The sequence below is a fragment of the Archocentrus centrarchus genome, chromosome 16, assembly GCF_007364275.1.
Source record: "Archocentrus centrarchus isolate MPI-CPG fArcCen1 chromosome 16, fArcCen1, whole genome shotgun sequence".
Taxonomy (NCBI): domain Eukaryota; kingdom Metazoa; phylum Chordata; class Actinopteri; order Cichliformes; family Cichlidae; genus Archocentrus; species Archocentrus centrarchus.
Genome location: NC_044361.1, coordinates 1,289,759 through 1,351,570, shown reverse-complemented (window position 1 = coordinate 1,351,570; position 61,812 = coordinate 1,289,759). Strand labels below are relative to the sequence as shown.

The window sequence follows — 61,812 nt, the reverse complement described above, 5'->3', positions numbered from 1 at the left end:
TCATATCCTCTCATTATGGCTTGTTCTGATTGCAGTGTGTGGAAGCGCACGTAGGTGGTGCAGAAATAAAAATGGTTCCTATGAATGTTGCTGGCTGGATTCCTGAGTTGTGTAACGTGAATTGGCTTTCAGGATTGTGGGAACCTGTTGTCATAACAACTGTGAAGGACGATATTCTCCTCAGTGTTTCAGAAAAGAGCCCAAAATGTCCTCTGAGAGAAAACAGGCAGCATCAGGGACGTTTGCAGCTGCGGTTACACAATTACATGAGCAGACATACAAACGCACACGATGACAATACGAGCTACGCTGGAAAAGGACCTCATATAAACCCAACACGCCAACAGGCACCCGGATTTTAGGCTGTATCCGCTAAACCGAGGAGATTCCGGCTGATCAATCACTGCTCACCTTGATGACGATGAATCTTTGAAGCAGTCGAAGCTGAAGGCTGCAAGGATCCTCCAGAGCAGGTCCATGCCGGTTCCTCTCATGGTAACATCCAGATTTCATCGACCTGATTTCTGCCGAGCGTCATATTTTTCTTTCCAGCGAAGAGTCTCTTTAAACGGGGGGCAAACCGACACTTGCGCCACTCCGTTCTCCCTCCCCCGATTTTACGCAGACGAATGAAAAAGATGCGCCTTCGTCATGATCATCATCATCATCATGATCGTCGTCCGCGGGCGTTTGGAGGGACGTAAACAAAGCGCAGCTTTCATTTCAAGCTGCTGTGCGCGCTGCTTTCTGCTCCTGTCTTTCCTCCTCCTCCTCCTCCTCCGCAGAAACACACACACACACACACACACACACACACACACACGCCTGACCGGATCTCACCAATGAGCTCAAAGTGGAGCAGGACACCGAAATGGCCTCAAAATACCTCAAATACTGACGAGGGTTAGAAATAAACGGGCAGGCTGGTACCTGCTGTTATATTTTATTAATAATAATAATAATAATAATAATAATAATCCTGTAAAGCTACAGACAGCCCCAGTGTGTCTGTACCTGCTCCTTAATGAATATAATCTCATTACAAGTTTGATTTTAAATCCAGTTCAGTGCATTTTGGTCTGTGAGAGTTTGATTTGTAATACATTAAAATGTCTCAGTGCCTTTTCATTAAATTAATTCAAAAATATACACATGTGCAGTAACAGTGCGTTTGAAAGCTTTAAATATTTTGTATCTATCATTTGATATGTTCTTTATCCCTACACAACAATGATGATGATGATGATACTTTATTGATCCCACAGTGGGGAAATTACAGTTAACAGAACACCCATCCAAGAAGACAAAACAAACAAACAAATCAAATCAATAATTTATTAAAAATATCTTTATTTGACTTTTTATTTAGTGGTGGTGATACCGCTGCTCTGTGTGTGCTACACACTCAACCAATCAGATCGATTTATCCACAGTGACGCGCTTTCAGAGGTTTTTGTACATTTAGCTAATTTCTTATCAGTTATTACCGTCTCTGTTTTCTACCCTGTTCAGAATTTTCCAGCAGTTTTTCACGGAGACATTTTTACTGTAGTTTTGCAGCATTTGGCCACCAGATGGCGACAAATATTCATCCTTAACCCAAGTTCAAAGCCCCCCCCCCGTTTAACCAGACATTATAGGAGGGAGACAATAAAATGCAGCTGCTGCTGTTCCTTTATTGAATTAAACCTTTATTTGAGTCATACTTTATTTGTTTCCTGTTTCATGCTCCTTTAAGCCTTCAGATCAGGTGTAACAGTCAGAGATACCTGAGGTGGGCCTTGATGGAGATGCGACACTAGCAGATGAGTGGGAGCAGGATGTGAAGGCCTCTGAAAAGACCTCCGTAGTTCAGTCATATATATAGACACATCATTTTCAATATTTGCGACACATACTTATGAAAACAGCCACATGCTGCCTGATTTTGTTTCCCTTTATGCAAATAAAAACACTTCCAATCATAAACTGATGCAGAAAAGACAAAATTATTCAGAAAGGAAGAAATTCAGGGGCTTGACATTTCTTGGTGGACCCCCCCCCCCCCCCAATCTTCCAGGTAATGCTCCCCACTCAATACAAAACATGGTTTTAAAATCTGTCAGTTTTCAGGCAGAAATCTACAATATTTTCCTCTCAGATTTCCAGATTTCCATGTTTATAATTAGAACTCTGGATGCTTTAGTAGGAAAAATTAAACAATGTTCAGACGTCGTTCTGGACTCGTGTTTTGTGCTGCTTGTTGTTTTTTAAGATTGGATGAAAATGATAAATCTTTTAATCATATACAGCACTGAGGAAAAATGCATTTAATTCCAACGTGTAATTTTCAAAGAGTAAAAAAACCTTTACGAAATTTCTTCGGTTCGATAAACCTCGATATAACTGAGCTATCACTGAAGTAAATGATCCACACAAATGCAGTTCTTCACCAGAACTACATTTCTACTCTGTTTCTACTAAAAGAAAATTTAAATTCTTTGTGAAGGTTTGAGTCTTTCTGTGCTGAGCTTAATGAAGGGTTTTTAGTATTTTCACCCAGGGTAATGCTGCAGGCTTCAAGCAGCTCAAGTCCCTTTGCAGGGTTACATAAAGCCTGTGATTCCTGCTGGTGCGATTCATACAGCGTTTACTGTAATGAATTGCAGATAAGCGCTGCCAGAAGCACATTAAACCGGCCCTGACTGAGTTACCGTGTGCAGGAAATTTGATTCTGCTCAGTAATTAAATCACACATGAACTAACATTTTGTTGCAGAGCCAACAGCTGCAGACGGACACGAACATGTACGTGCTCCGGAGCTGCAGCCATCTGCCTGGACTGGCTGTGGAAAGAAAAGAGGAGCACAGGAAGACCACAAACAGGAAGTAGGAAAAATAACAGGAGAAAGAGACAAAAGAGCCATTTGAAACCTGAGCTTTGGTCCAAAGGCTGGCCTCATGATGTTTAATATGAGTATCCACCACTGTGATATGGTCATGGTCACTGATATATCTGTGGATTCTGCCTCTTTGTGTTCACTGTGTTTGTCTTTTGGTTCCTTCTTGCTCAACGTTGAAGGTTAGTTTTTCTGACGTGTCCTGTTCTGTCTGCCTTTTCCAATCAGAGCTCTGTGTATACATAATCCTGTCCAGTCCCCATGTTTCACTGCCCGCCTGCTCGTCACTGTTTTATTAACTTTGTTAATAAAACTCGTCTTTTGTTTTGCCTGCATTCAGGTCAGGTTCATGACACACAAAAGGCTTCCTGAGAGCTTTCAGCTGATCCAAAACACTAGAAACAGCTCGGTTTTCTCCTGTATTAGCTTCTCTCTCCCCCCGTTATATTCCGAATTTGAATATCTTCTCCAATACCAAGTCCTGAATGATCGGCCCCAACTCACAGTACCATATTATACTATACTAACAGAGCACTTCGCTCTCAGACTGCAGACTTCTCTGTGGTTTCAGCCAACAGGCCGCTGAGGAACCAGCTCCTAGTCTACTCCAAAAGTGCCTCTTGTCTCGTATCATCGAGGTCCAGGAATGCTGGGTAGGACTTGGGAAAAGGAGAAAGCGGTGCGCTGAGAGTTCCACTGACCTTACAGTCGTCTCCTTAACAATGTGATGCTGGATGTCCGCCATGTTGAAGTGACAATGTGCCAATTTGACTTCACCACGACGTGCTCCTCTGCTGCTGCTTCTGCAGGGCACTTCAACAAGAAGCACCGGAGAAATATTCCTTCACTACAAAGGCTGCATTTAAAGCCAAAGGCACATCCATACGGTCAGACTGACTTACAAAGGCTGCATTTAAAGACAAAGGCACATCCATACGGTCAGACTGACTTACACCCTGTGGCTGCTGGATTTACTACACAGTGTCAGTTCTGTGGGTCACAGCTGTGCACATGTACCTGCAGGAGGTTCCCTTTCAGCAGAATATTTAAATGAATTGTGCAAACATGATTTACTGATGTTTGCAGTGTGCAACTTACTGTTAATAGCTTAAAATCGAATGATGAAGAAAGCGTGTCCTACACCTGCTGTGGTTGCAAACTTGCTTCCAGGGGTGTTCATTCATTTGTGATGGGGTGAGAGGTCATCACAACAAGTGCGTAACTGTAACTTTGGGTGGCTCAAAGATTGTGAGCGCAGAGCTTTGGATCAGTCTTTATGCTGAGCTTTTAGAGCCCCACATATTTCTGCTTCGCTATAACACAGTTATGTTTATGAAACACAGCAGATGTTAACAGCTGTCTTTGTCTCAGCAGTAAACACACAAAGATTAAATTCTCTCTGTTGAATCTGTGGGACTGTCAGTGAGTTACATTCATGGCTGATTGTTGCAAAGTGCAGAAAAACTGAGTAATGCGCACATTAATCCATAAAGCACAGTGACCGTCCCTTCATTAATACAGGGACTGCTCGTCATCTGATGGTTAACGATGGTTTGTGCTCTTCTGCACGTCGTACAGGTCAGCTGTTCCACAGTTTCCAGGTTTATAGGAGCTCACACACAGCGCCCAGCGAGTTCTATCAGAACAGTTATCCTCTACATCAGAAACTTATTGATCGTCCTTCATCCTCTCATTGGTCTCAACTGTCTTGCTGTTTTCAGGCCTACATCATTCTCTCCTTCACTGGGCCTGCTGCTTTTTTCTTGGTGCTGTTATTACTGAAGTCATTGTGTGCTAATAGATCACCCTTTGATTACAGCATCATAATAATTTACCCCAACATCCATCCATCCATCCATCCCTCCATCCCTCCATACCCCCATCCTTCCACCCATCCATCATCCATCCATCCATCCATAAATCCATCCATCCATCCATCCATCCACCCACCCACCCACCCACCCACCCACCCATCCATCCATCCATCCATCCATCCATCCATCCATCCATCCATCCATCCATCCATCCATCCATCATGACATTCAGAGTTCAGCTGTGTTTAGCAGGCTGTTGAAAATTCAAAACATTTTATGGCATGAAATGAAAAATGATATTATTATTAACACTTACGTGATCTGCACCACTTTGTCAGGTTTGTTCTCATCTCCTTCCATAAAGGATGGTACCAGTGTATCCTCTGCTAAAGGAGGTAAAGGAAGCACTGAGGCTCCTTTCCTAAGCATTTGGAGAACTCAAACAGCTCTTATTTTGACTGCAGATACTTCTGAGTCACTTTGTTCAGTTAGGAAACTTCCTAAACCAAAAGGACTGTTGGAAGGTAGCCAGGACTTCAAGGCTTCCTTTATGATAGACCTTCATAATCAGAGCTGGATCAGGTGGCTCAGGCTGCTGGAGGACTTCCCACTGAGCATTTGTCTTCCATTCAGTCTCCATGTGTTTAAAGGCCATTGCATGTCATTGTTGTCTTCTTTCTCCTGTAGTTTCTGATTTGTCCTGTTTGATGTTGATAGCCTCTCTTTGCTCCTCATTACCCAGCCTGTCGTGGCAGATGGCTGCTCCTCCCTGAGCCTAAATCTGCCAGAGGTTTTTTTTAAAAGAAGGAGCTCTTCCTGCACACTGCTGCCAGGTGCTGCTCACAGGGGATCAGAAGATGGGTCTGTCTTTCTAATAATGTGAGGCTTCACACAATTTCATCACCCTCCACTGTCAGCACGAGCAGGACAGAGGACGGAGGGACCGGCTCCTGCAGACAGCAGCTCTCTATTCCAATCTGATCGATAGATGACCCAAACAGACAACAGCAGCTGAAAGCCTGAAGCTAATTGAAAGGCCTCATCTGATCTGAAGCTCCCGATGATCATCAGACCACAGCTGCAGTGTCAGTGAAAATCTGACAGGAAGTCCGAAACACTGAAGGCACAGTGGGGGCGCTACACACAGAGGGTGGGCACGGTTTTCGACCAATCAGAGCCAAGGTGATGGTATCCTCAGCACGGGTGTTTCCAGGGATTTTTTTTTGATGGGGACACAAGAAAATCACAGCAAATTCTATCAGAAATAAATACCAAATCAAACTGAACCCCCAATGAGAAAGACACATTTCTGTTTATTTACACCACCCAGCCACTTTATTAGTTACATCTGCTCAACTGCTCATTAATGCAAATATCTGATCAGCCAATCACACGGCAGCAGCTCAGAGCATGCATTCATGCAGAACAGTCAAGATGACCTGCTGAAGTTCAAACTGAGCACCAGAATGAGACAGAAAGATGCTTTAAGCATCTCTCATCACGTTTCTTGGTCTGAATATTTCAGAAACTGCTTATTGATGTGATTTTCTCACAGCTGTCTGTGGGGTTTACAGACAGTGAGCTGCAGTCCTCTGGATGAGTATGCAGAAGAGCATCTCTGAATGGACTACAGCAGCAGAAGACACACAGCCAACCATTCACACGTGTGTCTGTACTGTGGAAGGAAGGAGAGAACCCACACACTGAAAGGCCCCAGCTGGCAACAAGTAACACAGAAAGCCCGAAACGAATATCATCTGTTCAGTGATAATCTCATAGCATCAGTGGAAGTTAACTAACCTGCATTTCTGTAGTTTGCCTACAAACGTGCAGTAAACAGGGCTACAGCTGCTCTGAACACCAACCACACTGTCAGATAAATTCAAGTCAGTGTTTTTAACATCTGCGCTTTTCTTGCTCTGAAAGGTCCGCAGTGTCCAAGCTGGAACTTTGAATTCCTTTACGATCCCTGCTTGGAAAAACTGGACCTCATCTCTGCTTACACCGAGTGGATGAAACCGCTGCTGACAGAGAGAAATGATTCTCCATAAGCTCCGGTCATATTCTCTGTTATTTTTCCTCTCATGCTTCAGTGTTTTTCTTTATGACGCTGCAGTTGTGTTTGTATCACAGCCTTAAAATATCAGCATCCAAAAGGGTTTCTAACACACGCATCCTTCTGAACCCCCCCCCTTCCCTTTTAACAGCCAATTACAGGCACGAGCCCAAACACGTGCAAGAAGAGGCTCGTCTTGCACACTTCATTGCACCAACCATTTGGTGCACGCGGACCCAGTGTGAGCTCCGCTGAGCGCGAGCGGGAAGAGCGCATTTTCTACCTGGCTGTGCGCGTCCTGTATAAAGAGCGGGACCTTCCAGTATTCATACTCACCAATGGTTGAATCACAGGGCAGAAAAATGAATCACCTTCACTTCACTTCCCCATGTACAAACCAGCGAGCCCCCCTCTTGTTTCTGAGAGGAATGGTGTCTGCTGGGAGAGAGATGGGAGCGCAGGGAGGAGGAGGAGGGGGCGGTGTCTCCGTGCAGGAAGGATGCTGTGTAGTAAGTAAAGGGGGCGGAGGGGGGAGGAGAGTGCAGCTCTCTGCTGCTACGTCAGCGTACATCACAGTACCTTTCTGCTTCCAGTACTCGGGGTGACGTCCCTGCGCTGAAAATCCCGGTCACCCTATAACGCTCTGATCCTCGCAGGAAGGTAAGAAAACGACGAATCTTCTCTAATCAGCCACTTTTTGTCTTTACGTCACTTTTTTAATTTCCTTAAGTGAGCCTGCACGAAGAGGGCGACATGCAGGAATATTTCGGTGCGTTTCTGACTCAAATCCAGATTTATTCATCATTAAAAACCAGTTTATAGGCCCGCGCTGCGCAATGCGCTGACCCCTGCACGTGTATGCAAAGAACTGCGCAGAGAATTAATGAACAGTTGGAGAGGATTTTAAGGCTTTTTTTTTTTTGGGGGGGGGGGGGGGGGGGGGGGGGGGGGCCTTCCTTTCTTCCTTCGGGCAGGTCCTGTGCGTTAACACCCATCCTCATCTCTATCCGTCCCGGCGCAGAGGTTTCAGGCATGTAGGCAAAGGTAGAAGCTGATGTGACGCTGTGTTTTAATGGCCTTAAAGAGCAGCTTTCGGTCTAATTAGCGGCGGTGTTGGCACCGATGCCCTTGCCCTTCCTGCGTCTCCCGCTTCGCCTTCTGTTACCGCTGCACGGTCACAAATTTACTGCCTTAATCCCGCTGCGCTTTTCTCTCACTATTTAGAAAGTTTCCCCTGCTTGTGTTTCCGTTCATTTATGCTCAAAGGTGCCCGTGCAGCCGGGGTTTCGTGCGCTGCGTCGTGCACCAGAATGACCTTGTAGAAACCCAGCAGGGAGAATGTGACGGAGAAAGAGTGATGGGCATTTTTGCTGCTCTCTCTGTGGTTTTGCTCTCAGAGAGGGATGCTGTTTGGAATCGTGTTTGTGCCCGCAAAGGTTGTAAAGTGCTGTTCGGGGGGCGGAATCTTGTGGTTTATTGCTGCTGGAAAACAAATTTATGCTCCATTCAGTGTAGATGATGCATTTTACAACTTTGCATGTGTGATGTCTTGTCCCTGCGGCAGCCATCACTGCAGCTCAGTCAGCTTCTGAGCTATTTATGCATCCAGCCCACAGGAGGGGTTGCAGTGAGGGGAGCAGATCCTGTTTCAAACCTGCAGGATTACTGACAGCCCTTTAAAAAATATGGCGTAATCCTTTTAATTAGGCTTCTAGGGCTGCTTGGAACATAATGGAATATAATGGTTGATCTTTAATAACACCCAGTGATGACCAGTTTATTCTTCAGGAAGTTTGTTTTCTGTGCAGCTTGCTCTGCACGTCTTTGAGCCTTTGGACCTGCAGGTTGGGGTGTTCCCTCTGAAGCACCAGGAGGAGATGGACCAGGCCTGATCTAACCACTGCGCTGAAATCCTACCCCCCCCCCCCCTCCATACTGGCTCAATGTTCAGTCTGACTTCCAGTTGAGTTGCTGCTGTTATGGTGTTTGCAGCAGATATGCAAGTGAAAATGATTCTTCAGACATCATTTGGTAGTCGTTAGATGTTTTTGGTAGTTAATCAAATACATCACATAACACCTGACATGATTCTGCTTCTCAAAAGTCAGAATTTGATGTTACTGCTGAAAGTAAACTGAAAATATTTGAGTTTTAGATAATTATAAGATCACATTCTGACCTTTCACAAACAAAATGATCATTTTTTTTTAGCAGAATAAAAACAACCTTCATCTCTATATGGGAGCTTTGGCTGTTTTCTGATTTAAAATAATCTATAATAATTTATCAATTTATTCTGTATAGTTTATACCTGACGCATCACTCAGCTCTATAAAAACAGGTTGTCTGCATATTTTCGTGCAGGTGAAGCTGACGCTCCCTTTCAAAGCCCTGTTTGCTAAGCTTACAGGAGCTGAGGGAGCTGCTCTGTTTGGTGTTCTCATTCTGCGCCTGCTGCCCCTGCTGATTGGGCCGTGCTCCAGTGTGTCCACTGAGATTAGCCTTGTCACAAGTTACGACTCGTTTCTCCTGCAGCTGGGAGCAGTGGTGCCGGATAGATTTGCATAATAGCTAAAAAAAAAAGAGAGAAATGAAGAAATGACAGGCTGCGGCACAGTGGAGCACAGCTACGCACCTCAGCTACTCCATCCGGGTGTTGTCAAGTTCAGCAATTAGCACAGCTGTTCCAGCACTGAGAGGGTGCTTCAAGGTGCTGCCTGCTTTCTTCAGACACATCAGCTCGTGATGCTGCTGCGGGGACACTCCTCCCTGCTAAAGATTTACTGTGAGACTGAGCGGTAATCGATGGCCTTTTCCCTCATCTCCAGATGGTGGTGGGGGTGTTCAAGCAGCAATTAGTGTCAAGCACATAACTCTCCATTAGCAGCTGAGATTGCATTTGTTTGTGACCGGCCAGAAGAGGTACTGTCTTCTGCTTTTATGCTTCTGTGATTCATAGGCCCTGATGATCAGTGATAATACATCTTTACTGCAACAGTCCCAAACTCGCATAATATCAGAACAATTTCACAGATGGGAATTTTTACATAACGGTCATTTCAGACGGCGGTTTCTGGAAGGACCGAGCAGCTCGATGCCGATCAATCAGACAGGAAGGGAAGCACAGAGTAGAGAGAAGACATCTTTTATTGATTCCTGTATTTAATCCATCATAATTATTAGAGGCAGTGGGAAGCCATAGTGCAGCACTCAGGGACCACCTCTAAATGGAAGCCAGTGACTCGGTCAAGGTCACAGTGACTGAGCATGTTTGTGTAGTGGCAGAAACCAGCAGTCCCGGAGGAAACCCACACAAGCACGGGGACGACGAGCTGCTGCGTTTGAACCAGACAACACAAAAGATAAACCTGCATTCTTTAGAATGGCCAGAAGGGGGCGAGTCAGCTGATAGAGGTTTATGGGAAAATGGCCCTCAGCTCCTTCACTCTGAGACCTCCACAGACACTTTCCCGAGGACTTCATTAGAGTCAGATCTTATTTTTCCTACAAATGAAAGAGAGACAGGATAAAACAGGGAATCCTCATCAGCTAACGACTTTCAGTTTCACGTCTGGTTTCGAAACAGTAACGTGGTGATGGCGAAAGAAATGATGTCATGGTGGCTTTGTGTGTCTGTGGTTTGATCCCTTTTCCTTTGAGGCAGCTGCTTTAAAAAACAACCTCATATAATTACCCTGTGAGTGTGGATTAAGCAAATATGTTATAAATTAGTGAGCTTTAGCTGGGTATATTTTGGACTATTAAACATAATCCTGGAGGAAACGCTGAGGTTTCTGCCTCCAGGCTCGTACACAGGTGCTGTTGGTGTTCTCATAACTCTCAGCATCCATTAATATTACTGTCTTCAGAATATAGTTATAGTAATATAGACCAGTACTGATCATGACTGTGACTATTGATGCACTGATGTTGAACATCTGAGCAGATCAAAATGTTCTGAATGATAATTTGATCAATTTCTAATATCAGTATTTTATTTGTCTTTATTTATTTTGCCCCTTATGCCAATGAAGCAAACAAGTCTTCCTTATGAAGAATAACTGACCTGTTTTAAACCCTTTCAGCTTTTTATTGCACTATTTTACCAACGTCACCCTCTGACATTTATCAGTCATGTTATCAGTCAACAGACCCCCCCCCCCCCCCCCCCACACACACACACACTCATATTTTGAGTGCAGTGAGTTGTCAAAAACAGACAAAATAATAATCAACCAGAGAAATTTGAGTGATAGCATAATAGTCTGTTTATTCTGTAGATAATGCAACATTAATGTTCAAGGAGGGACTGACAGGAGATTATCCAGGAATCATGGATGCTGTAATTTAAATACAAGTGTTCAGTAGAATAAACTGTTCTCAGTAATGAGATGAAACTTCGCTGCTCCGGTGTAACACAAACAGCTTTCACATGCAAGAGCAAAGCTTGTAATGGCAACAATCAAATTCACACAAGCATGAAAAAAACATCACACTTGTTGTTCACTGGGAGAGAAGAGCCACAGCAGAGTGTCTGAGCACACTGCTAATGATATCTACATGAGAGTTTGGCCTACAGCAGCTTTGTAATGTCCCCCTGTAATCCCTGCAGCATGTTCTCGGATGCTCCTCTGTGGAGGCACTGGTGTTGCTTTGCAGTACATAACACAGTAAATGACAGAGAATAACTTTTATCTTCTCAGACTTCTTTCTTTGCACTCGTCTGATGGGAGCATTCAGCCCAGAGTAACCACGGGAATATACTGAGTCTTATTTAGAGTGCACCATTTAGGCTCCTTTAGTTTGTCCACATTTGCTGCACATCTGCAAGCCACTGCACAACCCACCAGCTCCTCCTTCCATTCTGTATCTGTCTTAATCCCACTCATATTGTGTTAATGCCTACTCTGTTTTGTGCTGCTCTTCCTGCATTAGGCGTTCCACATATGGAAAGTCACTGAAGTCTGAAAGCAGAACCATGCTGTCAGATATACTGCAGATGGAAATCTGCCGTTGACTGTGGTGGTTCAATGCCATCAGTACTCCCCCACCGAGCTGTTGCTATGACTGTAGACCTCTAGCTTATTGCCAGTGATGGTTAATTTGCTGCAGCTGCAGTATATTCATAATTTGTCAGTTTCTGCAGACACACAGTCAGCTGCACTGAAGCTGCAGTGCACCAGTGCTGAATACTAATGAGCTAAAATGACACTAAAGCGAGCTGCTGTGACACATTCATGTTGTCCACACAGCTTTTTTCAGGATGTTTTTAACTGCAGGATTTGAACCGAACCCCTGCGGCTGCCCTGAGTCTGACTGCTCTTCAGTCCATTTTGCAGCGTGGAAAACCAAAATGGCTGCAGAGAGCTGACATCACAGTGTTTGACACGGTGTTGCTAGCCACTTTGGTGCCACCAGGGTGATGGTACACACTAAGCAGGGGAGCAGTGATGTGAGTCATGCTAGTTAGGCTGCAGATTCTCCCAGAGGGGACTTGTGCATGCACAGCCCAGCACTGGGATGGAGCTACAACCCAGTAAGCCAATACCAACCAAATATCACACCCTCCTCTTACGTCTGTAGCCTGGATGGGCCTGAGGCCATGCAGGAACATGGTGCAGCTGAATAGCTGTCACTTCCTGTGTGGCTCTGTGCAGATGTCACAGTGGGGTTGGTGCAGATGGAAGAGCGGGAGTTGGACCGAGGCGACGACGAGTGGTTTATCGTACCAATGCATCACTTTTGAGGGACGAGCCGGCTCAGGCACCTCTGTCCTTGTGGCCGGAAAACAAGACATGAATAATTGATGTGTTATTCACGCGGCCTCAGCTGGAGTTCCCTGGATGCTCAGACTAGGCTGGCTGATAGAAAAATGATGAATGAGGACGGATGAAAAATGCTGGGTGAAATTCAAAGTTGCTCGAGGAAGAATTGGCTGGAACAGGATGACGAGTAAAAGTCAGTGTGTGTGTGTGTGTGTGTGTGTGTGTGCGCGCGCGCGCGCATGTTTTTCCACCTCATCCTGCATAAGGCTGCAGTGTATTTCAGTGAGGTTTATAAGCAGGGAACCGGCAGCCAAAAACACATAGATGGGGCTCATGTTCTCCTGAATACGGCAGATTAATATTGAGTTCAGCTTTGATGCCACAGTCCCACAGAGTGAATTAAAAATGAGCCAAACACTTTAACCAGAAATTGACTTACTCTGAATTTACTTTTGCATCATCAGCCATCTAAAGGGAAGCCTTACATGCTTTTAAGTAAGCCGCTCCTCCTGGGTTGGAGCAGGAGTGCTTCCCTAAGTGAAGGCGTTTAACTATCCTGGGATCGTACTCATGAGAGATGGGAAATGGAGCTGTTGATGGATCAGTGCAGGAACAGGAATATTACAGGCCTGCCAGAGACCGGAGAGCGAATCCAGAACCCTCTGATTGTCCTCACTCCACCTGTGGTCCTTATCTTTGGGTAATGACCAAAAGATGGAGATCCTGGATACAAGAGGCTGAAATACGTTTTCTGTGTATTGTGGTTGTGCTCAGACTGGGTGAGGCGCTTCGCTGCTCCTTTACCAGCTGAGGAAGTTTGGGAACCCAATCAGGACGAAGTAGAAATGAAATGACCACCCAAATAGCCTTCCAATAACTGAACACATTTACCACATAATTGTTCTGGCAAATAATTTTATATTTAAGGGAAGCACTTGATCCATTATTTAATTCTTTTAATACAGACCAAGCAGAGACCTGAGAAAGACTCCCATGTTAATCAGTTACCTGATAAATATAATGATTGCTGTAGTTATGGTTGCAGGGATCTGTGTCTGTTGTTTAAATATGGTCCAAAAAACAACAACAGCACGGCAGCAGCTACAAAGATGAAGTCAGAGCTTCAGACTTCGAGTCAGCAAAAGAACAAATGCAGTCCTGCAACTCGGGAGGGGCACGCAGGAGGGTGATTGGCTAATTGGACTCAGGTGAGACAAATTCGACACAGAGGAAACTCATAACGGCAGAGCCGATGATTACAAAGGAGGGAAAACAGAAGAAGCAAAGCAAGCAGAGACACACAAAGAGCGTTAGTGCCAGAACAGGACGAGGAAGTGAATATCAGAGACAGCAGAACACACAACGAAACCCAAGAGAGCTGCACAAGCTGAACAATGAGAAACACAATAAAGGATAACAGTCTGAAATCATAACTGGGACCAAAACACAACAAAAAATAAGATAAAACTTTAATGATCCCACGACGGGGAAATTTGCGCATTACAGCAGCTCAGTACAGAGAAAAATGAAAAGGATGAGTAATAACAAGAAACCAAGCGTGCAGCACCTCCTGCATCCCCACTTATATCTCCTGTAAGCTGTGTGTAGATGTTCATAACTGCTCTGTTTGCACAGCTAATGATACGCGTACAGTATACAGACAGTCAGCCGGCTCGGCTCGCTTTTCCACTTTAGCGAGCTGATTTAAAATGAACCCGCGGCTGGATGTAATCTGCTCCTGTGGTCTGAGCTCATAATGGCAGAGGACAGCGTGCTTTATCATGAGCGTTGGTGGTTGTTGACTGTTTGGGAGGCGGGTGGAGGGGCCTCGCTGACCCCACCCAGAATGCAACGCTCCTGCTCAGGGGAGCAGAATAGACTGCATGTAACTGAGAATGAACACAGATGTGCTCGGGAGGTGGGCTGTGAATATTTACTTAGATTAGACTTGTGTTCATTTTCCAGTGATCATAAATAAAAAATGGCATCAAAAGATGGAAGGATGCAGGAAACTGGGTTGAGATGTGAGATGGATGTGAGAGAGTTTTAGCGCCTGAGCCATCTCGAGGTAACGCCTTGGCTTTAGTTGGACTTTTATTGCCCTCAGAGGAGATTGTGACAGCAGCTTACCTGGATCATGATGATTGCAGCGCTTGTTGTTGCCAAGAAACTGTAAGAGATTTGTGTTAAAATAGCACCAAAGAATCTGACCGCACGACCTCAGACACCCCCGCAGTGATGTCTGGTTTGAAGACTATGCTGCATCCCTGAAAGGGACAAAGTATGCTGAAATATACTGAGAATTATATTAATTTTAAGCCGATTATGTGTCTTTTTATTTAGAGAATGAACCCATTACAGGATATTTTCTTCTGTCTATCAGCATGTCATCTTGATCAGGATGCGCTGAGCCTCGGGAACAATCAGAGGAGGATATTCACTACATGCGTCACAGCGTGAAATCAAAGATGTCAGGAGAAATGCATTTGCTGCATGACATTAGCAGCCATCTGCAGCTTGGAGGAGTCACCGCTGAGCTCGGCCTTCCTCCGTCTCTCTTTTCCACGCTGCAGTTTTCACTCATACCTGCCGTTAACCTGCAGCTGGGGTGATCTGAGTCCACCTGGATCGCTCTCTTAATGCCAGGTGTGACAAAGGCTTTCTGTGTACACACACCTGCAGCAATGCACAGACAGACTGTCATCACTCAGGCCCGTCTCTGTCACGCTTCCTGATTACAGCGTCTGGGCTGTCAAATGAGCATCAAGATTTAATTCAGTGTGTAAATAAGAGTGGACGCAGAGTCTGGGTGATAATTAATAAGCTTTACTGAGATCATCTGGGTTATCTTCATAGATAAGAGTCTGCAAAAGTCATCCATCAAAGCTTTTACCTTTTATTGTAATGCATAACGGGACACCACAGGTCATCATTTTCATAACCTGAATATTGTGTTATATCATTGTGTATTATATTACATGAATCTGATGCTTTTATTGCAGGCGTTCACACCACCACCTAAAACTGATGTGTTTATGGATCTGTGCATCTCTCTGAGGAAACAAGACATGCAACAAGTAACAAAACTGCTGGTCAGTCTTTAAAAAGTGGAGTTTTAATTTCAGGCCATGACTCCACAGTCCGGACTTCCATCGCTGTGGATTCAGTTCAGTTCTTTGGAAAACTGAGTTTAATTTCAGCGGCCTGATCGCTGCCAGACCTGCTGAATGAAGAAATCACTGAAATCTGACAAAGTGAAGCAGGCTAAAAGTGTCATGTAAAGTGCTGTGGCAGGCAGGTTAGGACCCCAATGCAGGACTCGAGGAGTTAACTTAAACTTCAGCTGGAAACAACTGATGGAGCAGAACAGACCAACAGGGCACAGACAGACGGGAAAGCACACAGCAGGCAGGAAGCCACAGACGACAACATGACAGCGAACTGAAGAAACACAGACAGTATATACACACAATCAGGGAGCACAGCTGAACACAATCCAACTCACAGGACACCAAGCAAGGAACCAAGATGAACCCAGAACTATGAATTCCTATATTCAAAGGAAAGAGAAAGAACTAGAACATACATCCTCTCAAAACCCTGAATCCCCGACCCGGGGACCACGACAAAAAGATCTCAGAAAGCAGCACATCAGGCCACGATGGAAAGTGTTACAGAGTCTGTGACTCTCAAATAAAACACTTGTTTCTTTCAGATGCTTCAACAACACCGTCGCCTCTGATAAACAGTTTGCGTTATTCTGATGATTTCAGTCTGAGATGAGTCGAAGATACGGTGCCTTTTAGCAGTGTTTCTATTTCTGTCGTGAGCAAAGTTTAGCAGCGATCATGTGATGAATAGTCTTTTTTTCATTGGTCTAAAATGTGCATCAAACTGAGCTGTGACTGTGATGGGATTTCATCAAAGCCAGTTTATTCACACAGTGTTTTCAGTGCAGGCTTGTGGAGAGGTTTCAGGGCGATGCTGCTGCTCCGTGAACTGTGCATTTCTTCTGCCTCATCCATCTTCTCTCAGCCCATAACCGCTTATCTTTTTCCGGGCCAGAATCTGTCCGCTGCTAAGTGGGTCTTAGATTTCCACAAAATAAAATGTCTCAGTCCTATCAGTGAGTGCCACAGCCTGGCGTCAAGGAGAACATCTATTTTACTAGCTCAGTTTAGCAGATGCTGTTTTTCCTGTGCAGTAAAGAAAGCTCAAGGCCGTCAGAGTTGTGAATGGTGGTTATACACTGGTGCTGATAGAAGTGCCTCATCATTTAGCCTAATTTAGTGGCAGATGGGAATCTCCAGTGCTCTTTGAAATGACGATCAGCAAAGCTTACAGATAGCTGTAGCTAGCAGCAATAAATCAATGATCACATTATCATGTCCTAATGGGGAACAGATCCAAAGCCTAATTAAAAAATATCCATTCTCACACATAAAAGCATCAATGTATGTTTTACTTTCCCCCCACAGTGGAGCAGAAGTTTCAGAGGTGCGAAAAAGCTCCAAATTTAAGGGCTGATGTACTTCATCTGAGATTCAGTAATTAAATCATTTCTGGTCACACAGTACGGACACATCAACACTTCATAGCCAAAGAGTGCAGTTCCTCAAACGGCCACTTGGGGCTTATTTCAAATGTAAGTCAGTCCCCATAGATGTCCATGTACTCCTGTACAGATATGCATTATTAAAGCCTGGCTGCCTTGACTGACACATGTATATGCACTAGCATGTCATGACCTTAGCTTATTTGAGTGACTGAACTCTTTGTTATGTGGTGCTGGAATGTTTTGGACCAGCAGAGCCCGTTTCTTTAGGAAGGCGGCCTGGTTGGTAATGTGTGTGTGATGCACTGTTGTGGGAAGTGCGAGCCCACACCTCAGAGAGCAGAGGCCTGTGTGAGTGACTGTGGCAGCCACAAATGTGTCTAGATGGCTTAATTAGAGATCAGACAGTTATCAGTGTTTGCTGCCTCAGAAAAAGGTCATGCCTGGTGCAGTGTTACAGCAACGTCTCTGTTCATCTCTCCACTTTTTCAAATCCGGCTATGACTGTGACTTATGAGCCTCAGTAGCCTACTGACACATTTCATTAGCAGACCAAAGATCCTTGTGCATTAAATTATTTCAGGAGAGATGTTTTAGTATTTGCTGAAGCTTTTCCTCCATCAGTGCGAGGACTGAAGACAGCATCATCTATTTAACTCCCAGATTTTTTCCTGCTATTTTTTGTTAGCATGCTTTTAGCCTGCCGCGCTTTATGTTGCACGTGTGTCTGTGTGCGGTTGTGTGTGAGGCAGCGCCTCCCATCCCTCTGGCATCATCTCTGCTCACTAGAAGAAAACAGGATTACATAATTACGTCTTTCAGCAGCAGCCAACGACAGGCAGAGTATTTGCTCGGTTCCCCATTCGACTGTTAATTTATCATCAATTTACACTTCATTGGAGATGACAGAACTGTTTGAAGAAATGCTTTGTCTCACAATCACCTTTTGCACTGCACGGCTCATCCGGCCGTTACTATAAACCAACTGAAGGGCAGCAGAAGTGCGTATTTACTGAAAATCTGTGAACAGGGAGATATTTTGAGTGCTGAAGAAGCAGCCACAGCTGCACTCCTATATATAACCCTATACATGCACTCCATGAAACTGTTTGTTATTCATGGGCAGCAAGTCAGGCAGCATCCACTCTCATCTCAGCTCTCTGTCCTGTGAAAGGCTCATCAGAAGATGATGGGCTCCTTCATTATATTCAGAGGGGCCTCGAGTCCCCCTGGTAGAAAGGTTGTGACTAGGGCTGCAACTATCGATTATTTTAGTAACTGAAAACTCCATCGATTATTCCATCGATTAATCGAGTAATCGCATTGTCTTACATCTATACTTACTATGTAAGCTTGGATGTAGAGGTGGCTTTATAATGGCTAAAAATAGTGAAAAAAAAACAGGTTTATTGTCTCACATGTGATGCTGCAGAGGTGATGCTGACGGCTGATACGGGACCAAATGGCTGGAAATAAGGTGAAATAATATTAGGCACAGATGCCCTTCTGAGTTCATTTTACCGGCACTAACCCAAACATGCAGAACAACAGGTGATCACAGCAGCGGCCGAGACGGCCTCCTCGATTCGTTTTGACTGACTTTTGTCATTCTGGAGGACTTCTTCCACTGTAAAGCGTTTTCAGTGTTCAGGCAGCTCTCTGTGGAGCACTCATCAGGATGAATCAGCATTTAAACACTTGACTCCAGTGCATTGTTCTCCTTCCATTTCAGCGTGTATATTTTCCTTTCAGGTCATATCACTGATTCATTTGAAATTGTGCAACAGCCTTTAAGCTGCAGAACACAAAGTGTCTTCCTGCTCTGCTGCTCATTTATTTCAGAGAGAATAGTGAATAAAGGCTGGAGTCTCAGTTTATTACTCGCTGCTCTCTCAGCAGTTGTTTTGGAGCCATGAAATTAATTTTTCTGCAGCAGCAAGCACAACCATTACGGCTGACGTGCCTTTTGGTATATTCTTGATGGTGCCAGTGTGTGCGGCTAGCCGTCTGTCAGGTCTGGTTGGATCACTGTTTGCTGTTGTTTTATTCTGTGTTTGTTGTCAGATGTCTCTGCTTTTCTGGTGTATGATCGCCAAGCGCTTTTTTCTATCAGATCATCCCACACAACTTGGATAAAGCACAATCTGGGTGAGCAAACCTCAAGCTTTCCACCGTTCCTGGCGTCTATACCGGCTTACCTGTGTCGCTCACCTGCCGTCACTTCGAGGAGGATGGGTTCTAGAAGACGGGGGAAGCGTGGAGGTGTTCTGCTAAGAATTAAGACTTACTTGAGGTCTGCCTGCGGGTCTGATACCGGCCGCTATTCTGGTGGATTGTCTCCAACTATCGCTGGGACTTCGGTGGATCCAGCCTGTTTTTCCTGTTCATTCGGGCCAGCCTAACTTGCCTGTGGTGTCTCCTCTTCCAAGGCAAAAACAGGTCAGGCGTCATGGTGTGGATTATGGGAATCTTTGCCCTCTGAACTGCATCTGTACAACGGGCCACGAGGAGATGATTGTTCGCTAATGCCAGATCATTACCAAACTAGACTTTTCTGCTGAATGGATTCTTCACCTCACGTGAATTTGGATGTTTCAGACAGAAACTGGCCTTCGCGCTGTTCAGGCCATTTTCCAAACTTCTTCCTCCTGACTGTTTGTTTTTCAGCTCCCCTCGGACTACTGGCAGAGGTGGGGGCTAGCAACTGTGTTCAAATCCAACTTGCAGTGTAGACAGTCACCGTCTGACTCCTTCTTCACCTTTGAGGTGCAGACATTTGTCAGGATCTTAAATATGGCTGTACTGTGTGCTCTGATATACCGCCTGCCAAAATTCAACAAAGATTTCCTGCTAGAATTTGCAGTTTGTGGGAGGACTAGCTGTGAATTATGATCGGTTTCTGATTGTTGGTAATTTTAATTTTCCCGTCTGTGGTGACTTCAGACTCTTGGTCAAATTCTTGATCTCATTGAAACATTTAATCTAGTGAGATTAAATGTTTCAATGAGATCAAGAATTTGACCAAGAGTCAGTGTCTGGTTCAACACATGAACAGGGACACACTCTGGACTGTCTCTGTCCTTTTTAACTGAAATAGGTCAGCATATGCGACCCTCTTATTGCACACGAGACAGCATATCACCCCATCACCTCAAGGATGTTTTTAATGCTCTTGGGCCAGGTATTGTTGACCTAATCAGTCCTCTGATGTCTGGTTGTGTCCCAGCTGCTTGGACCCTTCTGCTCTCTCTAATTTCAGGCCTTTTTCTAAACTCCCTTTTCTGTCAAAGGTTTAGAGAAGGTAGTTAGATTTAAATGGCATCTCTGAGAAGTTTCAATCTGGTTTTAAATTATGATATAGCACAGAAACGGCCCTTCTAAGAGTCTTTAATGACCTGCTTTTGACTCTTGATGCTGGTGATTCAGCAGTCCTTGTGCTCTCTGACCTGACTGCAGTTTTTGACACTGTAGATCATGTGTGGGTATTAAAGGTACAGACCTTAAATGGTTCCGGTCATATTTGTGAGGCAGGAGTTTCTCTGTCCATTTAGGACAGTATTCGTCATCTGTTTCTCCACTCAGTTGTGGGGTACCTCAGGGTTCTCTATTGGGTCCCATTCTTTTCTCTTTACATATGCTTCCCTTGGGTTCCATTTTTAAAAAGCTTAACATCTCCTTCCATTGCTTTGCAGATGACCTACAGATATATTTGCCTTTACAGTCTAACAGCCACACTTCTATCCAGGCACTCATGAACTGTCTTACAGTAGAGACATTCAGTCATGGTTGGAGATAAACTTCCTTAAACTGAACAAAAGTAAAACAGAAATTCATTTTTTGGACAACCCCACCTTTTAGATGGGTATGACGATGCCATTGGTCTCTTTGCCTCTTACTGTCACCTGGTTGCAAGGAACCTTGGTGCGATTTTTGATGCTTTAAAATGTATTAAACAGATAAGCTCTGTTGTTAAGATGAGCTTCTTTCAATTAAGACTCCTCAGTAAGGTGAAGTCCTACCTCCCGCCACATGACTTTGAGAGAGTTTAGACTATTGTAACTCTTTATATGTTGGCTGTGGTGAGTCGTTACTTCGTTACCTGCGAGCTGTTCAAAATGCAGCAGGTCACCTTTAGACAGGAAGAAACAGCGTGATCACATTACACCCATATTGGCTTCTTTACACTGGCTTCCAGTTTAAAATTTTATTACTTGTTTTTAAGAGTCTCAGTGGTTTGAAACCCTATCCTACCAGAGCACTGAGGTCTATGAACCAGCTGCTCTTGAATATGCCAGGATCCACGCTTAAAAGCAGAGGCAATAGAGCCTTTTCAGTGGTGGCACCTAATCTTTGGAGCAGCTTACCCTTTCACATAAGAGCTGCCCAGTCTCTCAATCATATCAATCTTTTAGTGTATATTTACTGTTGATTTAGTGACTGATGCATAGCATATTTTTTGTATAACCTGTACAGCACTTTGGTCAACTGAGGTTGTTTAAATGTGCTATAGAAATAAGCTTTGACTTGATAGAGCAGTCACTCTCAAAACTGCTTCCAAAACACAGATTAGAGGACGTTAAAGCTTTAGACTCTAAAAGAGGAAAATATATCTACCATATACAGTACCAGTCAAACATGTGGACACGTGAGTGTGTCCAAACTTTTGACTGATACTGTATGGAGGTTGGTGCGAGGGACAGAGAGCAGACCCATGGCTGAGGACCAAAGTGTCCGAGACTGTTTGTATGGGTGAAAGAAGCTGGACTGGAATGAAAGTGTGGAGTCTAGGACCACACCCAGGTTGTGAACTTGTAGTCATGGTGAGATGGAGGAACCATCTATGTCAAAGAGAAGATCTCCAAACCTCTGGAATAGGGCTTTGGGGGCCACAACCAAGAGCTCTCTTTTATTACTGTTGAACTTGAGTAGATTAAATTACATTTCCATGTTTTGATTTCCTGCAAACACTTAACAAGTGATTGTGGGGGAGCTGGGTGGAGGCTTTGGTACTGAGATAAAGTTGTGTTTCATGGTCGTTTTACTGAGGACAGGAAGGTTGGAGACAGGCTGTTAATTGTTAAAGTCGTCAGGGTCTAGACCTGACTTCTTTAGGACTGGAGTCACTGAGGCACGGAGTTCCTTTGTAAACTGTGGAGCAGAGCAGGTAAAAGAGACAGTTAAGGTTAAGGCTGTTTGATAGGGCAGAGTTATAGTGGTCAACAAGCCCATCTAGCTATGAGGTTGTTCAGGGCCGATGCATTGATAGTCTTGATGTTCCTGTATGTGATGGTATGTTCGGTGCACAGCCTAGACTGAGGAACAGGAAATCAGACTGCAAAGTGGTCAGAGACAGCAGGGTCCAGGCTCTTTAGATTGGAAAGAGTTATGCCTTTAGAGCAATCCAGATCCAGTGTGTGGCCTGTGATGTGGGTGGGACCTTTAATGTGCTGCGTGAAATTGAAGCAGTCCAACAGGGACAGGAATTCGAACAAACAGCTATTGGAGTCAACATGAATATTCACCAAGTAGGAGTGTGGATGGAGACATGGAGCAGATAGAGGTCAGGCGCTCAGATAGCTCAGACATGAAGTTAGTACAGACTTTAGGGGTGCGGTAGATAAGGACAACCTGGAGCTGCGTGGATCCACCCAGATTAACAACAAGGCACACAAAAGAGGTGACATTGGGTAGAAGGAGTTCTTTAACCAGGATCTCAGCTCGGTGTATGACAGCTACCCCACCACCACAACCTTTGGAGTGAATGTACACAAAGTCCCTGTCAGGCAAAAGAAGTCAATGTTCCTGTCAGTAATGATATCGTGGATTAGTAGTGCTTTATTGAGTGAACAGGCATTCAACAGCATGAGAGCTGCACTGTTGAGAGCTGATGGTGGGACAGCCGTGAAGGGAATGGTGCTGTCGATGCAAGAAAGTGGATGTAAATTGCTGAGAACGCTCCCTTTAGGTTTGTGGTTGTTGTCTACTGGAATGCCTGCAGACGGTACAGAGGGAATAAGAAGTAAGGGACATTTTCCAACTCTGTGTCAGGCAGATGGTTAAACTGAAGCAACAAAAGATATAAACTTCTTATTTAGCGCTTTTCTACTCTGCGTGAGCATTCAAAGCACTTTATACAACATGCCTGATTCACCCATTCACACACATTCATAAAAGCACAAGTGCTTTCTATCCAACATTCACTCCAATGTGATGCATCAGGAGCAATTCGGGGTTCAGTATCTTGCCAAAGGATACTTTGGCATTGGCTTATTTTCTCCCATTAGACGTTTGTGTGGATGAGTTCTTGAGTTAAAGCTAAAAACATTCTTTGAGATCATTCTAATCAGTGCATCTCTGAATCCAAGGCATCCTTTGTTCCAAATAGTTGTTAGGACTGACAACCTGAAAGCATAAGGACTGTGACCATGGCTGTTGCTGGCTTTAAGGGATGAATAAAGTCTGTAAGTCAAAGGTATTTGCTGATGTTTAAATCTTTGTCTCAGTTTGTCTCGGTTTTCTCTGTTGCATCATTCCTTGCCTTGTCATTTTTTGGGACTCATTGACCAAGCAACAGATTGATTAACAGCAGGTGAACATGTGAGTCCAAGCTGAGCAAGCAAGGCAAAGCAGGTTGGTAATATGTCTGTGCTGCCTTTATCCTGCTCGCTCCATATGTTTCTAATTTTTTATCTATTTTTTATCTCCATTGTAACAACATTGAGGCTTGTTTTGCTTCTTAATGGCACATGTTTGAATCTCCTGGCTGGAGCTCCATGAACTGCAACACAAACATGCAAGTGAAGACTGAAAATGAGCAGTGAGCAGGACGAGATCCAGGCTGATGACAAAGCACCAAATGTCTTTCACAACATTTGCTCATGATGCGATGCTGCCCTTCACAGTGAGAATATGTGGGAAACAAAGATCTCCAGGCTTTTTAAGATGACCTCAGCATGAACAATGAGGAATAGATGGACTGATAATTGATACTGAATTAACTATAAGAAGCATTACGTCTGAGCCCCGGCTTGAATAGTTTCTGTCAAAATCCGTCCAAAGCCTGCGGCCTTAAGGGACTCGCTGTAAGCATAAAAAATCCAAAGCAATAACTCAGCTGTAATTCAGCTACAGATATTAGCTTTTGTCCCACTTGGTTATGTGAGAAACCTACACGGTACCACTGAGACTCCACTAACTTATGTACACAAGAAATCGATGTAACTGTGACTGCTCGTCCCCGCCATGCAGCCCCAAATGTTTGACTTTTTGACCTCCACATGTTTGTGATTGATGCACTTCACCAACCTTTAATCTGTAATTTCCTGCCTGTATAATTTAAAGTGCTACATTATACAGGCATTCTTGGAGATTCTTGGTGACATGCAGGTGATATTTAAGTAGATTAAGCAGAAGAAAATGGATGGATGGATGATGGATGGATGGATGGATTCTGTAATCTCTGTATTTATTTTGCTGTGCTGTTCTAATCCTGACAACCAGAGTGAAGGAGGATCTGACTGATGCAGTTTTCTCCCATCTCCTTGAGTCTTACTTTCAGCTGGCTCTCAGTGGGTTTGTTCTTAGAAACTCAGTTGTCGTCCCAGCAGACCTCGGGGTCGTGTGATGTTGGCTTGGCAGTCTGTCTGTTCATCACCCCCGAGGCTACACAGGAAGCTTTCAGGGATTCCCTCCCTCCTACCTTCCTACTGCTTAACATCCTCCCTCCTCTTTTCTATTTGCATCTGTCATTTTCTTGCTGTAACAATATCATTATGCACTTGTTAACACTTTTACAAATTGGCTGTTTTTTTTAATGAGCAGGAAGAATGATGATGAGGCCAGCTTGGCACTTAACGCAGTGTTATTTAATACTGCCCAGTCGCAGTGCCTGGCATTTTTTCTGATTCTGACTAATTACAAGCTTCACCGATTTATTGATCACAGCTCTGTCTGTTTTATCTGATCACTCCCTAATCATTCAGGCAGCATAGTACACTTTATACATAGTACAACATAGTACAGTTTTTCCTACTCTTATCTCTGTATGATTTCAGTGAGTGTGGACATTTTTATGTGTTAATGCTCCGGCACTAAGCACTGAAGCTCCACCCACTTGCCAGTTAGATATTCTGTTTATGAGGGGCAGCCAATCAGAAGAGGCTGCCTTTCCATTTTAGCCATTTTAGTGGGAAGGAGTAGAAAGGGAGCTATATGAACTATACGAAAGACAAAAACTTGGGATTAAGCAAGGATGAGAATACTTTGTACTTTTTTGGGAAAACTTTAGGTTCCCATATTTAGTGTTTGTTTAGTGATTACAGTTCAGTAAACAAGGTTGTAGTAATTTCATCTAATCTTTGTAAAAATGTTTATAATTGTTGGCAATACCAATGTGACCCTACCCCTCCACACTATATTTACATTATAGTGTGTTTGTATATTAATTATATATAGACTAAACAGGCATACAGTGCTGTTCCTTTTGCCCTGGTGCAGAACACTGAGCCAGTGTTTGTAGTCGTGATGTTGGGTGCTGCTTGATCCTTCAGGCTGAACATTTTCTTTCTCTCTCCCACTGAGCTGCTGCTGCTGCTCCTGCTCTCTTTACAAAGGCTGGAAAGCTGCTAAAATTACTTCAGTGCCTGCTCCAGCTGCAGCTGACCCTCAGAGACTTTCTCTCCAGGGACACGTCATCTCTGCTTGTTCTCCTGAGCACATACATGTCGAAGATTTATCATCGCTGCAGGCAAACAGTAAACAATCTTTATGCTCTGAAACTCTGAATGCAGATCTCTGGGCTACAGTAGTGCTTTATTAACTGTTATTTTCACTGTGATTTCTTAAAATGAAGCAATATTTGCTTATAGGCTTTCATTAAGTGTAGACATGGGCTGGAGAGATTTTGTGTCTCAGAATTTACTAATTATTTAATTTGATTTACTGTATGCACCCACTGAAGCTTTCAGCTGGTTCTGTTGGTGCAGGCTTTTAAATAGTGACAACACTGATATCACAGGAACTCGCTGTCTGAACCCTGAGCCTTTGGCTGAGCTCATTTTGTAAAACTTTTGCCATGTTTCATGTGAGCATCCACCATTATAAGAGTGGACATATGATAGAAAATAAGAAAATTAATACTAGACCCCCTTTGAGAATTTCTAAGGGCCAGAAGAGGTGAAAAAAGGAAAAGTTAGAGTAGGAAAATCTGACACATTTTATCCCTTTAATAATCTGAACCATCACATTAATCTTTCCAGTTGGGAACAGTTCATAGGATGCCAAATGCTCAATGAAACTTACAGTGAATGCTCAGTTTGTTTAGCCTATTACAGCCTTTTCTTTTGGTGCAGCACGTTTCTGTCAGCGAGACAAAAGGAGCAGCATCACAGAGACAGAGGTGTCATGGAAAAGAGCAGCGAGCCCCGCTGATTCACCATGGCAAATTATGGCTCAATGAGAAGACAAGTTCTTTTCTATACACACTAAATATTTTATAAATAAAGATGACTGTCCAGACCACTTTGAAGTAATATTATGATCTGACTTTATGAAGGTAAATAGCATGCAGAGAGTTTAGGGTTAGGATGCCGTTCATGGCATGAAATGACACATGAAACAAACTGATATAAGACTTGGCTGGTTTTGACTTTAAAGTATTTAATGTCTGAATAGATTGTAATCATGAGTCTTCTTAGTGTGAACTTGAATTTAACCCTCACAGTGGCAGCACTTTCTGTACATGTTGACCTTTGCTGCAGCACATTGCAGCTCTTCTCTTGTTAATTGCACAGGGCTGTGTTGCAGCATGGACCATTATGTGTTAGGTAGCTCTGTGGTGCACCACTGTAAATGCCACAGTGATATTTGTACTGAGCTGTGGATAGAGCTCTGAGATAAGTACTATTACAGGCCACTGAGCTCCCAGACTCAGCTCCTTAAAACTGTCATGTCCTTTTTTTTTTCCTCCCATCATTAGTGCTGAGCCAGCTAATATGTCCTGCAAATGTCAGTGCGATGTGAATGCCAGTGGTCCTGTGCGTATCAGTATTAATTACCTTTAATATAGACTGTTTAAAAATGTGTCTCCTCCTGACAGGAATTATATGACTCATGCTAACACCACCCTTTTCTTTGCCTCTCCACAGGATTTGGTCTGAGCCGACTCCATCAGCAGCAGAGCAGGGAGCTGTCCTCGGTGCTGAACTCATCAGCTCACAAAAATCCCCATTGCACACTCATGTGCCTGGGCTGCTCCTGATACCTCCGATTCCCCGCAGTAACTGACCACCACAACACCACCTCTAAACATCCAAGATGGATGATGACGGTCGCTACAGAGACAGCCGCTCAGATTTCATGCGCGGCGCCAAGGACATTGCAAAAGTTGCTAAGAAGCAGGTTGGCAAGAAGGTGGGGCGTGGCATGGACAAAATGACAGATGAATACACCAAACGCTCCTATAAGCGATTCGAGGAGGAAGATGATGACGACGACTACGCCGGCGTGCCCAGCAACGACGGTGGGTATTATCGCAACGACAGTCGCGCCAATGATGATGAAGCCCACAGCGACTCCACTGAAGGACATGATGAGGATGATGAGATCTATGAGGGCGAGTACCAGGGCATCCCGAGAGCTGACTCAGGCAAGGCTGGCAGCATTGATGGCGTGACAGCCGCTCAGGCACAGCAGTTCAGGGATTTTTCAGCCTATGAGGGCGAGAGGAGAAAAGATCAGGAGGAGTTGGCACAGCAGTATGAGACCATCCTGCAGGAGTGTGGCCATGGGAAGTTCCAGTGGACACTCTACTTTGTCCTGGGTCTGGCATTAATGGCGGACGGCGTGGAGATCTTTGTGGTTGGCTTCGTGCTTCCCAGTGCTCAAATAGACATGTGTCTATCTGAGCCCAACAAAGGCATGCTGGGTAAGATATTCAGATTTCACTCTCTTGCTTGCTCTGAGCTCGCTTGTCAACACTCAGGAGGGGGAATTACATTTAAGCCAGTGTGCAACTTTTCTTTCAACTTGTCTCCTCTGGATTGTCTCGCTGTTTGTTTTTATCTACATGCCTCCTTTGGCAGTGGATGTCACCACTTCACATTTTATCTCTGGCTTATCTTAGCCATTACCTTTGCAGCTTATCCCCCGGTAATTGCTTTTCGACAGCCTCGTTGGCAGTGGAACTACAGCTACTTAAGATTCAACTGCCCGTGCAGCTCCTGAACAGCAGCAGTAGAATTTTAAATTGAGCACTCAGCCGACCCAAACACAGTGTTCTCTGCTTCATTTCAGCTGTTTTCTAGCTGGACCGTGTGTGTGTGTGTGTGTGTGTGTGTGTGTGTGTGTGTGTGTGTGTGTGTGTGTGTGTGTTTACACTCAGAAAATAAAGTGCCTTCTCGAAGTACAGCTGCTTGTCACTGGGTTGGTCCCTCTGAGGTAATGCTGTTGTACCCTTGCCAGGACATATTTGTTTGTATGCTTGTGATTTGTAGCATGTGGAAACCAGTCTTGAACCTCTGGTTCCAACTTTACACCTTAATCTGATGGTAAAAACAGTCCTTTTTTAAAAGAACACATCTGCCTTTGTTCTCCATCCGGCACATGTAGAACAATTAATGTTCAAACTCACAGCCTTCTTGTCATGAGGTGCAAACCAAACCAGTGTGCTGCAAACCTAAAATAAAGATTCAGAGTAAAAATTGTCAGAATGTATTTTTAATTTAAAAAAAGAAACAACCTTAAAATGTAAGAGTAAAGTTAAGATTTTAATGCACATATTCTTTGTTATTTGCATCTTAAAATCTAGAATAACCTGTTTAAATATGCTTGTTTCACTGGCTGAGAACCCAGAATGATTTCCTGTCCTTGGTGCTAATGTCTGGTCAGGGTCCAAACCTACCGCGCCATCTGTCATTGGCTTGAAACCAAAGGCCTGAGACCTCCAGAGGAAAATACCAATTGTACAATTTAGTTTATGATATTAAGTATCAGCTTATTTTTAAGACCTAATATCATCTGTAAATAATACCAACTTAGGTTTTCTTTGTCTTTGTGGAGCTAGAGAAAGCATATGTTAGGGTGCCAAGACAGGAACTATGATACTGCAACAGGAAGTCAGGAGTGGCAGAGAAGTATGTGAGGGTGGTGCAGGACATGCATGAGGACAGAGAGGCAGAGGTGAGGTATGTGATTGGAGTGACAGATGGGTTCAAAGTGGGGGTGGGATTACAGCAGGGATCGGCTATGGGCCCCTTCTTCTTAGTGATGGTGATGGACAGGTTGGCAGATGAGGTCAGACGGGAGTCTCTGTGCACCGTGATGTTTGCAGACAACACTGTGATCCATAGTGAGAGCAGGTGGAAGAGAACCTGGACAGGTGGAGGTATGCTCTCAAGAGAAGGGGAATGAAAGTCAGTGGAAACAAGATGGAATACATCTGTGTGAATGAGAGGGAGACAGCTGTAAGGAGCAGAGGTAGTGAAAGTAGATGAGTTTAAATACCTGGGGTCAACCATCCAAAGCAACTGACAAGAGAGGTGAAGGAGAGAGTGCAGGCAGGGTGGAGGCGAGTGTTGGGGATGATTTGTAACAGAAGGAGAGCAGCAAGTGAAAGGGAAGGTTTACAAGCTGGTAGCTGCTGTGTTGTATGGTTTGGAGAAGCTGACAAAAAGACAGGAGGCAGAGTTGGAGGTGGCAGAGCTGAAGATGCTCAGAAGTATTGGAATTCATTGAAAGTAACCAGGAGGGCCAGGATTAGAAAGAAGTCCATCAGAGGGACGGCTCAGTGTCAGAGAGGCTGAGATGGTTTGGACATGTGCAGAGGAGGGAGGGTGGATATACTGGACAAAGGATGCTGAAGATGGAGCTGCCAGGCAGGAGGAAAAGAGGAAGACCTCAGCGTGAAGGAGGACATGCAGAGGGCTGGTGTTATAGAGATAGGGTGAGATGGAGGCAGATGATCCACTGTGGCGCCCCCTGAAGGGAGCAGCCGAAAGAAGAAGAAAGAGAGGTTTTAAATACAGTTCAGCTGAAAATGCTTCTAGATGAAATTGATTCATACTAACAGCTGAAAGCAGACCACTATTAGAACTCCACATGGCCTCACCTGTTCTGTTGCTTTATTTGCTGTAATGTTGATGAGTTGGATGAGCTCTGATTACATAATTTCCTCTCAGTAGGGTGTTGACTGTTCAGCTGTACTGCAGCTCGATGAACCTGCAGATGTGGATGCCTGCATGTTGAGTATCTGTGCTGTTTATGATCATCACATATGGAACTGTGCAACTTTGAGCTGTTATTATTCAGATTGACTGTTCAAGCAGTCAAAGTTTGTTCTGGTATGAAAATTTCACTTTATATTAGTTTTAACTTTTTGTGAAGATGGGTATAAATCCATGCAGCCAGCCCTGATAGGCTTACAAAACACCGACAAATAAAAAGAAACCAGAGGCATCCAGTGAAAATAAGACCAAGGCTAATTTCACAGGTTTCATTACATTTGGATACTCTTAATGCATCTTAATCGGTGTTTCTTCTAATTTACATAACTCACACAGTTCATCATCCTGGATGTTTTTAGATCTGCCAGCTTCGAGGGTAAGAGGAAGGGTTCCCCTAACATCTCTGATTCTTTTATAAGGTTCACAGTCATAATTTGGCTTTATTTCAATGTATTTTAGTAATTTAGTCTTTAACAAAATGTGCTTCAGCTTTTCAAATGTAGTAAATGTCTTTGTTTTGATTTCATGTTGGATATGATTAATTATTAATTTACATGCAGCGCAGGTAAATCTTTCTTTGCAGGTGAGGTAGGAAGTGGAAAATTAAGGCTTGTAAGCTCGTTTGACACATGCACCAATCAGGTGACCAGAACAACACCAATTATCTCTTTGTCATGGCACCTGTTAGTGGGTGGGATATATCAGGGACCAGGGGAACATTTTGTCCTCAAATTTGATGTTAGAAGCAAGAAAAATGGATGAGCGCAAGGATCTGAGCGAGGCTGAGGGCCAAATTATGATGGCTAGACAACTGGGTCAGAGCATCTCCAACACTGCAGCTCTTGTGGGGTGTTCCCGGTCTGCAGTGGTCGGTATCTATGAAGCGTGGTCCAAGGAAGGAACAACGGTGAACCAGCGACAGGGTCGTTTATGGCCAATGCTCACTGATGCATGTGGGGAGCGAAGGCTGGCCCGTGTGGTCCAGTCCAACAGATTGCTGACAAAGTTCTTGCTGGTTCTGATAGAAAGGTGTCAGAATACAGAAGGCATCGCAGTTTGTTGTGTATGAGGCTGCAGATCAGTCAGGGTGCCCATGCTGACCCCTGTTCACCACCGAAAGTGCCATCAATGGACATGTGAGCATCAGAACTGGACCACAGAGCAATGGGAGAAGGTGGCCTGGTCTCATGAATCATGTTTCGTTTACATCACGTGGACGTCTGGGTGCATATGTGTCGCTTACCTGGAGAACACCTGGCACCAAGATGCACTATGGGAAGAAGGCAAGCCAGTGGAGGCAGTGTGATGATTTGGGCCAATGTTCTGCTGGGAAACCTTGGGTCCTGCCATCCATGTAGATGTTACTTTGACATGTACCACCTTCCTAAGCATTGTTGCAGACCTTCTACATCCTTTAATGGAAACAGTATTCCCTGATGGCTGTGGCCTCTTTCAGCAGGATGATGCTCCCTGCCATAAAGTAAACATGGTTCAGGAATGATTTGAAGAGCACGAGTTAGAGGTGTTGACTGGCCTCCAAATTCCCCAGATCTCAGTCCAGTCGAGCATCTGTGGGATGTCCGATCCATGGAGGCCCCACCTCACAGCTTCCAGGACTGAAAGGATCTGTTGCTGACATCTGAGTGCAGATACCACAGCACAGCTTCAGGGGTCTCGGTGAGTCCGTGCCTCGATGGGTCAGGGCTGTTTGGGCAGCAAAAGGGGGACCAACACAATATTAGGCAGGTGGCCATAATGTTATGCCTGGTTGGTGTATTTCTAATCAGTGCTAAGTAACAGATTAATAAAATGTTGGAAATGTGCTCCAACCAAAACGTAAGCACAGTCTTTCTGCACGGTGTCTTTATGGTGGATTTTATGGCATGTAGCTTTACAGATTTACTTCACTGTCACTGCTCACGTAAGCTTTTAAGTTTTAAAAGGAAAAAGAAAAACCTGACACTGCAGTACACTCCAGTGGACTCCTTTCACAGCAAACTGGAAAACGGAGTATTTTACAGTTAAATGCAGCCCAGAAACATCAATAAAAAAGCTAATTTTCTAAAGAAGAACATCTTTTTAAAAAAAATCACTTAGTACTAGTTTTGGTAATTTACAGTCACATTTTACAAGGTTGAAGATAAAAAAATCAAACATGAGAAAATAAAAACAGAAGGTTGCTGGAAAAAGGAGGAGGTGCATGTATCATATGAAGAAAAGGAGAAGAAAAGCATATAAATAAAGACGTCAATGAAATAATTGTCTACATAGATTTTTCTTAAATAGCACAGCTCTCAGAAAAACTCAGCAGTCACAGCATGTGACCCCTCACACTACACAAAATGGACTCAATCAAGTAAAACTACCCTGATGTTGTTGATGTACTTGGAGCTTGAATGACTCCTTAGCCTGGCTACCTTCTCTCCCTTCCTTCCCCTTCTCTCTCCAGCTGGGCTTGTATTATGCCGGGGGGGGGGAGCCAGGGAGACACGACTGGCCTCCATTCCCTGCCCTCCCCTCTTCCTGTTACGCAACACCCTGACTCATGCTAGAGAGCCTCTTGTGCTCATACCTCTCTGCATGCAGGCCACTCTTTCAACCCCCATCCTCATGCTCCATCTTAGCCTTTCCTGCTTTTAGCTCATGCACTGTTTTGGGATCATCTGTTTTGTGTGGTATTAGTAAGTATATTTGTGGGTGACTGCACCACTGTCAACATTGTCATGGGTCCATTATTTCATTTTTCAGCAGCACAAAATTAAATGGATCAAACACAGAAACCCAGAGTGAGGCTTCAAAATAAAAGCCTGCTGCAGCGTTTTTGCTCGATGAGCTGGAGGAGACACGGCAGTGAAACAGTGAAGTGGTTGTCATTGATTTGCCCTTGTTGTGTAGCTGCAGTGGACCGTAGCTGGTCTGTCATAAAGGAAGAGACAGGAGTTTGTTACATGCAGCAGCTTTGCCAACATTTTTGGAAGGAGACTTTGGGAATGTGCATGATAAGCACATCCTAAGACTGCTCAGCATGCAGCGTATTTGCAGCCATGGTTCTGATAAATCTGTCCTGAGAAGGTTTTCATCTGGAACCTCTGCTGCATTATGTTCACTGCCCTCCTCTAATCATTGCAGCTACATGGCTGCATGCTGCTCCTCAGGATAAAAGGAACCTTTGTGTGTTATAATGTCTTCTTGGCCTTTTAATGGACACAGAATCAGTAACTGATTCGAGGATGAAGGAAAAAATGGGGTGAAAGAAGAAGGCAGAGCTACTTTGATGTCTCTGATTCATTGATTACTGGGAGAAAATTGTAGGCAAATAGATTTAGATACTGTAGCCTCCTGTATGTAATTAGCTATATAAATAAATTCCCATTATTTTTTAATGGAAGTGAGTGCCAGAAAGAAGTTAAGCTGGCATATTAGCCCCCTCTATAATGGAAAATGAATATGCAAGCTGCCGGGTAACAGATCCATTTGGAGGTGATGTTTATGTGAAATTGAAAAACATGGAGCTTTGACTTAAAGAGCCTCATTATTAGTATCAGAATGTGTTTTCTTCTATTTGGTGAGGTTTTGTTGAGCGAACAGAAACATTTTCTCTTTTAAATCATCATTCGCATTTATGTGATTTGCATAAACCCACATTAATAATGCCAGTGAGTGCAGAAAAAGCAGTTGTAGATAACCGTAAAACACCTGACGTTGTTTCCTCTGTGTGTGTGTGTGTGTGTGTGTGGGGGGGGGGGGGGGAGGTGGGGGGGGGGGGGGGGGCGCTGCTGCCCAACAGAGCTGCGGGGATGAATCAAACAGCCTCATTTCAGGAGTTCTTTCCCTCTTCTGCCAGCGTGTTTTTAATCAGCCGATTGCACTGTTGTTTGTTTGCAGTGAATGAAGCCCTTGGTACACACTATACTGTCACCAAGTGAGGCCCCGCACCGCACAGCAGTTACCGCATTTATTATTTCAGCTTTCATGGGTAGCAGTGGATATTAGACTTTCACAGTCACCTGAGTAACTCTGTTCTCCTGGTGTTTATTTATGTGTTTGTTAATAAACGGCCCGAAGCAGCAGAGACCCACAACAAGAGGGAAAGCTACAGAAGAATCTCAGTGTGCTTAATAAGCACAAAGAGAAAAGTCATTAAACCCACAAAACAACAAACCACTTGATCAAACTACCAAATCACCCAGGAGAGAAAAAATAGAGAGAATAATGCATAGGGATATGTGTGTGTGTGTACTGAAATACTCCAACCTTCACTGAAGTCCTCCTGAAAGAGGCAGAGAAATCATTTATAATCAGATAAAACCACTTCAGTTTGTTCAGAGAGACACAATGACACGTGTCAGGAAGTATTAATCCTTTTCATTTAAATTACATGAATATTTTGCCCAACTTCTGTCTGTCTCTATGTGTACTTTTTTGACTCCTCAAAGGTACCCATAATTACAAGGTATCTAACAATAACCCTGGGGAGCCACATTTGTGTAGGATTGTACCCCTGGAGACAGAAATGGACTGCACCCCTGTTTCTGAGAGTTTAAAGAGAGGTGTTTGTCATCTATAACCTGTTATACACTATTATCAGAGCCCAGCATGAAAAACTGAGAGGTGTGACTGTGTAGAAAGTCATAGCTGTATACATGATCCCAGCCTCCACCACTGCATCCTTCAAAAGCTCAGCGCACTCTGGCAGAAAGGGGAAACCTGGCTATTAATAGAGGGGCTGCCGCCCTGCCCCCTCTTTAATTCGTGCACACAGACACACAATCTTGCCACACTTTTCTCCGTTTTCACACACACACACACACACCCTGCATACACACTACCCTGGAGGTCTTGGGAGCTCTGTCACAGCACTGACCCCCCCCCTCTCTCTGTCGTTGTTTTTTTCCCCCTCCTCCCCTCCCCCTCCTTCCTCTCTCATCGTTTTGCACCTCATCCTGCTCGCCTCGCTCTCTTTCGGCGTAAATCATATTTCAGCTTGTCGGGGGAAAAAAACAACACATCACATGAATACTTAAAATGTAGGAGAATAGAAAGCAGTAAGCGTCTGTGATATTGAACATCTACAGCTTACTGGAAGGTCTATTCACTGGAAGTCGATAAAAATAACATGAAAAGCATCAAAGCTTCACAGTGGAATATTATTTAAATGAACACAATTCAAGATTTAAGATTTTCTCCATGAAACTGTAAAATAAAAAGAAAACTATAATAAATGTTGGCGTCTCGGTGCTGTTTGGCAGAATTGTGTTGGTTGGATGTTTGCGTGATGGCCTCTCAGTCTCCTTCTGGGTGTTTTAGTTCGCAGGAAACAGGCTCATGCTGTAGGTGATGGTGTAGATGTCCACCACCTTTGCATGCTCTCTCTCTGAGAATTTTTCATCATCACCAGCTTGGTGATGAGGAATCCAGGCATCATGAGTGAGATTTATTTCTCTAAATGGGGCCATAGTTTACATCCTTCCACTGACTAAGACTTGAAACAAGTGATTGAGACCATTACCTCTCAGGTAGGATCATTTCCCCGTAAACTCCTCTTATAGCAGCCTTAGCGCTCACTCTTGGCCTTAAACTTTGGCTTCTGTTTGGAGCAGAGGCTTCTTCTTTCTTTTATATACAGTCTATAACAAATGTAACCCAGGAGGCCTCACATCATGTTCACTGTAAAATCTGCCCTTTGTTTTTTTTTGCCCATTCCCTCTGTTCCCTTACATTTTACAGTGTGTGCTTCATGTAGTCCCTGTGGGTGGTGACCCCATTTGTCTATTACGGTGTAGTCAGAACAACCTGTATCAATCACAGCTTCCATCAGGCACCACTGCTGCTGAGAATTAGAACTGGGTCATTGCAGCGCTGCAAATTCCTTTTTGTTGCACTATTCAGGCATCCCAGTTTTGTACTGAACACAAAAGGGAAACTGGTACAGAATAAATCAACACAACATAAACACAACTTTGGAATATCATCACCTTTTGTGTTGAAAATGTGACTTTATTTTCTTACATTTTTGCTGATAATTTCTTGTTTAACTAACACAGAAGCACCTAAGTTTATTTACTCAGTGACTAAATAATATTGAGTTTCATTAGTTTTTTGGAAACACATCTGTGTTATGTTGCCTGGTTGGCAGCCTGTAAACAGGCTTCCTGCTGTGGCCAAAATCAATGCCATGAGTCCACTTTATGTCTCTTAGGAAGAGGATGGATGGATGACAGAAAAATAGTTTACTTTAAGGTTTTATTTTGTTTCTGTTGAACTGGTGCATTTAAAAGTACATGAACTAAATATGATGACAGCATGATTGGCTTAAGGCAAGCTTTGAACTTAAGTCAGCCCTCCAATCAATAATTTCTCCCTCAGATAAAGAAGGGAGATAAACTGGGACATAAATCATCCTCAACCAAATGCAGCTGCTAATGCATTCTAGGCACACAGGCAGACAAATGCAAGCCAACCAAATGTGATGAGAGCAGGAACGATATGATGCAGTTACAGCGAGTGCTGAAAAGGTCAGCCAGCAGTCAGGCTCTCAGCCCACAGCTGCATTTGAGGTTTAGGAAGAAACATTGACCCATCTACCCACTGTGGCTGTCTCTCTGCCTGCCTGGTTGTCTACTTGATGTGCTGCTGCATTGCGGCGATCATCACCATCATCACTTGCTAGTTGTTGCTGCTGCTATGAAGGATATTTCCAGGAGAAGTGGCTCACAGCTGAGCTCTGCCAGCTTATGAGTCCATATCTGCAGAACACTTCTAACCTAATCTAATCCTGTAGGTTAAACCACCTATAGGATTGAGTTAAAAAATCTAAAAGATGGCTTAAAATGAGGGATCAAATATAACTGAGTGACCATTAACATGCTTTACCCAAGTCTACGTATATGCAGGGAAACACTGCTTTAACCTTTAAAGAAGTCTGTGACTTTGGAAAGGGATTTAGAAGAAGCCTCCACAATGACACACACACACACCACACACACACAGCTATATGTGCAACGAATTGCACTGCGATTGATCAAAGAAGGGAAAGTCACCTGCTGTTCATTTTCCAACAGCTGCAGTGTTTACACTGAAATACACAATCAAGGAAAAAAAGGACAGACAACAGGAATGAGTCGCACACAGGCAGAGACAAACACACACTTTAATCATTTCCTTCAAAGGTCTTTTCATTTAAAAGAAAAGGACACTCCCCTTCATATTATTCAGGTTCAGGTAATCCATCACCTGTGCTAACTTTGGCTTTCCTGCCAACCAGCATCCCGGCACTTCAGGCTGTGTGAGGGATCATTAATGGATCGTATTACCAGATGCAGTTAAAACCTTTTTCCTGCATGATTGACCCTTCACTGGTTTTCTGGATCACTTACAGTGCTGAGTTTTTGTGATAGAAACAAGAAGCAATGTTCGATATGATGCCGTGATTCCCATTGTGTTGAGAACAGTTGGACCCTGATTAGTGGTGCATGATGGCATTGCAGTGCAAGCTGATCTCTATAGCAAAATAAGCAGGGACTGACTGTCTCAGATTTTGCTGCTTATTGGTAAGCCCAGCTTTGATTAGCAGTCAGCTTCTTGCTACCACAGAAATTTTAATGCTTGCATAGTAAATTGAAAGTTCTTGTCATGATTAAACAGCGTCAGCTCAAGGTCCACTAACCTACGTGTTCCAGGAGCTGTGCAGGAAAATGATTTTCATCCAATATAGCCTGAAGGGCCTGGGCGTGTCTGCCTCTGCACCTTCTCTCTTTGCACCTTAACCTGAAGGATACAGCTCACAGGTGACATTAAGGATCTGTGTTTGAGCCATGCTGCTTCGCAACAGGAATTCTACAAGGCTCCGTCCTGGGCCTTGTTCTGTCATACACTTACCAGCTCATTGTGCTTCTGTATTCAGTTAGTTTTTGTTGTCATTCTCAATATCTTACACTCAGGTAGAGGACTAAATTGTTGAAACTATCTAAAGCAAAAGCCAGACAAGATCGAGCTTGTATTCCTCTGAGATCTGATCGTCAGCTGTCCATTATCAGTGTTGGCTTCAGTCATAGTGTGTACAGTACATAGCAGGTAGACACAGCTACTGTGATGTCACCCACTGGTTTGAGCCCTGCATTTCAAAGCCTCCTTTAGCTTCATGGGTGTGTGTATTTATCAGATAATTCCATTGAGTGCTCTTGGACCAAATGGGCCTTAAAGGTATAGTTTGTAATTACCCTCTGCAAAAATGTAACTGAAGCTTCCACCACCAGGGGGTAGCATTTTACCAATGGGTGGATTCCAGTGTTTTTGATGTGTTCTTTCGCTTTTTCTTTTTAGCGTTGCCTTTGCAGGCCTCTCTTCAGAATAAGATGAATTTTCAATGAGTTGTCCTGATGAAGTTACACTGACTCGATCCAACATCTTTTGGTACAAATTGGTATACATAAAAGTGTAACCCGGCCCTGGCTGAGCTTCAGCTGCAGAACTTACAAAGATGTTTTAGACATAAATTCAAAACGGTGGTTTCTTCACAGCCTGTTGGTATCTGTCTTTATTCTTGAAACAGATTTAAATGCATTCATTTTTTGTGTATTTTATACGTTTTTTTTTTAAGCGGTACGTTATTGCATGAAGTAATGTGATAGTATTGCTTTAATGCCACAAGCTTTTTCCGCTTGAATTGATCCAGAAATTAATAACACTGACTCAGTGTCTCCACTGGAAAATATTGGAGTGTGTTTATTATCCAATCAGACTTGAGCTTTGGAGTTCATACGGATGTATGATTACTACCTTTTCACATACAGCAGAGCGATAATGAGATTTAAATATAGATGTGTCAACCAGGCACTGTGTGGTGCACCGTTGCGCTTAAACATTCAGAGTGGATCTCACCAATAACTTGTGTCACTGAACACCCCCAAAGTGCGAACACTGTTGACAGGAAGTCAATAAGGCGCTGATTGTGGCGATCACTTGGTGTACGTGTGGTGTGGGAGCATCATGGTTTTGCAGAGAGAGGCTTGACAGACAGAGAGTGGGATAGATGCAGTGGGATATGAGTCACGTTAGCACCTTAAATCACAAGACGGGCTGACAGAGGCGGTGTTCGTTTCTGTTAGTAGCATGCCTCGTCCCTGGTGGCGACTTCGAGATGCAGAAGAGACGAACCCAGCTTTTTCCACGATGTTCAGTCTAAACTGTCTGGCAGTATAGACAATTTGAAGTGGAAAGAAACACCAAGAAGCAGTTATTAAAGGGAAAGAGTAGAAATGTTTAGGGACTGATGAAAAGCTTCATCAGAATCAACACATGTCATTTTTCTCATTTGTGGGGAGTATTTTCCACTTTGTGCTTTATTGTATGATATATAGCAGCATAGATGTATTCAGTTATTAGTTAATAACAAACTCAGTAAAATTGTGTCCAGCATGGTGGGGAAGGGGGAACAGGTCTCAGTGATATATCTCATCCTCCCTGTGGAGAATATTTACATCCACACTTGTAAACAACTCGTGCCCAAAAATCTCTCCTATCTTCCAGCTTAACACTGGTTAACGAATGATGGGGATGCATCACCTTCACTTTGTGGTACTTTGATTGTTGCTGAAGCTGCTTTTGTTATGGAGCACTTTGTTGCTAAATGCGTGTAATATCTGTTGTGGCTGTATTTAACTGTCAGTTTGCACAAACACACAGAGAATGTCTGAAAGGATAATAAATCAAACTAAGTACAAGAATTGTGCTGAAATGCACAAGTTGGGAGACTTTAGGAGTTATCTTTGGTTCCAGCCTTTGTTTGATGGTATTTCAAATAAGCAGTTTCACGCCTTGGAGGATACACAGTGTCATTTTTTGTGCGAAGCTAAGTAGGCAGGTAAATAACTCAGATGATGGGAATTCTTCTCTTTTTTAGTCAGCCTGATGAAGGAAGCTGCTCTAATCTGACCGACATTTGTTACAAATATATCAATGCGGGATTTGTATAAAATACTTATACACCGTATAAATGTTGGCATTCACAGTTCTCTAGACAAGATTTATTCAAGTTTCATCAACATTGGAGGAGATGGGAACATACAAGCATGCACGCAGACATATTCTACGATTATTATAGTACGATCACTGAAACTCCTGCTCTGTGTCCAGCTCCATGCTCAGTCTTAGAGACGGGCCCACAGACATGAGTGGGGTGTAGATCTTCTTACTGCTCTTCTCACCAACAAACCGAATAAGCATAATCTCCAAAAAATGTTTTCTTTGAAGCAGATACTGCAAGAAACAATCAACATGATGATTCATTCCAGTTTACTTTGGATTTTTCCCTTTAAAAAAAGGAGTCCAGATGTCTTAATTTATAATGCATATTTTAAGATTATATCAGCCAATATTTACAGATTAACCTTCTGCCTGCGAACACTTTCAGCTCATATGAAATGTTGCAACAAAAAAAAAAAGGAAATAAAAACAATTGCTTAACTCTCTTTCAGCATCTTTGGTCTAAAACCAGCCCTCAGTCTCAAATATGCAACCAATTATGCAATAATACACTTGGTCCTTCAAACTGAGATTCATGAAACTCCAAATCCTGAAACTACCTCCCTGTTTAAATCCCTCAAACTAGCATCATCTTCTCTGTTTCTTTTTCTCTTTGTTTTTTATTCATTTACACTTTAGGGCTTGGTCAGTGTTCATGTTTCATGTACAGTGTAATATTCCAGGTATTGTCCACATATTTCACACAATAGGTTTGTGAATAAGGCGAAGTCTGGACATTACCCCTCTGTGCTGTGAAGTATATGGTTTGGATGATCATGCTGCATTTAAGTCACTGTTTTATGCTTAATGCAAATCCTTCAGGAGTCCAGCGAGGCTGTCAAATGAGCTCATTTACTGGGCAGTGGAAGAATAATGAAAGTGCAAGTGAAGGCTGGGAGTAATATCAATGAGTTTACTGATGAATAATAACTCATTATCATGCCCTTTGGCTCTCTTCCTCTCATTATCTCTTCCCATCCATTCTTCTGCCATTACTCTCCCCTCTTCCCCTCTCCTCCTCCCTCCAGGTCTGATTGTGTACCTGGGGATGATGGTCGGGGCTTTTGTGTGGGGGCGGCCTGGCCGACCGGATTGGCCGACGGCAGACCCTTCTCATCTCCCTCTCCATCAACAGCGTGTTGCCTTCTTCTCCTCCTTCGTCCAGGGCTACAGCTCCTTCCTGTTCTGCCGCCTGATCTCTGGCGTGGGGTAAGGGGATAGATGAATCACATATGGCTAACTGCCAGAGCTGGAGACGAGGCAGTCACGACCCACTGTGGCAGAGCGATGCCACGTGGGGCAGGACAGATTAAAATAAAGTGGCTACATTTCAGGTCTTCACGTTTCCTTTGTGCTCAGAAACAGCACTCATTTAAGTCAACAGCGTCCTTAAAATGATCCAAAATTATTGACTAAGATGGAAGTGCAGTCTTACTGCAGCGAGCTGACCAGCATGGGGAGGAATCCTGACTGTGTTTTTAATTTGAAATGTAGTAGTAGTAGTAGTAGTAGTAGTAGTAGTACTATCTTGAGTCTATTGTGAAAGGATTTCTGTGTTCATTGCTGTTGGTTATAATAAAACGGCAGCTCTCCGATTGTCTTTTTAACTGTTATAAAAACGATACATTAATATTAGATACATTTTTTCTCTTTTCTTGTTGCTGGAGAACATTACACTCTAAACGAGGCGAAGGGAAGCAGGGAGAAAGTTGTTACAGTAACTTTAGTTTGCAGTCAGAATAATATCTGCTCCTCTCTGGTTTTGCCAGAAGTCACTTCCTGTTTAAAGGGTGTTTTTTCTTCCCCACTGGGGATTGTCTGATTATTCCCTCTAATATTGCAGCTACTTTACCTTACAGTGGAAAGAGCCTTAAGGTGTTGTTGTGACTTGGTGCCATATCTATAAAACTGATTGAATATACAATGTGAGCTGAAACAGGAACACCTGTAGAAGCAGGGGGACCGTCACGGGGTGACCACTGACCACTCTGAGATATTCTGGTTAATATCCACTGATCATAGCATAACATATTTTTTCATTTCAAATTTTTGTTGAAATATTAGGAAGAAGAGATAATGTTTAGTTTTATGAGATTTTCTATACGTGCTGTAGTTAAAAGTAAAACAGAATTCAATTCAATTATATTTTATTTATTATTAACACAAACAAAGAAACTGTGTATGTAACAACAATACGCACAGTTAAGTGATTTTTCAGTTATTCACCAAAGAGAAAAATGACTGTGAAGTTTGTCTTATGTTACGGGGATGATTCCTTTTTTACCTCGCAGCATTGGTGGGCTCCATCCCCCATTGTCGTTTTCCTATTACTTCCGAGTTCCTGGCCCAGGAGAAGCGAGGAGAGCATTTGAGCTGGCTCTGCATGTTCTGGATGATCGGTGGCATCTACGCGGTCTGCCATGGCTTGGGCCATCATCCCACACTATGGTGAGAAAACCGCACGCATCAAATAAAAATAAAAAACTTACATGATTTAAATATGAACAGTCTGCCCTTCAGGATTGTCTCCTTGTGCACCTCTGGACTGACTGCTTTCAGCAGCTTTCAGCACGGTTTTAGATCTCTGTGGAAAAAGTCCTGTGTTGTCCTGTTTTGGCACATGTGCCTCCTCCACTGTATCAAAATGTCACAGTGGAAATCAGCATCAGCCCTGTGAATGTTGAAAAACAATGAACGTGGTCCTGGCAGTGCTTCTGATGCTTTGCCTTCAGGTTTGGACGTTATGAAATTATTAGACAGGAAACAGCTGTCTGGTCTGGCTTGGGGGTCATAGCTCGAGATCCGGCTGTCATGGCCGCTGATGATCTTTGACAAAAATTTAAGAAAAGACTCACTTTACAACGGCGAGTGGTCAGAATGGCAGCAGTGCTGGAAGAGGTGCACAGCTGCACCCGGAGACAGCATTGAAATCAGAGTACTGCATCTTTCTGTGCAGAGTTCAGAGCTTCATCATCACACCTCAAATGCTGGTTAATCGTTGTGTTCACCAATCAGCTGAACAAATAATGAATGCACATTATTAAATTACATTACTGGTTTTCAACCAGTAGTCCAGTGGTGTCCAGTGTGAGCTATGTTCAGGACTAATTGCAGCTACAGCAGTAAAGTGGGACCAGTTTAACTAAACATGATGATGATGGACACCAGATGCTTTTTGCTGCAGTTCTATCTCAGGTCTGCTCTTTCTTCCTTTCCTCGTGTAGGGTGGAGTTTCCAGATGGGCTCCGCCTACCAGTTCCACAGCTGGCGTGTCTTTGTGTTGGTGTGTGCCTTCCCCTCTGTGGCGGCCATCTCTGCCCTCACCACCATGCCTGAGAGCCCCCGCTTCTATCTGGAGGTCAGCCTGACACCTCGTACTCCACTCAGACTTTGTGGAAATATATTTTTGAATACATTTTGAATACTTGAATTCATAAACAGCCTTAAAGTGCAAAAATATGTTTTGCAGGCTGTGCTGCTTACATACCTTTCTGAAATATTTTGAATAACCAAATAAATATGTACATATTTATCATCCAGAAGTAAACAGAAAATTGAAGGTGCTGTAATATTGATCCATGTTTCTGATTCCAGTGCAGCTTGTTTGAACACTCACACAGAAAAGGTGGAGAGATAAGATAAAACTTTATTTAAAAATAATGAAGGAATCAAGCATGTGGTTATTTGTGGTCTGTTTATTAGGACTGAACCATCATGTTGGATGCAGGTTTAAACAGTCAGAGGTTCTCACTTCATTTCCCTTCTTCTTCTTCCTGCTTACTGTGAATTTGATTTAACTGTAATATTGTCCACACCTACACTCACTGCCCACACACTTTCAATCACATCAGAATATCCAGTTAAATAAATGACATTGTAGTTGGTTACAGACAAAGAAGTAAAAAGACACTGAAAATGCATGAAAAGAAAATCAGTAACCTCGCGTTATGCATTTGGAAACATTTCCACATAATTCTGTATTATGTGTGCAGTTTAGTCTCAATTTGGACTGAAAGCTTCATCGGCTTAAAGAGCATTTTAACATTTTAGTAATAACAGTAACTGTGGTACACGTTGAAATCTGAAGAAGAATCAAAGAATCCAGCAGAGAAATTAATGCACAGGCTGCAGGCTGAGGTCAAAACACAGCACAATAACAACAAAACAAGACACCAGGAACACAAACGTTTTGCATATGTATGTATATATATATATATATATATATATATAAAAACTGAGGTTTGTGGCAGTGTATATCCTCAGACACATCGTCTTCATTTCAAGTGTTTAGACTACGAAATGAAGACGTTTCATTTCTCATCCAAGAGAGCCGTCTGTGTCCACTGTGAATGATCACCAGCTGTCAGCTACCTCTGAGACAAATTTTACCCCCACGCACTCCTTGATGCATGTGCCCTTAATAGCTCACATGATGGTGGGGTAATGCATCAGAAAGGATGCACTCACCCACAGCCGGTGGGGTGAGTGTCCACTCAGGACAACCCCAGTGTTGGTGATGAGAGGTGATACATCTGCACAAACCAGTCATAAACTAAGGTTTTATTAGTAACTAGAAAAGAAGTGACACTGAACAATGGAGGACAAAGACGAAGGCAGGAAGTGGGGCAAACAGGAAAGTTTCAGAGTAAAACTGGAAACAACTAAGCAAGCAATGACCAAACTAAAGGAAGGCGACACCGTGAAGTGCAAACTAAAGTCGGGATAAACTGTGTCAGGATTTTCACATTTAATTTGAACTGAAAGGAGGAATGGATGGTTTTACCCCCTCGCTGCATCTGCTAAACGTTTTTTTGTTCTCCTCCCCAAGAATGGGAAACACGACGAGGCGTGGATGATTCTGAAGCAGGTTCACGACACCAACATGAGGGCCAAGGGTTACCCGGAGAGGGTCTTCTCTGTAAGTTGCACTCCAGGATCTGAAGCTTCTTTCATGCTAACACTGTTGCATTAATGCAGAAAATAACATCATCATAATTGGTGTGTGGTGCAGTCTTCTCGAGAGCAGCAGGTTTAGAGCTCTGTGCTGCATAATTTTGCATATTAATGAGTTAAAACAGATTTAAACTTCTGTAATCTCTTAATGCCTCAAGCTGTACAGTTCACATTAATACTTTATAATGAAAAACGGTGATTCAAAGATGTTTTATAACCTCTTCTTGCTACATTAATGAGTCAAATTATTAAAATAACTTAGTGTTACTGGTCAGGCATTAGGCAAATAGCATGGATGAATTGTATTAGTATTTGAACAGTGATGAAAAACTAATAATTTTATAAATTGTATGAATATTCACTGAAACTTTAACACAGAGCTCTGCAGAGCACGTTCAAAAGGAGCACAATTAACGATCATTAAATCAAACCCTCCCAGGTGACCACCATCAAAACAGTGAATCAGATGGATGAGCTGGTGAACCTGGGCGATGGCGCTGCCTGGCACGAGAAGTGGAGGATAAAGCTCACATGCTCTTCCATCAGGTGAAAAAACCCGACTCTTCTTCTTTAACCTACAAATGTTCGATGAACAGGAACGAGAATGAAAAGAGAAATGATGCAAACGGTCCGTGAACTGGGAGGTCGTGTTTTTCAGAGCAGCGTGTAATGGATGCTTCAAATGAATAGAAGAAAGCAATAACTGAATGAACCATTATTATGGTTTTGCAGTATAAAGTGTTTTTGTGGGGTCAGCGAGACGAGAAAAGCACGACACAATCCATTAAGGATGGATGAGAAAATCTGCATGAGAAATCTGTGATATTAACAGTAAATTTATATTTATATATGCATGTACTTACAGCTACTTTAATCTCCTTCATACATTTACCAAATAATCAGTTGAGTTAAAAATGAATGCAGCCTTTTTGTTAACCCTTAGTTTTTAAACCTTTGCACAGTCCTGCTGTCTGGGGAAAATATTCCTGGGACATTTTTATAGACTCTGTATGAAAGCTGGATCTGACCTCCGTGTTGCCGCCAATCGGTTTGTGATGACCCGCTCTGAAGGCTCAAGCTGAGCATTTTTGGCCATCGTTGCCTCGATCTTTTGATGAGAGGGTCACACTGAGAGCCGCTGCACTATCACACGGCAGCAGCTTGGTTTGTGTGATGATCAGAAGATTTCAGATTATAATCCTTATAATCAACTTCAAATGAGAAAACAGCAATTAGAACAAACACTGTTTCTTTAATGACTCACAGAGGTGCTTTTTATGTTGTCAGAGATTATTGTGTTTGTAGATGTTGTGTATTTAATGACACTGTGTGTTTGTGTGCTGCCTTTTCTGTCCTGGTTTGTTTACTGGAAATGGATTCTGGTGCATGCTGTTTATTTCTCTGTTAGCTGACTGTACTGTGGATTTATTGCTTTCTCTTTGCACATCTGTGTGTGTGTGTGTGTGTGTGTGTGCGTGTGTGTGTGTGGTGTGTGTGTGTGTGTGTGTGTGTGTGTGTGTGTGTGTGTGTGTGTGTGTTTCTACAGGTTTGGAATAATTTCCAGACCATTTTCTCCCCTGAGTACCGGCGCACCACCTACATGATGATGGCTGTGTGGTTCTCCATGTCCTTCAGGTAGGATCAGGTGCAGTAACGGTGGACTAATGGAAGAGTTGCAGAGTGAAATCTATGGTGTGTATTGATCACAGCAGCTTTGTGTTTGGTGATGGGGTCAGATGGCTGTTGGTGATTTAAATGTAAAGACCAACTTTATCTCCTGCTCCATGTCAGGTTTCTAGATGATTAATAGTTGGGAAATGCAGATTTTATCAATAAGTATAAACAGAAAAGAACAAAGGTCTGTGTCTGTGAATGGATGCTGCCGCTTTCATTCTGCTGCTGAATCACTGAAATGGCTCTTTTTCTTGTTGAGAATGAATAAATTAATATGTACAGCAGAAACACAGGATCAGAATAAGATTCGTCCTGAAGCTTTGGCCCCTCCCACTGCGTTAATGCTGTTTTGTTGCCATGATCACTGAAAATTACGGAACCCTGCAAGGGACATGGGAAAAAAACATGGGAGAAAAAAAACATGGGAGAAAAAAAAAACATGGGAGGAAAAAAAAACATGGGAGAAAAAAAAAACATGGGAGAAAAAAAAAAAAAGTGGCACTTTTGTGAGATCCCGAGTTATTTTTGTGAGATCTCGCAAAACTTTTTAATATTAGGACATACGCTTCGGCGTTAATCTTGGTGTGGCAGTGTCAGTGAGATTGAAAGGTTTGGTGAGAGACTGCCAGCAAAAGTCGCCTTTATTTATAATTCAGTTTTGTTACTGTTGGCCGTAACCACGCCAAAACTGTACATGCATGAACGAATGAACCCGGCTGAGTGACTCGCGCTCACGCCATCACTGCTTCACTCGACCCGCACCCCCGGCTGAGAGAAGAAGGGGGACGGGGCCGCGCTGTGTGTGTTTGTGGCGATCGGCTTCACTGTGGGCTGTGTGAGTGCCACAGCATCACTGATGGTTTCTGTGGAAGGAGCTGTGCAGGCGTCATCTCTGCTGCTCCTGCACTTTGTTTTCTTTGAGCACCTCTAATCTCTCTCTTTTATAATTATACTTTTGTCTGTTTTTCTCTTCGGGTCTGTTACTGGTAAATGTATCTTTTTGTGACAGAGTCTTACGTCCTGTTTCCCTTGCAGCTACTACGGTTTGACGGTATGGTTCCCCGACATGATCAAGTACCTGCAGAAGCAGGAGTACTCCTCGCGCACCAAGGTTTTTGTCAAGGAGAAGGTACAGCACGTCACCTTCAACTTCACCCTGGAAAACCAGGTTCACCGTCAGGGAGAGTACTTCAATGACAAGTGAGTTTTCTTTTCCCCCTCATCGGTGTTTGCTTTTTGAATGACAGCAGATCCATTTGAATCGGGCTTCATGTCAGTCAGCTGCTTCTGTTTCGAAGCCTAATGAGTTCATTCATTCAGACAGAGCTAGTTTGTGGGAGACGGCAACAAATCAGATGCAAATATAAATGAGGCTTCCAAATGTTTTATTCCAAACAGTGGTTTGATTGGCTGGAAGCCTCGGAGACTTTTCATGCTTAACGAGCCTGCCTTTGATGTTCCCTTTGACCTCGCCTCTTCAGCGCAAACTCTGCGTATTCAAATTTATTGTAACAGAATATCTTCTGTGATCAAACACTTGTTTCTCCATCTCTTTGCATCTTCGTCTGTCTCCCTCTAATCTCCACTCCTGTGCTGCATCTGATCACTCTCTCCATGCCTCCACCCTGATCCTTCCCTTCCTGTGTGTGACTGTCTGCAGGTTCATGAACCTGAAGATGAAGTCGATGGTTTTTGAGGATTCACTCTTTGAGGAGTGTTACTTTGAGGACATCACCTCCACCAACACCTTCTTCAAGAACTGTACCTTTATTACCACGCTTTTCTACAACACGGGTAGGGAACACACACACACACACACACACACACACACACACAGGTGTGATGGGAAAACATATTATATCTGTTTTTAGTTAAAGGCAAATTTACACGTGTGATGGTGTCAGTGAAATGTTGTGCTGCTGGCACCGTTTCACTCTTTTTGCTGCTAGTTGGTGACTGCTGTCTGAAACACATAGTTAGCAGTGAGTTGTGTGTCTGAGCAGGATAGCGATGTTTGTCAGACTGCTAAGTCTCTGAATCCCCTCTCGCACACACCGGGGGATTGTTGTGTTAATGTTTCCTCACTGAAACAAGACAAATGATCCCACATGTGGAAATCTATATCATACACCGTGGACAGCGTCTGCTACACATTCAGCAGCTGTGTCCACACATGCAAACACTCTCACTCGCTCTGGCTTTGTTAGCTGTTTGCAGTCCTTACACGAGTCCAGCAGTCACTCAGCGCTGCTATCACTGCCGGCCAGGAGTTCCTCCTTATAATGGAAATTAGAAACGTGTTTGCTTATTAAGGCTTAAGGTCTCTTTGGGTTTTCTATGCAGAACTGAGTGATAGTTGCCGTGGTGCACCTTATTGTTACACTGCAGAACGATGAATTGCTCAGTTGGACGTATGTTTGCTGAATGTACTGATCTACAGGTTTAAACAAAAGGCTTTGACTTTAATGGAAGTGACTTTTAGCACGCTCACATGAACAAAAACGCAACACATTGCACCTTTTTTAAAAAACAAACAAACAAAAATGAAGCCAAAATGCAGAAGCTGTGTGTGAGAAACTAAATAAACCCTCACTGCTTCCATAGCACCTCTCCTGGTTATAGATGTTAGCCATGGGGCGTGCCATCCGCAGGCAGAGCTTCAGTTTTCTCTGCTGTGCTGTGGACACTCATGGCTGTACCTCTCTGCTGGCCTCCTCCGTACATCTTCATGTTTTACCTGGGTCTCTCCACCATTTGGTTGAGAACTGAAGAAGCCTTTCGGATGAGAGGTGAAACGTCTTCAAGAAACAAAAAGAAGTCCAGTCGCCTTTTTCAAGCTCCAGAGACTACTATGACCTGGATGACTGAGAATCTACACAGACATCTTCATGTTTTGTTCATCACGCCATCAAATCTGCTGCCACTGATTTTCATACTTCAGGCTGTAGATAGTTTTCCTCCACTTGCCCAGTTTACTCAGATTTTTGAAGGACACATTACACCATGCTGAGGTATGTCCAGCTTTCATGAGTAGCTCTTTAGCTATCACCTTGTTGGTGTAAAAATACAGTTTTTTGCTCTTCAGACTGTGTTATCTTTGGCATTTTTCATAGATTCAACTAAAGAAATGTCAACAAAGTATTTGTTTCTGCCACAGGCTGCTAGCAGCAAAGTACCTAAAGAGACAACTGAAAACTGGTTCTTTGCTAAGTTGTCTGTTGTGTATGTGCTGGTTCATCCTTTGAGCCTTTATATGCTCACGATGAGCTCCGTCTGACATTCACAGGAATCAGTAAACCTTCTGCTGCTGGTCCACCTGTGAGTCTGACAGGAACGATGCTGTCAGTGAGACACCTGAGGAAAATACTGACACAAACCCCACAGCAGATGATCAGGAGGAACTGTTTAATAAGCAGTTTGAAGAAAACTTGCAGTTATTTATTCTTTGTTAGAGCAGCTGTTCTGTGTCTGGGCCACGCAGCAGGTTTTCATCACCGGGTGGATTTTTGTGCCTGAACAATTTGAATCAGGCCAGAACTCAGTTCAGCTGCAGCTACCCTAATTAGAGTGAACAGAATTGATGTTAATTAGACTACAGCTTCATTCAGCTATGACTAGCTTAATTAATCAATACTAACTTAATCTGGCTACTCTTTCTAAATTAGGTTATAAAATAACAAATAATGCTAAGTATGCATGGATTATAAAGTGATAGTTATTGAATGTTTTTGCATACATGACGTCATGTATGAAATTCATGTATCTTTACCACAGAACAAACAATAAAACAAAACAATAGGTCTGCTCTCACTTCCTGTGTATTGGTGGAAAGAAAAGCTGCTGAGTATTGTTGATGAAACATCTCCTGTTTCCTGCTTGCTGACATGAAGCTGGTCATTACTGAGCTTCCAGTAGTTGTTTCACAGTCCTCCAAAGAGCTGTGGGTGACGTCAGGAATCTTTCACAGTGTTTGAACGTTTCTGTAAAGGTTTTAAATGTTAAATGTTATGACTCATTCTTCATACTGCAGAATCTTGGATAAATTTCTCTGTTCTGTAATTTTCAAAGCCTTCTCTGTGGTCCAAGAGTTCACTGACAGAGCTGTTAATAAACTGCTTTCTTTAATATTATCAGTGCACTTCAGTTTGCTGATCGGTCCTTTTAACCTCCGTCTCTTTCTGTCTCCTTTCCTGCCATCCTGTACGCCCCCCCCTCACAGATCTCTTCAAGTACAGGTTGATCAGCTGTAAGCTCATCAACAGCACTTTCCTGCACAACAAAGAGGGCTGCCTGCTCAGTGACATAAGTGATGAAAACAATGCCTACATGGTCTACTTCGTCAGTTTCCTGGGTACTTTGGCTGTGTTGCCAGGCAACATTGTCTCTGCGCTGCTCATGGACAAGATCGGGCGGTTGAGGATGCTCGGTATGGGCCGCGTTACTCAGCACTTCGTGTCCTTCCAGGCAGGAGAATCAGAGTTAGGCTTCTATTTGTGTGCAGCAGCTGCTTTTATTAAATTCATTTGTGAATATAAAGAAAACTTACATTTAAATATAACCTCCCTCTGCACTGCAAGCCACTTGTTTTAAGGAACTTTTCTCAGCTGCTGCCTGTAGATGTCAAAGACAGCTTTTCTGTTAAGACGTGAGAATTAATACTTGGTTTGCAGTGCTAAAAAAGTCAAATGCCATCTGGTTCTGTTATATTCAAGACAACTACCAGTATTGTCAAAGGGCAACTCATACCAAGGCAATCTACATGGATACATTCAGAGGAAAATATGTAAATTTTTGGTCAGGACACCATCTTCCTTACATTTCCTGATATCTGAAATCTATGTGGTGAAAGGAAACAAAGAAACAAAAACAGGCTAATCTTTGTCCTTTTCAGCTGAATTATGCAGGAATTCCATCAGTTCTTCATTCGTCATTCTTCCCCCTCTCTATCTGCAGCGGGCTCCAGCGTGATCTCCTGCATCAGCTGTTTCTTCCTTTCTTTCGGCAACAGCGAATCAGCAATGATTGCCCTGCTCTGCCTGTTTGGAGGAATTAGCATCGCCTCCTGGAACTCTCTGGATGTGCTGACCGTCGAGCTCTATCCCTCTGACAAGAGGTAAGTAACCCAGGCGTGCCCTGAAACCCCCCTGACACCACGAAGGCAGAGCCGGTGACATGTTAAATTATGTCATCAGAGATGCCCCTCTATGATTGGTTGGCTTACAGGGATGGATGACATTGGTCACCGCGTTGTCTTGAAGCCAAAAAAATGCTTTTAACATTTTTGGGTTCCACTTTATATGTACGATATGTAGTATAATATGAATTTAAAGTAATATAAAATAAGACTGCATATGTGTATCAAAGCAGGAAATACTATCTTTTGTAGTACGCTGTAGGTTGATTTTAGGAGGTCTAGCACCACCCTGTGGTAACATTGAGTATCTGTACTCAGACCCTGAAATGCCTCTGTGCTTCTTATCTTTCCTTCCTCAGAACCACGGCATTTGGCTTCCTCAACGCCCTCTGTAAACTAGCGGCCGTCTTAGGCATAAGCATCTTCACCTCGTTCGTTGGCATCACCAAGGCCGTACCCATCCTGTTTGCCTCGGGGGCGCTGGCGGCAGGCAGTTTCCTGGCCCTCAAACTACCCGAGACGCGGGGTCAGGTGCTGCAATAGTGTGGCGCCTACAACTTTCCAGGGGGCAGAAGAGTTTTCGCCACACTGTGAACGAATAGCTCAAGAGCCCTCCAAGTCCTGCCCTCTAACCCCTCCCCAACTACACTAAATTGTAATGCAGGTAAATATTAGTAATTATTTGATTGGTACGCCTCCATTCAGCAAAGAGCTGTGACAGATCATTTTAAAACACGAGTAAGCTTTGCTGCTCGTGACGTTACTCTGAATTGGAGCAGAAGAAAACCTGAGAAACATAGTTACTGACATACTGAGATTCTTGTCTCCCTCAGTGTAAATACATCCCTGTGGGGCTGGAGGTCAGGGATGGGGACTCTTGAGGACGAGCCATGCAAATAGACTCATAGAAATGACCACTAGCCATTGTTGCAGAGTCCTCTGTAGTCACCTCCATTCTTCTGAGCAAATTCAACTCACCTTTTAAGTCCCGAGAGCTTTGCCATTGTTGGACACCGACTCAAAAATGCAACATTTTCTGCCTTGATTTGAAGCATTTTTGACTTTGCGAGGTCAAACCAAGACGCTCCTCTCTTGGCTTCCTCCGTAACAAAGATCTGTCGTCATTCTTTCTCTGAGGTCTCGTGTTGGTGTACAGACTAACTGCCATTTTATAGATTATAGGACATTCCAGGTTTGCTTTTGTTATTGTTGCGATAAGGAGCTGAGTCGAGCTTCTCTCTCCCTTTATTACATTGCTATAACGAAACACCGCTCACCTCCAAACAGCCATGACGTCACACCTACACATTTCCCAGGTCAAGGGAAAACCATGATACCCATTTGAATCACAAAGGTGAGGATATTTGTTGAAATGTACACGTAAAGCACAACCACCTGTCAGTGTGAGTGAGCCCAACATTTTCCTGACTGGATGAAAATGTTCAGAATCTCACACTCAGTCTTCATTTTCAGCCACGCTGTAAATCCCTTTGTGAGAAACGCCTCCTCAGTACTCTCCCTCCCAGGCTTACAGTATGTTTGTCTCTTGTATGTTTTGGGGGGTGTTCTGCATGTCACACAGTATGTATGTAACCTTATGGAAAACTCAGAGTACAACATCTGCCCATCAGTTACTCCAAATTAAACCGCAGCGGTATTTTGATATTTTCTACCCATAAAAAAAAAATCATTTTAATCTGCTGCAGGGATCGACCCGAGCACATGTCACAGATGGGTTTTCAAATATAAAATTGATTTATTTAATTTGCTCACGTGGAAAAAGCAAGGTAGTGAAAGGTTTTAAGGAGGTTTCCCCACAAGCTACACTTTTAGATGCAGGCACAGATTGTGTTCGGTGTGTTAGCTAACCCCAATAACTTTATCTGTTTGAACTGAATGTGTTTATTAATGTGAGCGTGCTTCTTAGTGCAATATTGAACCTCTGTGCAATACTGAATTTTAGTTTATTTATTTATTACGTCTTTCACCATTTCACAAATGCGACTCTGGTTTGTGGATGGATGTGGAGTAGCTGTCTCGTATAGATAAGTGACACGGCACAAATGCACAGTCCTGGATATGATTTAAAGGACAGCCAAATCAAATTTGCATGTTTTTTTCTGGCCCATAGTGACAAATAAAGTGTCATCTGGTTCTGTTAGAGTCAGGAGAGGGAAAGATGCTGGCTCAAGAGCACTGCAGGTCAGAGGGAAAAATCATCATGGGCTAAACTGTCCCTTAATCTGTCTTTTTGCTCTTAAAACAAAAAAATTACAACATTAGGAGAGTAAATATTTGAGCTGCTGCAGGAAAGGAAAAGGAAGGGTGATCACAGCAGAGTCTCGGGGCCCGTGCGCTCTTCAGGCCTGTGACAGGATTAACTGCACTCAGAGGGATTGTTGTGCTAACGAGAGCATGAATTTTGGACATTGTGTTTGCTGTATGGTAGCCAGATACAACATGAAATTCATTATAGAGAACTCACTGCCAAGGGCTGATCGTCATAAATTCCACACATAAAACAGAGTGTTGGTGCAAATTATTCCACATTCCCCGATCAAGAAAACGATTATATGTTCACAGCCACGATGGAAAAGAAAAGCAATCATTGACTTGCCAGATTAACAAAAAAAAAAAAAAGGTTTTTATGTCAGACTGCCACTTTTTAGGATAGCAGCCATACGTAGACCGTTGAAAACAAGAGACAAAGCATTGCACTAAGCGAACACTGTCGTGCAGGCGCAGCGCGCCTCGATTCCTTCAACGCTCATCTGGATGCGGCCTTGCTATTAAGTGAAACTAAAGGGCAGGTTTAGCAAGAGCACAACGACCAAAATCTACCAAATAAACATGAGTGCAATCATGAGCCTGAGGTGCTTCGAGGTTCATGCAACCCTCCACCAGGAAAGTGACCCCCCCCCCCCCCCCCCCCCTACAATTCATTTCCATCTCACTCTGATCCAAGTTTGACATCCGACTCATCTCTGAGTGTGCCATGAGACCACCTCATTAATTATTGCCAAATATCTCCTGTGGCCTGAGTTTACATATGATACCATTACTTCTCTGTTATACATATGAATATATGTAAATAAAAACAACTAATGTAATTAATAAGATAGCCTTTCAAACCTTTTTGACCCCTGGATTCGCACAATATTGCAGCCACAGGAACACCTGGCCCCGCTCTTCTGTTCACAGCTCAGCTCTGACGAGTCTTTAAGGCTTCAGGTGTTCCTGTTTTAAATCTGCAGCAGATCACATCAGAAAAACGGCCAGCAAGTAACGTTAGCCACATCCTCCCTTAAGAGCACACCGATAATGTACAAATGCACAAATATAAATGCTAAGCAGTTCTCTTCTCTGTGTATCTTCCCGTATCACCCGTGAAACTAAGAACAAGGATGTCGAGATAATCGTTGTGTTTGTTGAGCGTGGATTGCTGTTAAAATGCTAACATGTCTCAGTGACTCAGTTCAGGCTCCGTCCACGTCAGCGCCGTCTCTCGTAGATACATATCCTAGCTTATGTTACAGGGTTTTTTCTATAATTAACGTGTGGCCTGAGCAACAGTCAATTGTGAGTGCAACAAGTTATCAAAGCAATAAGTGTTTGGGTATTTGGAGCACATTAATTATACGCTGGCCTTGTCCACTGAAACGCCGGGTGTTGGCTCAATGATGATAAACAGCTGATGTTTGTGTGTACTCTCTGAAGCAGCCCTGAGTCTCCAGGCTTTTGTCAATAAAATTGCATCGCCATTAATTAAATGTAAGAAAGAGTTGATCACCTTTGTCACTGTACTGTGCTGTAGAAACTGTAGTTGATTGTAAGTTTAGAAACTGTGGAACCATAAATATTAAAAAGAAGCTGTAAAAAAAAAAAGCAGTGTAAATGAACAATGCTGTATGTTGTCTTTGATTTTGTGTATTTTGTAAATGAGAATGAAACACAAGTAAATTCATTAATGTTCAATAATGTAACGAATCATAGTTAATATGGCATAAATATGGCAACATCAGATCTGTTTAAAGGGGCGTGAGATTTTTGTTTCTTATATTTTCTCATTGTTGATTTTTGGGTTTTACACTTTTCTGTGGCCCTTTGGAATCACAGTGGATACAAAGAATCATGATGAATAAACAAGTGAAAAGAGTTGTTTTTGATATTACTGTTAACTGTAATGGCATATACACTCACCAGCTACTTTAAGTACACCTGTTCAACTGCTCGTTAATACAGATGTATAATCAGCAACATTTATTCATGTAGATAAGTTCAAACTGACCACTGGAATGGGGAAGAACTTTGAACTTAGCATGGTTGTTGGTGCATGGTGAGTATTTCAGAAACTGCTGACCTGCTGGGATTTTCCCACGCAGACATCTGTCAGGTTTACAGACTGGTCTGAAAAAGAGAAAATATCCAGTGAGGCCCCAGTTCACTAGCTGAAAATGTTTTGTTGATGCCAGAGGTCTGAGGAGAATGGCAAGAATGCTTTGAGGCGATAGGAAGGGCAAATTAAGTAAAAAAACAAAACACTTGTTTAAACCAAAGTATGCAGAAGAGCTTCTAAGACGGCACAGCACGTCAAACCTTGAAGCAGATGGGCTACAGCAGCAGAAGACCACAGCAGGTATCTCTCTGACCTCAAACTGGTTTCTTAAACATCACAGTGGGTTCACTGCACTCAAACGGACTCCACAGTCACCTGATCTCAATCTGATGGAGCACCTTTGGGATGTGGGGGAACACATCATGGATGGATGTGCATCTGCAGCAATTATGTGATGGTGTCATGTTAATATGGACCAGAATCTCTGAGGGATATTTCCAGCACCTTGCTGAATCTATGCCACAAAGAATTAAGGCACTTCTTAAGGCAAAATGGGGTCTAAGCTAGTACTAGCAAGGGGTACCTAATAAAGCTTTCAGTGAGAGCAGTCAGTAGTAATATTATTACGTGTAGTCAGGTACACTGCTCAAAATGGGAAAACAAACACATGCAGACCGGTTAGAAAAACACCACCTGGGGCACTGTGAGACATGCCAAGAGACGGAAACAGTGGAAGATGTGTTATTAAAATGCAATAATTACAGAAGACTTAGGGATACCCTCATTTTAGGAATTATAGCCCTCCATCTCCTGCCGTGGGTTTGCATTTTGGAGTCGTGTATCTCCACTCCAGCCCAGCAGGTGGCAGTAACACGCTGGTTGTCAACATCTGAACCGAAGTAGACCAACGGAAGTAGCAGCTGCAGCAGGAATAATAATACTGACCAAAGGTTTCACAAGGTTAGTTGCCAGATTTACTTTGGTTAAGGTTCCCTTCATTAATCATCATGTATGTGTAATATTGAACACAGAGTCGGTGTGTTTTGTATGAAAATGTTCGGTGTAAACACACAGCTTCCTTCTGCGCATGGCTGTTACTCTGAAGGCTGGCTAACATCTCCAGCAAGCAGCGAGTTTTTCTTTCCTTTTTCTTAATTATCCGGAAGTTAAAAGAACGTGGAAAGGAAATCGTTATCAGTCAGTGAACTTGACCGTAACCGTCACGCGTGTCAGCCAACGCACAGCTACACAACTGGATCCTGTGCGCTTCATGACTCAAACTCCGACACTTTTCAGCTGAACCTAATTAGATACACCTGGACGGTCTGGGACGATTCAGTGTGCCTTGAATGAATGAATGAATGAATGAAGTCGGTGTTGGTGCTGAAACTGCTCCCAAGCGTCGCGGTGGCCAAATAAAGGCCTCAGTCACGAGCCACGGTACCCTCACAGGTATTTTCCTGCTGTGTGGTGAGTCGATAGAGTCCCAACCGGGATAGTCACAGAAATACTGCGACTCTTTTCTGAAAGATAATTTGTCCTTAAACAGAAGAAAGCAGCTGTTTGTTGCTGTTATTGTGTAATGGACATTTTATTGACGAAAACTAAAAGAGGACAGCTCTAAGGAAACACTCGCTGAATGTGTGTGAGTTGTGTCTTTTTCGAGTGAGCGATTAAAATCATCTGTCAAAGGAATTTAAAGCTAGTAAATAAATTACATCTTCAGCTGTCTCTGTGGAAACTGCTTTGAGTTTTAGACTCACACATGGATCAGTGTTTGCTGAGATCGGTGAAGGATGGATGAACAGGGAGAGATTTCCCAAATATTAGTAAGATGATATCAGATTGCACCTGTCAGGAAATTGTCCCCTCTTTAGTTTTGCCTGTTGTGCAGGCAGCTCCGTCACCTAAGCTGGAGTTTTTCCAGTACTTAGAGACTATATTCCTTTGTGGGCTACATGTCAGGAAGGGCAACATGCGGCGTCCTGACCTGATTCTTCAGATATGATCCAGAACAGAAATATGTCACATTACCTAAAATGTTTTTGTACCCTCTTAGGTGGTCACCGGCTGCAGCTTGATGCTTCCCAGTGTCCTCCGCTGTGCTCGGCCCATATCCTCCCAACTCGCCTCAACCCGTCCTTTGGTCCACATCAGTCCGCATATGGATCCAGACCCCAGCCGGCCCGTTGAAAGGGTGATCAGAACCAAACTGACTGACGAGTTGAAGCCGGACCACTTAGAGGTCCACAATGAGAGTCACATGCACGCTGTTCCCCCTGGTTCTGAATCCCATTTCCGTGTCCTTGTTGTCAGCTCCAAGTTTGAGGGCTTGCCATTGATTCAGCGCCACCGCCTGGTTAATGAAGCTTTGAAGGCGGAGTTAAGCAGCTGTGTTCATGCGCTGGCGATCCAGGCAAAGACTCCTGAGCAGTGGCGGAGCAACCCCACCCTGGCAAAGAGTCCGCCCTGCATGGGCGGTTCGAGAGGCGATCACACGGTGGAGGAGAAACTGAAGGCTGGGCGGGACTAAAGTGCTGGACTGCGAGCATGTAACCATAAACGGCACTGATATTTGGAGGCATTTTACCATCTAGGTGCTGAATGAATACAACACAGGGGATGCACACTAATTCTATAAGCTACTGTAATATTTCTAATTTAATATGTTTTGCTCACAGCTTTCAGTAGATTTAGATGAGAAGAAATATTACTCTCAGAAACACCTCTAATTATCTGTATATTTGAATTTACGGTGCAACCGAGGTCTTCAAAAAAAGCCGTGCTTGAATTTCTGTGATGATAATAAACGTAGTCTTACAGTTAATTCGTGAGACTGAAAATTGAAAGTTTGGGAGAAGTTATTCTAGCAGGGAGAATATTTATTAAAACTGTAGTGTCACATGTGAAACTCCCCCTGAGTACCGGGTTAATACCTGAGTGCAGTTTGTTTTGTTACTAAGAAGTATGAAGAAACGAGTCCTCCATCTTTGCCCAAAGGATTAATTTGTCATTTTTCAGATGGATACACTACAAAGTAGATTCAAAATAGCCATTTTTTTGTGCTGGATGGCTCAACAGTAAAAGACGCATTAATGTCGGGGATGTCTGTGCATCTTCAAGCAACCTGTAACTAAATCAGGTGCTTACAGCACAGACTGTCTGTGATTCTCACTGGATTATTGGTGAACAGGATTTGAGGTGTAATGAATAATGTATCCAAAAAGTTGCAGTGATATGTGTCCAAATGCTACACTGCCAACACGCTGCCAGAATCACAGAGAAGTCCAGAAAATAATTTCCTTTGTCTTTTCTGAACCTCTTTTCCTTACATTGATGGAAAATGTCCCTGAAGATGTGAAGACAACTGTTCTTCCAGTAAACTGCTTCATAATATCGTGGCTGATGAAACCTGCTGTGGTGAAACTACACTGTCCCAAAGATGGACACTTTAACCTGCATGAATCCAGGTTATATGAAAGCAAAAAAACAGGGAAAAATATCAGTTCATTACCAAGATTAATTAAAATAAATCCTATGATGTGAAATAAAATGCTCGTCACAATATTTCCACTCATCTTATTTCATATGTATCATATTTCCAGTGGACAGGATCCAGTGGGACTCTCACATTCATTCATAAAGCTGGACATAACTAATGAAACTGAATATTGTAAACCTTAAAATATATTTAAATCATTCTAATATAGCTCATAATATTTATATTTGTATTAAATATTATTAGATATTGTGCCACAATACTTAATATTTATGGAACTTTAAAAATATATAAATCAGTTCTTCATGCAAGTCAAAAACTTTAAGACTTTAATATTCAGTTAGAGCAGCATAATGTTCATAGTTCACCTGTGGGTTTACATTTACAGGACCAGCTGTCACTCATGTTTTTATCTCCTTTCATAAGTATGGTTCAGGATGTGATAAGGTAAAGGAGCTAGTAAAGGAAGCATCGGAGCTCCTTTCCTTCATACAGTCCACTTTAAAGAGTGTGACACCTGCAAGAATAAAGAAGCTCGACAGCTGAACTCATTGAAGCTTCACTTCATGCCAGAAATAATAATACACACCTCAACTTAGTGTTACAGGGAAAAAACACACAAAGTGCATCTGACACACATAATGAATTAGAGAAAGCAAACACACTGCCAGCACTAGTAAATAAATGTTCAGTGTTTGATCGGAGCTCATTTATCTGAGTTTTCGGAGCACGCCTCATACATACATCTGTACCTGTTTGCCCTCCTGCATCACAGGCCTTTTGTTCTCAGTTTTACCTTAAAGCACCATAAATCAAACCCACTGAAGTGCAAACTTTCAGCTTTAATTCACGGCTTTAACAAAAATATGAACTGTTTAGGAATCACAGCCATCGTTAGAAACAAAAAGTAATTGGACACCTGACTGTAGTTTCATGGTCAGGTGAGGCCATCGTCACTCCAGGACACATTAAACATGCAACATATCTGGAGTTGAGCATTAGTGTACTCAGCTTAACACGAGGTCCAAAGAGACGTTGATCCAAGTGAAGGAGGCCATCATTAGGCTGAAAACCCAAACGGGTGTCACTGGAACCGGACCGTTAGTCTTTATTGATGATGTCGCTGCTGATGGAAATAACAGGATGAACTGTGAAGTGTATGGAGCTGCGCTCTCTGCTCACATTCAGACAAATGCTGCTAAACTGATCAGATGGAACATCACAGTGCAAAGAGATAATGACCCAGGGCAACCCAAGAGTTTCTGAAGCCAGCGAGATATCATCACTCAGTCACCTGATCCCGACCCAACAGAACAGTTTGTTACTTTCTAGCCTCTGAAAATGGGGCCTGTGTATGAAACAGGCTGTAACTCCCAAACAGCTGATGCATGACTTTTGTTAAAGCCCTGAAAGTCTGCAGGTCAGTCACATGTTTAATTAAAATCCCCTGTGGTGGTTTACAGAGGCAAAAAGTGACTGTCTAAATCAGGGATCCTCAAATCCAGGCCTCGAGGTCCGGTGTCCTGCAGCTTTTAGACGTGTCCCTGATCCAACACACCTGAATCAAATGGCTGAATTACCTCCTCAGTATGCAGTCAAGTTCTCCAGAGTCCTGCTGATGACTTCTGTATTAGACTCAGGTGTGTTGAAGCAGAGACACATCCAAAACCTGCAGGACACCGGACCACGAGGCCTGGATTTGAGGATCCCTGGTCTAAATCCTTCTGGCTCTAACTGTAACTGAGATGCTGATGGTGTTTTGGGAAGATGTCAGTGTTGCTGGTCCAACACTAGAGGGCAGTATGTGTGAACAAATCAGTTTGAATGACCGAACAAAAAAAAGTTGTCTTAAAGTTGGACAATCAATAATTATTCTGCTGCTTTTTATTTCCTCTTCATGATAAT

At 43.2% G+C, this 61,812-nt stretch overlaps 2 protein-coding genes across 4 annotated transcripts; both read left to right on the top strand.

The window, feature by feature from the left end:
* The first annotated feature begins 7,275 nt into the window (after positions 1 to 7,275).
* On the top strand, positions 7,276 to 54,994 carry sv2a (synaptic vesicle glycoprotein 2A). The gene is given in 18 exon segments (XM_030749359.1): positions 7,276 to 7,408; positions 27,214 to 27,992; positions 41,340 to 41,383; positions 41,385 to 41,448; positions 41,451 to 41,520; positions 42,603 to 42,642; positions 42,644 to 42,724; positions 42,726 to 42,759; positions 43,536 to 43,669; positions 45,140 to 45,229; positions 45,704 to 45,791; positions 45,794 to 45,810; positions 46,811 to 46,899; positions 47,974 to 48,138; positions 48,599 to 48,732; positions 51,158 to 51,364; positions 51,892 to 52,051; positions 52,432 to 54,994. Coding segments are annotated over 17 exon segments (2,211 nt in total). The 5' UTR covers positions 7,276 to 7,408; positions 27,214 to 27,382; the 3' UTR covers positions 52,616 to 54,994.
* A 2,297-nt stretch (positions 54,995 to 57,291) lies between these two features.
* bola1 (bolA family member 1) lies at positions 57,292 to 59,962 on the top strand. Of its 3 annotated transcripts, none has more exons than XM_030749959.1 (2): positions 57,292 to 57,368; positions 58,468 to 59,962. In XM_030749959.1, the coding sequence occupies exon 2, from the start codon at positions 58,489 to 58,491 to the stop codon at positions 58,939 to 58,941; it is 453 nt and encodes a 150-aa protein (XP_030605819.1). In that variant the 5' UTR covers positions 57,292 to 57,368; positions 58,468 to 58,488; the 3' UTR covers positions 58,942 to 59,962. The 3 variants fall into 3 exon arrangements, with proteins under 3 accessions (XP_030605819.1, XP_030605822.1, XP_030605821.1); XM_030749962.1 differs by lacking the exon at positions 57,292 to 57,368 and adding an exon at positions 57,552 to 57,878; XM_030749961.1 differs by lacking the exon at positions 57,292 to 57,368 and adding an exon at positions 57,553 to 57,860.
* The last annotated feature ends 1,850 nt before the right edge of the window (positions 59,963 to 61,812 follow it).

What these genes read in the sequence shown, in the direction of transcription:
- bola1 (XM_030749959.1), top strand. Translation starts at nt 58,489, where the DNA reads ATGCTTCCCAGTGTCCTCCGCTGTGCTCGGCCCATATCCTCCCAACTC.